The sequence below is a fragment of the Rattus norvegicus genome, chromosome 5 (assembly GCF_021556685.1).
Source record: "Rattus norvegicus strain SHRSP/BbbUtx chromosome 5, alternate assembly SHRSP_T2T, whole genome shotgun sequence".
In the NCBI taxonomy this organism is placed as follows: domain Eukaryota; kingdom Metazoa; phylum Chordata; class Mammalia; order Rodentia; family Muridae; genus Rattus; species Rattus norvegicus.
The window spans coordinates 43,856,488-43,928,576 of record NC_141538.1 but is presented as its reverse complement, the minus strand read 5'-3'; the positions used below and the strand labels follow the sequence as shown (position 1 = coordinate 43,928,576).

At 41.7% G+C, this 72,089-nt stretch overlaps 2 protein-coding genes across 5 annotated transcripts; one reads left to right on the top strand and one right to left on the bottom strand.

Annotated features, from left to right (window-relative positions):
* Positions 1-19,505: 19,505 nt before the first annotated feature.
* Gpr63 (G protein-coupled receptor 63) lies at positions 19,506-67,730 on the bottom strand. 4 transcript variants are annotated; one of them, NM_001436658.1, is given in 2 exon segments: positions 19,506-24,946; positions 67,507-67,730. In NM_001436658.1, a coding segment is annotated over 1 exon segment (1,278 nt). In that variant the 5' UTR covers positions 24,799-24,946; positions 67,507-67,730; the 3' UTR covers positions 19,506-23,520.
* Positions 62,938-70,090, top strand: LOC148005709 (uncharacterized). The gene is made up of 2 exons (XM_087551502.1): positions 62,938-68,697; positions 69,343-70,090. The coding sequence occupies exon 1, from the start codon at positions 67,407-67,409 to the stop codon at positions 67,740-67,742; it is 336 nt and encodes a 111-aa protein (XP_087407628.1). The 5' UTR covers positions 62,938-67,406; the 3' UTR covers positions 67,743-68,697; positions 69,343-70,090.
* The last annotated feature ends 1,999 nt before the right edge of the window (positions 70,091-72,089 follow it).

Genomic DNA, 72,089 nt, shown 5'->3' with positions numbered 1-72,089 from the left:
CCCAACCATCCCCCCATTGCCACCCTCCCCCCAACAGTCTAGTTCACTGGGGGTTCAGTCTTAGCAGGACCCAGGGCTTCCCCTTCCACTGGTGCTCTTACTAGGATATTCATTGCTACCTATGAGGTCAGAGTCCAGGGTCAGTCCATGCATAGTCTTTAGGTAGTGGCTTAGTCCCTGGAAGCTCTGGTTGCTTGGCATTGTTGTACATATGGGGTCTCGAGCCCCTTCAAGCTCTTCCAGTTCTTTCTCTGATTCCTTCAAAGGGGTCCTATTCTCAGTTCAGTGGTTTGCTGCTGGCATTCGCCTCTGTATTTACTGTATGCTGGCAGTGTCTCTCAGGAGAGATCTACATCCGGCTCCTGTCGGCCTGCACTTCTTTGCTTCATCCATCTTGTCTAATTGGGTGGCTGTATATGTATGGGCCACATGTGGGGCAGGCTCTGAATGGGAGTTCCTTCAGTCTCTGTTTTAATCTTTGCCTCTCTCTTCCCTGCCAAGGGTATTCTTGTTCCCCTTTTACAGAAGGAGTGAAGCATTCACATTTTGATCATCCGTCTTGAGTTTCATTTGTTCTAGGCATCTAGGGTAATTCAAGCATTTGGGCTAATAGCCACTTATCAGTGAGTGCATACCATGTATGTATTTCTGTGTTTGGGTTAGCTCACTCAGGATGATATTTTCCAGTTCCAACCATTTGCCTATGAATTTCATAAAGCCGTTGTTTTTGATAGCTGAATAATATTCCATTGTGTAGATGTACCACATTTTCTGTATCCATTCCTCTGTTGAAGGGCATCTGGGTTCTTTCCAGGTTCTGGCTATTATAAATAAGGCTGCGATGAACATAGTAGAGCACGTGTCTTTTTTATATGTTGGGGCATCTTTTGGGTATATGCCCAAGAGAGGTATAGCTGGATCCTCAGGCAGTTCAATGTCCAATTTTCTGAGGAACCTCCAGATTGATTTTCAGAATGGTTGTACCAGTCTGCAATTCCACCAACAATGGAGGAGTGTTCCTCTTTCTCCGCATCCTCGCCAGCATCTGCTGTCACCTGAGTTTTTGATCTTAGCCATTCTCACTGGTGTGAGGTGAAATCTCAGGGTTGTTTTGATTTGCATTTCCCTTATGACTAAAGATGTTGAACATTTTTTTAGGTGTTTCTCAGCCATTCGGCATTCCTCAGCTGTGAATTCTTTGTTTAGCTCTGAACCCCATTTTTTAATAGGGTTATTTGTCTCCCTGCGGTCTAACTTCTTGAGTTCTTTGTATATTTTGGATATAAGGCCTCTATCTGTTGTAGGATTGGTAAAGATCTTTTCCCAATCTGTTGGTTGCCGTTTTGTCCTAACCACAGTGTCCTTTGCCTTACAGAAGCTTTGCAGTTTTATGAGATCCCATTTGTTGATCCTTGATCTTAGAGCATAAGCCATTGCTGTTTTGTTCAGGAAATTTTTTGCAGTGCCCATGTGTTCCAGATGCTTCCCTAGTTTTTCTTCTATTAGTTTGAGTGTATCAGGTTTGATGTGGAGGTCCTTGATCCACTTGGACTTAAGCTTTGTACAGGGTGATAAGCATGGATCGATCTGCATTCTTCTACATGTTGACCTCCAGTTGGACCAGCACCATTTGCTGAAAATGCTATCTTTTTTCCATTGGATGGTTTTGGCTCCTTTGTCAAAAATCAAGTGACCATAGGTGTGTGGGTTCATTTCTGGGTCTTCAATTCTATTCCATTGGTCTATCTGTCTGTCTCTGTACCAATACCATGCAGTTTTTATCACTATTGTTCTGTAATACTGCTTGAGTTCAGGGATAGTGATTCCCCCTGAAGTCCTTTTATTGTTGAGGATAGTTTTAGCTATCCTGGGTTTTTTGTTATTCCAGATGAATTTGCAAATTGTTCTGTCTAACTCTCTGAAGAATTGGATTGGTATTTTGATGGGGATTGCATTGAATCTGTAGATCGCTTTTGGTAAAATGGCCATTTTTACTATATTAATCCTGCCAATCCATGAGCATGGGAGATCTTTCCATCTTCTGAGGTATTCTTCAATTTCCTTCTTCAGTGTCTTGAAGTTCTTATTGTACAGATCTTTTACTTGCTTGGTTAAAGTCACACCGAGGTACTTTATATTATTTGGGTCTATTATGAAGGGTGTCGTTTCCCTAATTTCTTTCTCGGCTTGTTTCTCTTTTGTGTAGAGGAAGGCTACTGATTTATTTGAGTTAATTTTATACCCAGCCACTTTGCTGAAGTTGTTTGTCAGCTTTAGTAGTTCTCTGGTGGAACTTTTGGGATCACTTAAATAAACTATCATATCATCTGCAAATAGTGATATTTTGAGTTCTTCTTTTCCGGTCTGTATCCCCTTGACCTCCTTTTGTTGTCTGATTGCTCTGGCTAGAACTTCAAGAACTATATTGAATAAGTAGGGAGAGAGTGGGCAGCCTTGTCTAGTCCCTGATTTTAGTGGGATTGCTTCAAGTTTCTCTCCATTTAGTTTAATGTTAGCAACTGGTTTGCTGTATATGGCTTTTACTATGTTTAGGTATGGGCCTTGAATTCCTATTCTTTCCAGGGCTTTTATCATGAAGGGGTGTTGAATTTTGTCAAATGCTTTCTCAGCATCTAATGAAATGATCATGTGGTTTTGTTCTTTCAGTTTGTTTATATAATGGATCACGTTGATGGTTTTCCGTATATTAAACCATCCCTGCATGCCTGGGATGAAGCCTACTTGATCATGGTGGATGATTGTTTTGATGTGCTCTTGGATTCGGTTTGCCAGAATTTTATTGAGTATTTTTGCGTCGATATTCATAAGGGAAATTGGTCTGAAGTTCTCTTTCTTTGTTGGGTCTTTGTGTGGTTTAGGTATAAGAGTAATTGTGGCTTCATAGAAGGAATTCGAGAGTGATCCATCTGTTTCAATTTTGTGGAATAGTTTGGATAATATTGGTATGAGGTCTTCTATGAAGGTTTGATAGAATTCTGCACTAAACCCATCTGGACCTGGGCTCTTTTTGGTTGGGAGACCTTTAATGACTGCTTCTATTTCCTTGGGAGTTATGGGGTTGTTTAACTGGTTTATCTGTTCCTGATTTAACTTCGGTACCTGATATTTGTCTAGGAAATTGTCCATTTCCTGCAGATTTTCAAGTTTTGTTGAATACAGGCTTTTATAGTAAGATCTGATGATTTTTTGAATTTCCTCTGAATCTGTAGTTATGTCTCCCTTTTCATTTCTGATTTTGTTAATTTGGACACACTCTCTGGGTCCTCTCGTTAGTCTGGCTAAGGGTTTATCTATCTTGTTGATTTTCTCAAAGAACCAACTTTTGGTTCTGTTGATTCTTTCTATGGTCCTTTTTATTTCTACTTGGTTGATTTCAGCCCTGAGTTTGATTATTTCCTGCCTTCTACTTCTCCTGGGTGTATTTGCTTCTTTTTGCTCTAGAGCTTTTAGGTGTGCTGTTAAGCTGCTGACATATGCTCTTTCCTGTTTCTTTCTGCAGGTACTCAGCGTTATGAGTTTTCCTCTTAGCACAGCTTTCATTGTGTCCCATAAGTTTGGGTATGTTGTACCTTCATTTTCATTAAATTCTAAAAAGTTTTTAATTTCTTTCTTTATTTCTTCCTTGACTAGGTTATCATTGAGTAGAGCATTGTTCAATTTCCACGTATATGAGGGCATTCTTCCCTTATTGTTATTGAAGACCAGTTTTAGGCCGTGGTGGTCTGATAGCACGCATGGGATTATTTCTATCTTTCTGTACCTGTTGAGGCCCGTTTTTTGACCAACTATATGGTCAATTTTGGAGAAAGTACCATGAGGAGCTGAGAAGAAGGTATATCCTTTTGCTTTAGGATAGAATGTTCTATAAATATCTGTTAAGTCCATTTGGCTCATGACTTCTCTTAGTCTATCTACGTCTCTGTTTAATTTCTGTTTCCATGATCTGTCCATTGATGAGAGTGGGGTGTTGAAATCTCCCACTATTATTGTGTGAGGTGCAATGTGTGTTTTGAGCTTTAGTAAGGTTTCTTTTACGTATGTAGGTGCCCTTGTATTTGGGGCATAGATATTTAGGATTGAGAGTTCATCTTGGTGGATTTTTCCTTTGATGAATATGAAGTGTCCTTCCTTATCTTTTTTGATGACTTTTAATTGAAAATTGATTTTATTTGATATTAGAATGGCTACTCCAGCTTGCTTCTTCTGACCATTTGCTTGGCAAGTTGTTTTCCAGCCTTTCACTCTGAGGTAGTGTCTGTCTTTGTCTCTGAGGTGTGTTTCCTGTAGGCAGCAGAATGCAGGGTCCTCGTTGCGTATCCAGTTTGTTAATCTATGTCTTTTTATTGGGGAGTTGAGGCCATTGATGTTGAGAGATATTAAGGAATAGTGATTATTGCTTCCTGTTATATTCATATTTGGATGTGAGGTTATGTTTGTGTGCTTTTCTTCTCTTTGTTTTGTTGCCAAGATGATTAGTTTCTTGCTTCTTCTAGGGTATAGCTTGCCTCCTTATGTTGGGCTTTACCCTTTATTATCCTTTGTAGTGCTGGATTTGTAGAAAGATATTGTGTAAATTTGGTTTTGTCATGGAATATCTTGGTTTCTCCATCTATGTTAATTGAGAGTTTTGCAGGATACAGTAACCTGGGCTGGCACTTGTGTTCTCTTAGGGTCTGTATGACATCTGTACAGGATCTTCTGGCCTTCATAGTTTCTGGCGAAAAGTCTGGTGTGATTCTGATAGGTCTGCCTTTATATGTTACTTGACCTTTTTCCCTTACTGCTTTTAATATTCTTTCTTTATTTTGTGCGTTTGGTGTTTTGACTATTATGTGATGGGAGGTGTTTCTTTTCTGGTCCAATCTATTTGGAGTTCTGTAGGCTTCTTGTATGCCTATGGGTATCTCTTTTTTTAGGTTAGGGAAGTTTTCTTCTATGATTTTGTTGAAGATATTTACTGGTCCTTTGAGCTGGGACTCTTCACTCTCTTCTATACCTATTATCCTTAGGTTTGATCTTCTCATTGAGTCCTGAATTTCCTGTATGTTTTGGACCAGTAGCTTTTTCTGCTTTACATTATCTTTGACAGTTGAGTCAATGATATCTAGGGAATCTTCTCCTCCATCTCTCTTCCATCTCTTGTATTCTGTTGGTGAGGCTTCTATCTACAGCTCGTTGTCTCTTCTTTTGATTTTCTATATCCAGGGTTGTTTCCATGTGTTCTTTCTTGATTGCTTCTATTTCCATTTTTAATTCCTTCAACTGTTTGATTGTGTTTTCCTGGAATTCTTTCAGGCATTTTTGCGATTCCTCTCTGTAGGCTTCTACTTGTTCTCTAAGGGAGTTCTTCACGTCTTTCTTGAAGTCCTCCAGCATCATGATCAAATATGATTTTGAAACTAGATCTTGCTTTTCTGGTGTGTTTGGATATTCCATGTTTATTTTGGTGGGAGAATTGGGCTCCGATGATGCCATGTAGTCTTGGTTTCTGTTGCTTGGGTTCCTGGGCTTGCCTCCCGCCATCAGATTCTCTCTAGTGTTACTTTGTTCTGCTATTTCTGACAGTGGCTAGACTGTCCTATAAGCCTGTGTGTCAGGAGTGCTGTAGACCTGTTTTCATGTTTTCTTTCAGCCAGTTATGGGGACAGAGTGTTCTGCTTTCGGGCGTGTAGTTTTTCCTCTCTACAGGTCTTCAGCTGTTCCTGTGGGCCTGTGTCTTGAGTTCACCAGGCAGGTCACTTGCAGGGGAAAAGTTGGTCCTACCTGAGGTTCCGAGGCTCAAGTGTGCTCGTGGGGTACTGCCTAAGTCCTCTCCAGGGGGGCAACAACCGAGAAGATCTGCGCCGCTCTTTCCGGGAGCCTCCGTGCACCAGGGTTCCAGATGGCGTTTGGTGTTTTCCTCTGGCATCTGGATGTGCGCAGAGTGCAGTCTCTTCTGGTTTCCCAGGCGTGTCTGCCTCTCTGTAGGTTTAGCTCTCCCTCCCAGGGGACTTGGGTGCAGAGAACTATTTATCCGGTCTGTTTCCTTCAGGTTCCGGCAGTGTCTCAGGCGCAGGGGTCCTGCCGCTCCTGGGCCCTCCCCTACGGGAACCCAGAGGCCTTATACAGTTTCCTCTTGGGCCAGGGATGTGGGCAGGGGTGGGCAGTGTTGGTGGTCTCCTCAGCTCTGCAGCCTCAGGAGTCAAGTTTTGTTTTCTAAGAAAGAGGAGGCCAGTGCCATGTTGAGTCCCATGATGTCTCAAATGCTAGAATTTAAACAAAGAAACAGCCTGGACGAGCAGGCTGAGGGTCCCCTGCTGTGTGATAAGTAGTTACAGCTCAGAGAGTTAGAGATAAAAGCTGCTTTTTAAAGAAAGTCTTTCAGGATACTCATATTCCTTAAAATGTGGGCTCCTCGGGAATTTTGGATTGAAATCCTAGTTAGACAAGCCACTTCTTAATGGCAGGTATTATTAGAAGATGATTCAGTTTGTTTTAAGGAGAGTACAGAGATTACCCAAATCATGTGGGGATTTTCATCCACGGTTCAGAACTTAGAACCGTGAAAAATTAGTCACTGACTACAAGTAGAGAATTGTTATATTTACAAGCTATTAAGGTTAAATAAAAATCTGAGGCTCCGGGTAGAGAGCTTGACAGATTGATATATTTTGGGCTAAAGTCCAGGTTTGATATGTTGCTTATTGGTATTAGAATTGATTGAAGGTGTTTAATTTGTTTTATGAATTATCCTGCTAAAGGCAATATGGCTCGTTGATGCTGGCTCACGAGGGTTTGTGGTTATTTTTGATATTTATTACAGCAGGGAGCTCAGATTCTCTTAACGTGGGCTCCTCAGGAATTTTGGGTTAATTTCCTGATATGACAGATTACAAAAGCCTATTAGGCTCATAAACTATTGTTTACCTTACTTCCTTTTTAAAAAATTGGTTAATCTTCATAATGGGTGTGACTTTGAGTTTTATGGTTACATTATTACTCTGGGAGAGAATGCAAGATACAAGCTTTTCTCATTACAGACTAAGAAGCACAGAATTCTGGGGAAAAGGTTTTGTTTTTGTGTTTCTAAAAAGTGTGATTAGGCTCTGGAAGCCTCGCAGAATCATACTAATCAGATTTGAGAGAGGGAGACCACTTGAAAAACTAGATTCAAGAAAAACGAGAAGATATCTCGATTCTAAACTTTTGTCTTGAGAGTTGTATTTTGCAGAGTGTGTCTACTTGGATTCCTGGTCTCAAGGACTTTCAGCTGGGTCCAATCAGGATACAGCTACAGCATTTGCTTCATTCTTCCTACTCCCTACCCCCAAGGATATCTCTATGCCTATGTACAGCTTGAAAAAGTTATAGAAGAGTCGTCGCCCCAATTCCCTGGACTTTTAGGAGGCCTGAAAGTGGTTATTCTAAGATTGTTTTTATGAAGAATTTAGAAATGGTTGTAATTTAAGAAGGAGGAATTAGCTAGATTGAGTTGTATAGCCATAATCTCATTTAGTAACTAAGCTAAAATCATATCTTTGCTTTGGTATAGAATTAATTTGTTAAAAAAGTTTAAAAGTACAAGGTTTAGAGACAGTCCTTCTGTTGATGCCATTACAAACTTCTGAGTTGATTACACATGTGAGTTAAGGGCCAAATAGCAAATTCATGGCTCTAAGTTTGTTAAAGTACTTTCAAGATAAGATAATTAACAGACAGCAGTCCAGATTACCTTATATAGATAGATGGTTTTCAAAAATGTCAGAAATCGGGGTTGAGGATTTAGCTCAGTGGTAGAGCACTTGCCTAGCAAGCGCAAGGCCCTGGGTTTGGTCCTCAGCTCCGAAAAAAAAATGTCAGAAATCCACAAAATATGAGATGTGAAGTATCTATCTTTGGTTGAGACATATCTGCTCCTAACAGTTCCCCTTTGGTGGATTTAATGAAGAATCACTACTTCCAGGTGAGGCAATACTTTGTGGCTAGGCAGCCACTGGGGAGAAACTGCCTGTTTCATCTGCAGACTGATACAGTCCAAAAAGGGACACCTTATGCTGAATAGTCAACTGATAATATTTGCCAAGCCAGAATTATCAGTCCTTCAAGATTTCTGCATTTCAAGAGTCTGTCACTTGATTCTAGGTCAGAAGGCTGAAGACTTGTGCTCACATGTTGCTAACAGAGGACTGTGCTAGTGGAGATTTGTCTCTACAACCTCTCAGTTCTGGAAGCCATGTTAGGCTTCCTATGTTTATAGATATTTGGTCATACTCAGATTTCTGACAGAGTTGAAGACTGATTATAGTCTCATAGCCTATCAGGCTGTTTAACTCCAAAAATACATATTTTATTAGATAGTTATCAGATAGTACACAGGCTAGCCAAGATATAACACAGATTTAAAGCCTATTTAAGCTGGAATGGATAACTAAATATTCTGTTTAACTGATAAAGTGTTGGAGTGGGTGTGAGATATCTTTTATGCTTTTAATTACAAAATGGTAATAGTTGTACTCAGCTTATATTTTAGAGAAAAGTTTTTTTTAATTAGACAAAAAGGGTGAAATGTGGGGTGATGTCATTATGCAGGTGAGGCAGGTACAAGATAGAACAAGGCCTGTCATTGGACGAGAAGGAAAGATGGATGGGAGAAAAGTTTGAGGAAAGAGGAGGAGACCAGGACGGGAAGAGAAGCTGCAGAGAGAATATGGAGGCTGATGTTAAGATCCCACTATGTGTATTTACAGATTGTTATGGATATTCTTAAGGGATGGATGTGTATAGGGCTTTGTATGTTTAGGTGGGCAATTACATCTTATCAATTGGATAAGAGGTTATTGTGTTGTGTGTTTTTTCTTGTGGCAAATTAAGTTTAAGAGAATATGTAGCAGCTGGGACACTAAGCCACCATGGAATTGAGATGTATGTTTCTGGCATGGTGGCTGCCTGTCTTGGGAACTGGATGGGTAGAGAGATTGTTGCCAGGCTCAGAGAGTGGCCACCAGGAATGTTATATGGGGTAGAGCAAAGCAGGTGAGAGGCTTTGCTGACTGAAATTAAGATATATATCAGATATCTTTGGGTAGTGGGGTAAAAGACAGCTTGTTTTTTATAATTTTACGACATCTAGTTCTATCCATTTGCCTATGAATTTCGTGAAGTCATTGTTTATTTTTTAAAAGTATTATTTATTTATTTATTTGTATTTATATGAGTACACTGTAGCTATCTTCAGACACACACCAGAAGAGGACATCAGATCTCATTACAGATGGTTGCTGGGAATTGAACTCAGGACCTCTGGAAGAGCAGTCAGTGCTCTTAACTGCTGAGCCATCTCTCCAGCCCGAAGTCATTGTTTATAATAGCTGAGTAGTACTCCATTTTATAGATGTACCACATTTTCTGTATCCATTCCTCTAGTGAAGGACATCTGGGTTCTTTCCAGCTTCTGGTTATTATAAATGAGGCTGCTATGAACACAGTGGAGCATGTGTCTTTGCTGTATGTTGGAGCATATTTTGGGCATATGCTGGGCATATGAGTGGTATAGCTGGGTCCTCAGGTAGCACTATGTCCAGTTTTCTGAGGAACCTCCAGGTTGACTTCCAGAGTGGTTGTACCAGCTTGCAATTCCAACAACAATGGAGGAGTGTTCCTCTTTCTCCACATCCTCTCCAGCATCTGTTGTCACCTGAGTTTTTTTTATCTTAGCTATTCTGACTGGTGTGAGGTAGAATCTCAGGGTTGTTTTGATTTGCATTTGCCTGATGACTAAGAATGTTGGACATGTTTTTTAGGTACTTTCATCCATTTGATATTCCTCAACTGAGAATTCTTTATTTAGCTCTATACCCCATTTTTAAAAGACTTATTTGATTCTCTGGAGTCTGACTTCTTGAGTTCTTTGTATATATTGGATATTAGCCCTCTATTGGATATAGGATTGGTAAAGATCTTTTCCAAATCTGTAGGTTCCTGTTTTGTCCTGATGACAGTGTCTTTGTCTTACAGAATATTTTCAGTTTTATGAGGTCCCATTTGTCAGCAGTTGATCTTAGAACTTGAGGCATTGGTGTTCTATTCAGGAAGTTTTCCCCTACACCCATGTGTTTGAGGCTCTTTCACAATTTCTTTTCTAATAGATTCAGTGTATCTGGTTTTATGTGGAGGTCTTTGATTCACTGAACAATGACTTCATGAAATTCACAGGCAAATGGACAGAACTAGAAAATATCGTCCTGAGTAAGGTCACATAGTCACAAAAGAACACACATGGTATGTACTAACTGATAAGTGGATATTAGGAAAAAACTCAGAATACCCATGATACATCTTATAGACCACATGAAGCTCAAGAAGAAGGAAGACCAAAGTATAGATGCTTTAGTCCTACTTAGAAGGGGGAACCAAGTAATTATGGAAGGTAGAGGGTGGGAGGAACTTCAGAAGAAGAGAGGAGGAGTAGAGGAAAAATGGGGGACAAGATCAGGTGTAGGAGGAGAATGGGGAAATGTACTGAGGGTCAGGAAATAGAACAGAGGTGTGTGGGGCTTGGGGAACTGGGGTAGCCAGCAGAAAGTCTCAGATGCCAGGAAAACAAAAGGCTCCTAGGACCCAATGGGGATGACATTACCTGAAATGTCCAACAAAGGGGAGATAGAACCTGTAGAGACCATATCCAGAGGTTAGGCACAGCGCCTGGTTGAGGGATAGGGCTACCCTTCTCAAAATTTTAACCTAGAATTGCTCCTGTCTAAAGAAAATACAGGAACAAAGAGTGGAGCAGAGACTAAAGGAAAGGCCATCCAGAGACTGCCCCACCTGGGAATCTATCCCATATGCAGCCACCAAATGCAGTCGCAATTGCTGATGCCAAGAAGTGCTTGCTGACAGGAGCCTGATATAGATGTCTTCTGAGAAGCTCTGCCAGAGCCTTACCAATACAGATGTGCCAATACAGATGCGGATGGTTGCAGCCCACCATTGGTCTGAACACGGGGATCCCAATGAAAGAGTTAGGGAAAGGGCTGAGGAGCTGAAGGGGTTTGCAACCCCATAGGAAGAACAATAATATCAACCAACCAGACCCCCAGAGCTCCCAGGGCCTAAACCACCAACCAAAGAGTACACATGGAGAGACCCATAGCTCCAGCTGCATATGTAGCAAAGGATGGCCTTATCTAACATCAATGGGATGGGAGGGCCTTGGTCCTGTGAAGGCTTGATGCCCCAGTGTAGGGGAATGCCAGAGCAGTGAGGCAGGAGTGGTTGGGTGGATGGGGAAGCACCCTCATAGAAGCAGGGTGGAGGGGGTTTAGGATGGGGGGGTTTAGAGGGAAAACTGGGAAGGGGGATAACATATGAAATGTAAATAAAGTAACCAATAAAAATTTTTAAAAAAGAAAAAAGAAATGAAATCACAAAGTGAGAAAATGTCCTTAATGACTCATCACTAAGGCAAGGGCCATGAGATAGGAGCAGTATTCTTTTACACAGAATGCCTGTTTTCAGTTGACCTATATGATCAGTTCTGTATGACCCTCTAATTGGACATGAATCATAATCTCCACTTAGTGTCCATACATCAGAGATGATTAGTAATATTTATTCAGATTTGAACAAAATTGGTCCAGGTTAATAGCTGGCTTCCACATACCAGGGAGAGAAGGGCAGGGTTTTCTACAATTACCATTCTTAGGGTCATATTTAGCACATTTCAATCCTGTAAGCACCCAGACAGAATATATAGAAGAGGACGTGGAAAAGGAGAAAATACAGAGCTAGAAGAAAAAAGGAAAAAAAAAGCAAAAATAAAAACAAAGAAAACCCCTAGCAGCCACACTGTGAAGTCATCAGATAAGAGGCATTGTGAACGGGTAGAGTGCAATGTCTACAAAGTTGGTAAGTTCCTTGGTACTGTCAGTTCAGAGTAATGTACCCACCACTAGTACTTCATATGCAGCCTGTTTCTTTCACTTACATTGCTTATCTCCAGCCCCACCAATGAGAGTGTACTGCTAGCTCGACAGCTGGCACTATGCACACACAACTTTCTTTGTGAACTAGAGTAATAAGTAAATCGACCATAAGTGTATCCAAAAAGTCTTGATATATTAGACACCCTGACTCTCTTTACCCTGGATCACAATGAAGACACAGCCACGCATGAGCCAATGCTCAGAACGCAGGGCAGGTGGTGGCAGAACATTGCTTGCCAGGACAGAATGGTCTCTTAGGGCCTGAAATAGTTGCAGAATTCCTCCTGGATGCTCAGTTGTTTTACTGGCTCATTAGAGCACATTGTTCCTTGTTGACACTTTGAGGACTCTGTTGAACCTTGACAAGGGAATTACCAAAGGAAGTGTTTTTGCTGTGGCAGCTGGGTATTCTTGGTTGTTGCCTGGTCCTAATTCAAGCCCAAGTCCTTGGCTTCCTGCCTGGCATCTCAATGGTTCTATTTATTCATGTTCCTGCTGTAGGCTGCTCCAGCAGCATAGCATCCCCTGAACAGTGAGCCAGCACATCAAAACCTTCCTTCCTGAAGCTGTGTTACCATGTTTTCTGCCACAGTAGGGAAAGAGGAAATCAACAGTGTGCCTCATGAAGACTCTGGCTAGTCCCGAGTGAAAGCTGTTGATTTGTCTACGTCTCAGCCGGGATACGACTGTCGCTCATATTTTACAGTCTGGAATACAGAACAAATAATAGATAGTATTTGAAGAGTGGGCTGAAGAAATGACTCTGTGCCTAGCGTGTTTACTGTCTAAGCATGAAAGTCTGAATCCAGATCCCCAACACTCACATGAAAGCCAGGGATAGAGGCATGTGGGGCAAGAAGGGATAGATCTGAAACCCAGTGCTGGGGGAGTGGAAAAGCAGATACTTAGGTCTTGCTAGCTAGTCTAGCTGACACTGTAAGCCCCAGGTTCAGTGAGAGAAGCAGTCTCAAATTATTATTATTATTATTATTATTATTATTATTATTGTTGTTGTTGTTGTTGTTGTTGTTGTTGTTGTTGCTGTTGTTGTTAATTAAAAACATGTGAAACAGATAACGACATTGACCTCCAGCCTCCACATAGGATGCACTGACAAGCAAATACACAACATCTATACACATGTGCAAATAAACACACACACACACACACACACACACACACACACGTCAACTAGACTGCATATGGAATAGCTCTTCTGAATTGCTAGTACACAGAAAGGAAAGGAAGCCCATCGTCCTGGGTGAAAATTTCTCCTCTTGAGGAAATGGCCAGAACTCCTGGTTTTTGTTCAGACAAACAAATAAACACTGATTTAACCAGCACTCGTTTCTTTTTCACAAAGATATCAAAGTAAGAAGAACCTTGTTAGGAAGAAGAATTTCATCAGGAAACTGGGACACAAAGCTACAAGTTTATTAGTCTCTATTTCAGGAAAATACACCTACATGGCCAAATTCTATCCACAAAACATGAGTATTAGTCACAAGTGCAAGTTCTAGGTGTGGTCCATAAACACTTCCCAGGTGTTTCACACACTCTTTCACATCCTCGCTGCATATTAGCACACTGGAATTTATATGGGGACGATAGAAAGGGGCTCATCATTCTAACCATCCTTTAAATTTGCTACAGTGGACATCACTGCTGACAGTAGAAAGCAGAAGTACTAGAACATGACCGAACTAAGTTGAGGAATGGGTATCATAAGAAAACAGAGACAAGTATATGTTCTTGCTTTCAGAAAAAATGTGAGGACTGGAGAGGTGGGCCAATTGGTAATGTGCTTCATGCACAAACGTGATGACTTGAAATTAGGTTTGGGACCGCATAAAAGCTAGGCACTAGGGAGATGAACACAAGAGGATTATTGTCTAGTTAACTCAGTGAGCTCCAGGTTCATTGAGAAACTGTCTCAAAAAAATAAGTTGGAGAGCAAATGAGGAAGACAACTAATGTCAACCCTTGGCCTAAAAATGAGTACACGTGTACATACACACACACACACACACACACACACACACACACACACACACACCACCATACATACACACATAGACACAAACACACACACCACCATACACACACACCAAACACACACACACACCACCACCAACACCACCACACACATACACACACACATACAAACCGCACACACACACAAACCACCATACACACACCACACCCACACACATATACACCACACACACACACCACCACAACACATACACACACACCACACACCGCACATCACATCATACACACACACAAACACACACCACACACAAACACATACACACCACACACCACACACAAACACACACACACCACACACAAACACACACACACCACACACCACACATCACATCATACACACATAGCACATACCACACACACACACACACACACACATACCCCACCATACACACACAGCACATACCACCATACCACACACACACACACACACACACATACCCCACCATACACACACAGCACATACCACCATACCACACACACACACACACACACATACCCCACCATACACACACAGCACATACCACCATACCACACACACACACACAAACATACCACACCATACACACACAGCACATACCACACACACACACACACACACACACACACACACACAGCACATACCCCCTCACACACACACAATCAAATTTTACTAAACTCAATTAGACAAAAGACAAGAATATCAAAGTAAGAAGGACTTTGTTAGGAAGAAGGGTTTCATCAGGAAACTGAGAACACACAGGTACAGAAACAATTGTAATGGGATTTTAAAAAGGAGCAGAACTAACTGTTAGAGAAGCAAGTCCCATCTTTTAGGTGAACAGAGGAAGCCATTCCAAACAGAGAAGTGGGTGAGGAGGTTTAAGTCAGAAGGCCCATAAGTGGATTGGGTTGCTGAGTGTGGAGATAATGAGATCAATTGGGCAGACAGGGCAGCAAAGATCTCCTTTCCTTGAGTGACAATGGAGTTCGAAAGGCATAAAGAAAACGTCCAAATCTAGACAATGTCTACCCTAACCTCCAGCTACCAGTTTCTTGAGGTCTCTATGCCTGTCTTACAAATCTGTCCTTGGCACTCTTTTCTCTCTCCTTAGCCTGGAGCTGTGTTTCTACGGTTTATGGTAATATCACAAACTAGAAGATGGCTGGCATTGGAGATATTTATTCTACTGACAATGATCACTGGAAGACTACATGTCAAATTACAGGGACTACAAGGAATCACCATGGTCTGTCACAGCATAGAAGGAAAGTTACTGTGAAGTGAAAACTTGATGATGGCTTCTTTAGAAAGCAATCGCTTGAGACAGGAAGAGATCTCTGGACTAGCAATTTTGAACAAATTCGGTAATGCCCCTGATTGTCTGATATCCAATTATGGGACAGTTGGGATAAGGTAGTACAGTATCTGCATCACCTTTCAAACATTAAAATAATGATGGCCGCCTTGATGTGACTTGGTGTGGCGCTCTATGGTTTTTAAAGTGCAGTAAACAGCCTCAGCCTGGAGCTGACAGATGTAACTACTACTTATAAACTTTGCTTTAGCCAGTACTGCTTGTTCATTTAGTATTTAAATCTTTAGTATTTCCTTATTCATGGAACAGAGACAGTAGTTACCTTGGCCAAACAAACTTCTGAGCTGATTTGAAAACCTAGAGCAACGACCCCATGTGTTTTCTATAACTCTGCTCTTAGGGGACCAGCCATCTTTGTTTTACAGAATGGTTGGTGTGTGTAAGCTCTCTGTACATGTACAAGGCTCCAGTATGATTTGGCTGCCTTCTTTTCTTTCTCTAAACTCTCTTTCTTCTTTTTAACTAAGGGACTGACTGTTCTGAGAGGATGCTAATATACCTTTGCGTCTATTCATCCATGTGTCACATCCGGGATTGACTCTTTCTTCCCAGTGTCTTCCTGGCAAAGACAATGGATCATAGTGAGCATATTAATAAATGTTACATAATAACAACTATTAAATGTTCCTTTGAAATCTCAAGCAGCTTTTTATCTTTAGCTCCTACTTTGAGATAATTATACACTTCCCTAAAGCTATTAATAGCTCCAATCAGGAAGAACAGCTGAAAAGAAATGTGTAGAGTCCTGCCAAATCTGTGGTGCAAGTGATTTCAAATCCACAGAGCTGTGGGAAGTGTTAAAAAAATGGTATCTGACATATAGATGTCAAAAACTATCAAAAGAAAGCTTTCCCAGGCACATTTTCAAGACACCATAGCTTCCTAGCTATGGTACACATCTGTCCGTATCCCCATCATCATTCATTTACAAAGACACTTAGACCACACAGAACAGAGGCAAGCACAGCTTTCAGGTAGGCACACAGTGCCTGGCATGCACAGTCCTTCAGAATGAGCATCACGAGTCACATCCTCCCTCTGTCCTTTGAAAAGCAGAGGGTCCTACACATTTAATCAAGACCCCAAGACAAAGTCACAGACTAGCCTTAAAGGAATGTGGCAGATGGATTCCTCTGTGCTGTGCACTAGAAATCACAGGGTCAAACACTTGTAGACCATTCTTCAGGTTTTCCAGTTCCAGAAAACTAAGTTACCAACCATCTCCCTTGGGTGCATTCATTCCTCACCTTACTTGACACATCAAAGGGAAAACTTAAAATAAAAGCAACGACCAGGATCACGTCCTCCCTTTAAGGAAGAAATCATGCAGTAAGTATGTCATTGGACTGCAAGACTTAAGGCCTGGGCCCTGACTCAGCTTTCCCAGCTTAGAGCCTAGGATTTCGCCAAGATTCTGTTATCAGAAGGTTCACTGGACTTTTGGGCATACTACTCTGTGTGAGCAGCCATAATAGAAGACAGAAACAGCAAACATAGAGCTCTTGCCACCAAGAATGGTAGCATCCAAAAAATTGTGAACCCAAGAAGAAATAGAAGTGAGAGGTCACTCGTTTGTTGCTATCATTATACCTCTGAGACCTGACTTCATTTTTCTGCCTCCATTTGGTTTTATGATTTTTTTTGAGAAGCCATTCGTCTTAAGATTACATAGAGCCTATTTATTGCTCAGCAATAGTAGTCTTCCCACAGAGTAACCTAAAATATTGTGGTCTCTTACAATCTAAGATAACCACAGCTTTTTTTTTTTTTTATTAACTTGAGTGTTTCTTATTTACATTTCGAGTGTTATTCCCTTTCTCGGTTTCTGGGCAAACATCCCCCTAATCCCTCCCCCTCCCCTTCTTTATGGGTGTTCCCCTCCCCATCCTCCCCCCATTGCCGCCCTCCCCCCAACAATCACGTTCACTGGGGGTTCAGTCTTAGCAGGACCAAGGGTTTCCCCTTCCACTGGTGCTCTTACTAGGTTATTCATTGCTACCTATGCAGTGGGAGCCTAGGGTCAGTCCATGTATAGTCTTTAGGTAGTGGCTTAGTCCCTGGAAGCTCTGGTTGCTTGGCATTGTTGTTCATAAGGGGTCTCAAGCCCCTTCAAGCTCTTCGAGTTCTTTCTCTGATTCCTTCAACGGGGGTCCTGTTCTCAGTTCAGTGGTTTGCTGCTGGCATTCGCCTCTGTATTTGCTGTACTCTGGCTGTGTCTCTCAGGAGCGATCTACATCCGGCTCCTGTCGGCCTGCACTTTTTTGCTTCATCCATCTTTTCTAATTGGATGGTTGTATATGTATGGGCCACATGTGGGGCAGGCTCTGGATGGGTGTTCCTTCTGTGTCTGTTTTAATCTTTGCCTCTCTCTTCCCTGCCAAGGGTATTCTTGTTCCCCTTTTAAAGAAGGAGAACCACAGCTTTTGAGACTATACTTTAGGTGAAGTTGCACGAGAAAAAAAAATCTGTCTTTCTCCCTGTCGTGGGAAAATGTTTTCTGTATCCTTCATAGATGCTACGCTAATAAGAACAGCCCAGAGAGAGATCAAAGAAGAAAGAAATGTCTGCAACAACCAACTTCCCAAAGAGTCTCCAGTCAAGGGATCAAAGGTGATAGATAAAAATGAATTCCAGAACAGGTGGAGGGTAGCGTCAGCTCCAGGATTTCAGGAAGCCCAGGCTCTGATCACATTGCAGGTCTAACTACTGAGAAGCAGCAATTCCTTACCTCACCACATCAGCCTATTTGGTTCTCTATAAACATATCCTTTTCCTTAGTGGTTAGGCTTGTGTGATTAACATATTAAAATCATAAGTAACTAAACATAAACATTCCATGACTCTCCACTATACTAACAAAAATAAATCCATTAGGGCTACAGAAATAAGTCGGTTGGTAAAGTTGGGAAAGCCTGGCAAGAATAAGGACCTGAATCTGATTCCCAGAACTCACATGGGGGAGGAGGGGGGGGAAGGAAGGAAGGAAGGGGAAGGAAGAGGAAGGAGAAGGAGGGAGAATGAGGAAGGAGGAAGTAGAGCAAGGGAAAAGAGAAAGGAAGGAAGAGGAGGGAGGAGGAGAAAGGGAGAGGAGGGGAGAAAAGGGGGGAGGGAGGAGAAAAGAGTAGAAAGGGGAGGAGGAGGAGGAGGACCCAAGCTTAATAACACATGTTCCTGTCATCCTAGCAATGAAAATGAGGAGCAGGTAGATCCCTCTGAATTAATTAAAATCCTTAAAAGCCAGAGCTAAATTTTCTCCAAATTCCAGCCAGGGGCACCTCTCATTTGAATCAGTCTGCCCGTCCATTCTGTGATGTGGTTCTGCATAGCCAGCCCTACAAACTATGTTAACTAACTTTTTCAATAAATGCCATAATGTCCCATCAGAGTTCTCTTTCTGGTCAGATACAATTCCACACAGCCATGGGACTTGTTTTCATCCTGCAGTAAAGCCAACTGCATATACTTTTATGTTTTAAGGTAGAAGCTGCTGGGCGCCGGCCCTAAGAAACATGGATCCATTGTTTTCACAGATATGAATAGCTCCAAACGCAGCCTGGGATTCTGTTCTGCTAAGTTGCTCTTACTTTTGTTTCAGAAGAAAACAATGACTATATAGTCAGTGTAACCTTTTTTTGTAAGTTTAATGAAGAAATACATTCAGCTGCACATGAAAGACAGGAAATCATGTCCTCATATCCAATGGGCACAGAGCCACAAATCTCGTATTTAGATAAATACTCCCTGTATTTATCTAAAGGGATTTCTGGAATTGGAGTTGCAGCATGAATCATATCATCCGAATAGCAGCAGCTTTGACTTCACAAATGCTAATAATTTTAAATGACTCAGCAGTCCATTTTCAAAACCCTCCTAGACAGAATTTCCTGACTGTTTCTTAACACTCATCATCTTCTGTCAAATTCCATTTCAGTCAGAGCTACTCCAAAAACTTCTAAAACTAGAACACAGTCATATGCAAACAGATTGGACAGCTAATTTAAAACCAAGAACCCAAAGGGAGCAGAATTTGAAAGGAAACTTGGATTTCCATTCTTCATAACACAATTTTCTAGGATGAAATGAAGTGTTTAAAGAAAAAAAACAATAACTCCACTTTAGAAATAGTAAACATTTATTCATTTTCTTATTGGTAGCTCTTTTCTTGGTTGTAATAAGAATATTAACAAATAAACATACTTTTGATATTTAAATGTTACAACCTCAAATTAAAAGCTTTTCATTCATTTAAAGGCTAGGTGCCATTTTAAAATAAATTAATTTTAATTACAAATGACAAGTACCTATAGATAGCTAAGAAGTGTACTAACATTTATTTGCGATAACAAACATGTGCTTTGATATTTTTATTATTATAAAAGTTGTGTCTTCAATGGAGTTGAAGTTCAGTTCATCAAAATTATGGTTATGGAAATAAATTTGAAACTATTAGTAATTTGAAGTCAAATAAAAATCATGACAGAATAAAATAGCAAGCAGGTGGAAATGTTTGTGATCTATACCTATACATTCTCATGTAAACAAAGCAAAGATCAAAGAAATTAAATATCTCTGTCACCAACAAAAGTACGAAGATTTAAAGATTATCTTATTTCACTTCATGCTTCAGCTGAACAACTGGTCTGAGCAGAGAATTAGGAATCAGATGAGCCTTTACATTTCCCCCTCTCTCCCCAGGAAATTACATATAATGAAGAGATGCCCTATAGAGACATCTGCAGGAAAAAATACTATACTAATTAGCCTTGTGGAAGTCATGACTTACAATTAGTGAGTCATTCGTTGACCCCTACTGTGAAACCACATGGTTCATCAGACTTCACCAGTGAAAAGAAAGTAAAGCTGGTGCTGGCCAAATCTGCACCAGCATACAAACCAACCAGAAGGCACCCATCATGGAGACTTCCTTTCATTGTGTATCACCATTGGCTCCTAACACACAACTACTTTAAGATAACGCAAACAGTGTTTAAATGATATTCTTATTTTCTACAGGAGTGTTTCTTGTAACTGTGCTCTGGGGACCATCTGAACCAGAATCAGGCAAAATACTCAACAGAAATAAACATTCCTGCATCCAACCATTGACCCAGGGGCCCAGGAATTTGTATTGTTAGCCTTCCTGAGGATATTCAAACATGTATTAAATTTAAATATTACTGCTGCAAACTATTTGAAATTTCTCTTCACTCTTTTTTGTTTTTTAACAACAACAAATATTTTCTTATCTCTTTCATGTATCCTATTAGCTAGAAGGAAAACTTTTCTGATTATGTCAGTCAGCAGTGGTTAGTAGTGGTGTTTTCCCCATCAAGAAATGACAGAATAATAGGCAATGTGCAATTTTATACCTAAATTCCTTAATGTTGCACCATAGTGTTTTTTCCTAAAACTTTCAAAATGTATATATAATTAAAATAGTTAAAGTGATGTGTAAACTGTAGTCTGACCAGATTATCCAGTGTAAAGAGAGCTACGATTCAATGTCCCCTCCCCCATGGCTGTTCATGTTGGCTCTGCAGTCTTCCCAGAGCACTCCCCAAGTGTAGCTGCCTATGAACCAGAAGACAGTACCTTCAACTGCACATAAGCAAGAACACAGATGTGAAACCAAGTTCAACTAGAGTCACAAAAGAAGACTCAAAAGCTACCAGTATGCATCGATATTCACAACGCTGTCTTTCCTGAAAGTTGAACTTTCAACATCTGTATTAATATCGGCCTTTAAAATTCAGTTTACATTGGCAATGGAAAACAAAATGCATTTCAATGTACTGCTAATATCTACTAATATCCTAACGGACAAAGACATATTTACCTTTGCTAAATATAAATTAGAAATCAAAGAGGTAGGTGGCTAACATATGCAGTGACCTTAACATAATGTGGCAAATAGTGTTCACTAGTCCCTAAAGCTATTTAAGCAGCTGGTGAATTACAACACCATTGCAATTGCCTCAAATGGCATCAAAATCAGGATTTCCCAGGTGTTTGGTGTTGCAAACAAATTTCCAACATCCCAATTCCTGATCACGAAGCCAGAGAGCATCAGACACCCATTTTAAGAAAAGAGCTAACAAAGCAAATGTAAAGTAATACTGGAGACCAGACAATAGTTATGCCGTTGGCTGGGCTCTTCCAACTATACTTGTATATGGGAGAGTGGGAGGGGCAACAAGGACAGACAATAAAAAAACCTCAGGGTTGGGTAAAACCTTAGCAATTCTTGCAAACTAACTTGGGTTTCTGTAATTGAAGGAACCCAGGCTTGTTTTTCCCAGTGGCTCAGAAAGCAGTAAAATTCCGAAAAGGTGCTGTCCAACTGAGTTAAGATACTGCCTTAGCCCAGGACAGTCAGAAGGCCTCTTGCCTTCAGTCTGCAGTTCCGCTCCTGCTGGCTGTTCTGTCTGTACCATGGGTAACTGAGAAGCTGATGAAGGTTCTGGATGCACCAGCACTGGCAGACAACTAAAGAAAAAGAATGAGAAATCCAAAGCCTGATCTATCACAGTTAATCTAAGCTCAGACCAGGGTTTATCGTCTCTTCACTGTGGAAGACTTACCTGAGTTTGTTCACAACTTACTCTGCTGAGGCAAGCCCTGAGGCAAAAGGCCCTACTACTGATCAGCTGAATTGCTAGGAACTTCCAAAGCTGCTGGGGTAAGACCCCCCATTCAGCTGTATTGAGCACTCAGTAACTGTAAGTCACTTGCCTTATAAATTCAAATTCATATTCATCGTCATATTTTTGAGTTCCATTTGAAAGGCTGGGTCTGCTGTTTGTTTCTTTTAGAAACTCCATGTCTTTCCCAGACATATAGCAACTTCAAGGCCTACTTGAGCTTCATGAAATGATGTCTCAGAAAGGAAAAGAGAAAGAGAGAGAGAGAGAGAGAGAGAGAGAGAGAGAGAGAGAGAGAACAAAAAAAGAATATGTGAAGTGAAGTAGTGAAGTTCCCCTTGAGTATAGCAGCTTGAAGGTGAGTGAGGGGTCTAGGTGGCACAGGGGAAGATCTGTGTCTGTATCTCAGATGTCTGGAGCCCAGCTCTGCCAAATTCCAAAATCTCTGGGCAGGATTTTTGTCCCTCGGAAACTTGGCCTTCTTCACCTTTAGAGAGGAAATATATGATACCTACCTCACAAAAAAAGCCATGAGAAAAAACTGCGCAATTCCGTGCATACCGCACCACTGCAGAGTGGTGGTCCCCCCACTCTAAGTTGGTAACGATGTTTGAATCAGCAGGATGACCACAGGCTGGACCAGCCCACCCTCTCATTCTGCTCCTCCATGAAGTTTGCCATGGTGCTGTGCCTCCTCAATGTTTCCTGGGTGCTCTGAAAACTCACCGTTGTGCTTAGGAAAATCCCTATGTGTTTATGTTCCCTTTAAAACTGTACATGCAGCTAAAACACTTTTAATGGAAGCTGTCTATCTAGACATCATAAGCGCAGATCTCCCACAGCACAGCATGTCATGTGTAAAAGCAAGTCTAAGAAATACAACGAATGAGTCTGTACATTGTCTCGTAAAGTGCTCCAAAGTAAAGTGTAATAACCTTTAAAACGTCACTAACCTCCTCGGGTTTTGTTTTTAAATACAACTAAATAGCTACCAACTGAGATGCAGAGGGATTTGACTCCAGTACATGGCAAGGAGCAGCCGCTGTGGCTTGTGGGAGAGGAAAAGGAACTGATTACCTCAACCAAGCTTACCTCAGCAGCATAAAAACCACCTACAATTCAAGTTAACTGCAAGTTCAATGAAGCACAATCCTGATTCATGCTACAAAAATAAAACCAGTCAACTGAACTAACAAAATCCACCCCCAACACACACACACACACACACACACACACACACACACACATACACACACACACGCGCGCGCACGCGTGCGCTAAAATTTTCTTAACCTAGAGGTAAACATATGTGACCACTTTCTTACAGTATTACCTTGGTTTGAGGAGCAAAGTATTTACCATTCCGTTTACATGCCCCCACACACGCACACATACTATTAAAACCAATAAAACTTTAGAAGCCATATGAAAAAAATCCCAGTCAATCAAAAACCATCATCATTAGATAGGTCTCAAGAGTTCAGGTATTCACAACACCGTCCGATGCTCCCCACACACATAGACCGCACTAGGGCGAATCCGTCGCCTTGTGTGACCAGGGAGCCGTGGCAAGAACTTGAAGGACTTGGGCATCATGTCCAAGCAGGCATCGTGAAACTTCTTAATCCTCCAGTAGTATATCAGTGGGTTCAATGCAGACTTGAGGTAGCAGAGCCAGAGTAGCCAGGTGCTAATCTCAAAGAAGTTGTGCTGATAGTAAAAGTGCTTACTGAAGGTAGCCACAAGGCTGTAGGTGGTGAATGGGGCCCAGCAGACAATGAAGACGGCAAAGAGGATCAAAATGGTGGTGAAGGCACGTGTTTTAAAACTCATGTCGATGCTCATTTGGAAGGGTCTCTGTAGACTCATGAGACCAAGTTTGCTGACCTGGCTGAGGCATATCCCTTCCGGGTAGCTATGAATCCTCAAGGCATTGTGCCGAAGGGTGTTGAGGATGCCCATAAATGAATAGAGTATCACCAGGAAAGGTATAAAGAAGGAAATTAGTGAAATCAAAATCACATAAGCCTGATAGCCGGAGTTGGTTGTATACCCAAATACACACTGTGGGGCTCTGGAAGGTATCTGCAGATCAGGGTTTCCCACAGCCAGAGGAAAAGCTACAGAAAAAGCAGTTGCCCAGGAGACTGCAATGAGAACCTTAGCCCTGTATGGATTTAGCTTATCTTGCCTCTGAACAATAATCAGGAACCTATCAATACTAATAATGAGCAGGATGGCCACACCCTCTATCACAAACAACCAGAAAAACATAGCAGACAACCGGCAGAAGAACTTCCCAAATATCCATCTGGTAGTAAGAATAGTGACCAGGGCAAAGGGCATGTTCAATACAGCAAGCAGCATGTCTGCAAAAGCCATGCTGGCGAGAAGGATGTTAATTGCAGAGCGCATGGCGGCCTTTTGGTAAACCATGAGGCAAACAACCAAATTTCCAAGAAAAGACACAAACAGAATAAATATCATGATAGCTGAGAGAATGATCTGGAGAGCTAAGTTTAGGCTCTTAAAAACTGCTGGTGCTGGAGTCACCGCTGTGCTGTTCACTGCCAAGGAACTAAATCCAGTGCTAGTCATGGTTTCAAGACTGTATCTAAGCAGTGGACCAGGGCTAGGATGCTGAAATGGTAGAGGGGCCGTAATATTCATGGGGGAGTTTTCATAGACTACAAATGTCATGTTGGATGTCCCAGTATGGGGTGTAGTCAACACTGCCGGAGCAGTCAACACTCCGGAGACAACCATGTTTTTAGGAGGGTGGCAGGTTCAGGCAGAAATGTGGGTCCTCTTCGGGCATTTCCATACAGTGCTGTCAGGTCAGGTTCCACTGATGGGCTCGGATGCACATTCTGGAAAATGGACACAGCTCCATCTTCCACAAGAATCTGTTTGCCTGAAAGTAAGCCCAAACAAAGAACATGAGATCCGATTAGTAAATAGCCTCCAATTTGTTGTATTGCCCATCCAAGTACTAGCAAGGGTTATACATCCCTGTTTAGCTCCTAAGACCAAACTGTCTTCAGGATAGTGTGGCATTTGATTTTATCTTTTATCATGTAGGATTGTTCTTTTTCTTTCTAGTCCTCTAAAACTCTGTTCTGTTACCTAGTCATCGATAAAATATCACTGTTATGTTGTTTTAACCAAACATGATGAAAATTTTATGGGATCTGGACATAAAGCAAGATGGATCTTGAAATGCATTAATAAAGCAAGGATGGAAATCAAAACCTTAATGGTTGATGCTTTTTAAAAGATTGCAGTAGCCCTCTCTAAGGCTCAGACCACTGAGGAAGAATGAGCAGAAACACTATAAGGGTTGGAGGTGGCCAGGACCTGAGGAAAACTGTCTTTTTGGATTTGACAACCCCTTTGTACTCCTGAACTCACAGCCCGCACAAGATAAAGCCAGTCAGCATTCGAGCAGGTAGGAGGGGGATCACGAGACCCCATTCCTAACTGAGGTGCTATGATAACTGATAGTTTTCATTGGAGAGAAAGAGTTTTCTTTAATGGTATAGTTCCTGGTTCGCTGATCATACTTTAATTCATGGCCCTATATCCAGATGTAAATGAACAGTGCAAAATGGACTCAGTGGGTTATTGAATTAAATAAGAAGACATGAAGTTGGGGTATGGGGACGGGTAATGGATCTTAGGAGACTGAAGAGTAGGGGTGAATAGAATCAAAATAGATTGTATGAAAATATCCAAGAATTAATAAAAACATTTTAAAAATACACTTCAAAAGTTTGTAGTATCGTAATTCTCCACAGACACTATTGATGCACATTTTGCTAATCTCTTCGGGAAACAAATTTTAATAGTTCTTTTCTACAGATTCTTATTCCTTCTTTACATTAGCATAAAGTTGGATGTTAAAAATAACCTAACCTCAATTTCCAGCTTAACGCAGTGGTACTAACACACCTCAGGACTGACAGCTCTTAAAAGTAAGAATGGGGTTCTTTCAATTAAGCTCTGAACTTGGTCTTTCTTGGTCTTTCTTCCTCCTTTTTTCTATTCCTTCTGCCTCTTTCCTAACCCTTCCTCCTCTACCCTATTTCCTCCTTTCCTTTCTATTTCTTTCTTAAGCTCTTTTCTCATATTCACCCCTTTCCAGAATTTCCCCACTAACCATGCCAGAAAAAGCCATTCAGGGAAAGGGGTCATTTTTCCTAAACTCTTTCTCATATCCTCTCTTTTCTTCTAAGCCTGTCCATCATCTCCATCATCTTTTCTGAGATGCAGACTTCTATTTCTTCTCCCTCAGACTGAACTGATACTATTAGTATGACAGGAGATGCTCACCAAGTCATAAAGTCAAGGGTCCTAGGGAAGACGGGTAGAAAAGTACCTGAATCTCCTGTAAATATTCAGAGACTTACGAAGATATTTGACTATCTTTTCTCAAAGACCTGCTTACCTTTTATTTAGTGTTACTCCCAAGCTCTTACCAAATTATGAAGCCTTCCTTCTTACATATGGGGATTCCTTAATCTGTGATCCTATCAACCCACATTCTCACTTGGTTTCCTCTTTCTGTTGGCCTTATTGGAGAGGGTAATCATTTTAGTGACAAAACCCTGGATTTCCTGATAGATTCCTTCACCAAATCCTTCAAAGATTAGAAATAGTGATACATAGAAGATTATAACAAAACTACAATTAACGCATTACACAGCCTTACACTTAGTCACTGATTTTTAAGGATAATTGTCAACATTTTGTGCATCCATCTCTTGGGCTGTCAAGGGAAGAGATGGGATCTCATTTGTGAGATCCAAGACCCAGCATCCATAGCCAGATCATGTTCTTTCTACCAACTGTGCATCAGAATCCACTATCTTATGTAGCATTGCTTTTATGAATGAGAAAAACAAGAGTTTGTTTACATGAAATACTGATTTTGCCATTTCCTCTCATGTTACAGCTTAATTTAGTTATTCTTAGTAGATTTTATCTGTCCTCAGAAATCACTCTAAAATGCTAGCACATCTTGACAAAATGGCACATTAAATTAGTGACTATCAGAGTCTATGATCACATAGGGGCAGTGGGAAAGAAACAAAGATTATTATAGCTTCTCGTCATAACCACATCAGTCTATTCAGAAAGACCCCCAAATATACAGTGTTGACATAGTACATAAACCTCTCTTGCTACAAACTACCTCCAGGGAAAATTCTGTGTAGACAAATAGGTGTTTTAATCATAAAGTAATAGCTTAAATCATGTTTGGCCAATTGTGTTAAAGTGTTTGAAACTGTGGCAATGTGGCTCAGGGAGTAAAGGTGCTTGCCACCAAGCCCAACAATGTGAATGTGATCTTCACATTGGTACCCATGTGGTAGAAGGAGAAAACTGATTCCCATAGCTGACCTCTATAGGTCAAATGGCATATACATTCTCCTGCGTTACATACACACACACACACACACACACATATATATATATATATGGATATATATATATGTGTGTGTGTGTATGTGTGTGTATATGTATATGTATGTATATATATGTATGTATATATGTATGTATACATGTATATGTATATATATGTATGTATGTATATGTATATATGTATGTATGTATATGTATATATATGAATGAGAGAGAGAGAGAGAGAGAGAGAGAGAGAGAGAGAGAGAGAGAGAGAAATAGTGGTAGAGCACTTGCCCAGCATGCAAGAGGCCTTGGATTCAACTTCCTGAATGGCAAAATTAACTGATTAGATCTAGATTTTTTTATCATAAGGAACAGCAATTAAACTGGAAAGAAACAAAAGCAAAATACTAACTCAAAATGTGCTTTTTAACTTTTCATAGCTCCATAGACAACCAAAGTGGGTTTTTTTTTGTTTTGTTTTTTGCCAAGCCCCCCATTACTACATACACAAACTTCTAACTCAATTCATTGACTTATAACTCAGCCTTCAGAAACTTACTGCTCTGTTCCAGTTACTGAAAGGAAAATTGTTTTTAAAAAGGTCCTAGATTTTGAATTAAAGAGAGCCAAGGATATAAGGATCTTGAAATTCACTTTGAATAGATTTAATATCAATATAAAAAGAATAGAATTTATAAATTTAAACTCCATTAGTAACGAATAGTTTTGCTGTTGTTTGAGGAAAATAAACAAAACAGATGGTATTAAGGTAACTGACCTCACAAAGCAGGAGAGAGAAGCAGTTCATCTCCAAACTCCCAGAAAAGTTTGATTTGAAGAAAGTAAAATATGCGCAGACCTCCAGAAAGAGTCTGACCAGTGAGGACTTCGGAAAGCTCAGGTGAGACTGAAAACAAGGGATTGAAAGCTAAGACGCTGGAAGCTCTCATCAGGCCGACGTTTCCTCCCAGTGTGCAATCAGAGGCAAGCACACATTTCTACTCAAGTAGCTGCAGGCTGTGGCACAGCTGAACCCCCTAGTACCAAGCTGGGAAAAGGAAGTGTCCAGGCTGCCGCTGGGATCAAAAAATGCCAACCCTGCATGGAAATGGTAGTTCTTTTTCACTTCCTTCCCTGAGTGCTGGACTCTAGACTAGACTACCCACACAGGCAGGCAGCCCTGCCCTGGGCAACCAATTGTCATGGTCACCAGTTCAGTCTACAAAGTGAAAACTCACTTCCACAAGGCAGTAGATCCCCTGAATACAAAAGTCCCACCACTCGCCAACAGTGCTGTGCTAGGGATCAACCCTTAGCATGCATTTTGATGGAAACAATCGACAATGAGACCATAACATCACCCAAAAATCCATGTGTAACAAAGGTGAAAAGCTTTGTTTTCGTACACCTAAGGAAGAATAAGCACTCTTCTTACTTTGTTTGTTACTTCTCATCTCCTCTTTTTCATTTTCTCTCCTGGTCATGTAAACACAGGAGTGTTTCTATGGCCCAAACCAAGTTCTTGAGTTCTAGCCTTGGGTGTCTATGTGTGTATCTATGCCGAGCATGAAGGTAGGAGTGCAGGGCCCACAGAAGGCCCTGATCTCTGCACGAGCCAGACCCTTCTTTCATTCCATCACCATGGTCCGGTCTGTACTTCTGCGTGACTGCACTTGGTGAGCAGTCATTGTACTGGTTAGCTTCTGTTAAATGGACACAAACCTACGTTTACCTCAGAAAATGGAACCTCGACTGAGGAGGGCAGGTCATCCTGGAGAGTTTAAGATAGGAAACTGACCAAGCCATGGGGAGCAAGCCAGTCAACAACATTTTTTTTTAAATCCAGCAATTTGGATTTCCTTAAATGTATTCTGTAAGTATAATTACCTACCGGTAAAATACTACTCCAGCATGAAGTTCTTTGAGTATCAGAAATCTTTCACACATTTTCAAGATATAGACATAACAATAAACTTACCAAGGAATACTTGCAAGTAGAAAGAATATTTTCTTTTCCTAATCAACTATTTCTGCTTCCCACTTAGCTACGCAGATTGCAAACTTGGCCACATATCAGGGATATTTCAACCTAAACAGCCAATGCTTAGGCACCTTATTAACTCAGTAAGACGTAATCAAGTAGCTTGAAGCCACAGACCTGCAATACACAGAGGAATGCTTACAATGTGATGCTCTTTGAATGGGCACTAACACTGCATGCGTACCACAACTATTTCAGTTGTGAAAAGGGGGTGAGGGTGATTACCCAGATGTCAAATGTGAATGTTAACAGACACCCAATGTCAACTTATGGCCTCTACATGCATTCACTTGCATGTGCACTTGGACACATACACAAACACATATATGCACACGGTGCTTTTCTATTTTCTATTTCATAAATTATATTATGCTTTGATTACTCTTAGAAGAAAAGAGAAATAATTGCTTTGAATCTCCATAAATATATTCAACGTATTTAAAAGAGAGCATTAAAATGAGGCCTCCAAATTATAACTTAGTAAAGCCAGAGTCTAGGGCTTAGGTGATGTCTCAGATGAAAACGTTCCTGCTAAGCATGGGGACCTGAGTTTGAGGCCCCAGCAGTCACCCACACAGAAGTGGAGCTTGGTGCCACACACAGGTCGTCTCAAAGTTTGAGAGATGAAGACAGGAGGATACCCCAGGCTCGCTGGTCAGCAAGTCTAGCTGAATTAGTGAGATCTGGGTTCAATAAAGAGATCATTCTCAAATTGACAGTGGAGGGTGATAGAGAAAGACACCTGATGTCAACTGATGGCCTCTACCTGCATTCACTTGTATGTGCACTTGGACACATAAACAAACACACATATGCACACACACATACATATATGTTCACTGAAAGAAAGATAGAAGGCCCCGAGTCTAAAATTGAGAGTGGAAACTCAAAACAGAGGGTAGAAACTCAGGCTTAAAATCCTAGCACTCTAGAGCCGGAGGCAGGAGTATCGACTTGAGTATGAGGCCAACCTGGGATATCTAATAAATTCCATGCCAACACAGGCTACCCAGCAAGACTATCTCAATACAAACATGCAAAAGACCTAAGTCTATGAGAACCCCTTATATAGCTGAGTGATCCAGCTGCCACTGAGGTTAGTACAGGAACAGAACCATCTCCCTAACAGATTCTGACAACTATGGTTCCCTTCCCACTTTGCTACAATGTCATTAAAGACGGGGTAAGCTGTGAGGTGAGGAAGAATGACCCGGCCTCAGGACAATCTGATGAACATCTTCAGAGTACCTGAGACTACAGAGACAGGTTAAATGTTCTTCTTCGCTCAGTGGTGAAGGTGTCTCTGGGAAAGGTGATAGAAAAAAAATACCAAGACAGAGATCATACAAGCAAAGATATGTTATCCTTTGGAATAAGGAATTTACTATCTCAAGGAAGAACAACTGTCCAGGGGGAAGAACGCATACCCTGGAGTAAGCCACACTAGAGCATGAATCCTAGAAGGTGCCCAATCCTGGTGCTTTCATGGGGGCAGCTGTTGGGAGGGCTAGGGTTGGGTGAGGGAACTGTCTACCCACCAGCGTCCAATGGCTCCTCTGGCTTTCAGTGACTTCAGCGTACTCGCCAGGTTCTATGTCCTGCAGAACAGGTTGCTGACACTCTTGGGGTGGGGGGACTTCATGGCTAGCAACAGCTATCTCTGTTTTTCTGTCTCTTAGCATTGCACCCACCTCTCTTCTTTAAATGTTCAAATCTTAGCTTATTAAAAATAAACATGCTACTTATTGCTTGAGGGTATAAGGCTTTTTTTATTATTTTATTTATTTACAGCCCAAATGTTGCTCCCCTCTCGTTCCCCCCTCACAGAGTTCTTCCCCGCTTTACCACTGAGAGGGTGACCCCTGGATACCACCCTCCCCAGGGCATCAGAGGACATAAATTTTTAAGAGATAATTACTTTTATTTCAGGATATGGATTATTCTTATATCCATATATGTGTGTGTGTATGTGTGTGTGCTTCTTGATATGTTCATATATATATATCTCCTTTGGAATAAGGAGTTTAGTATCTCAAGGAAAAACAATTTTATACATTATATATGTATGTACATAAGTATATGTATGTAAATGTACACACCAAAGCATTTTTACTATTTTAAGTATATTTTGGCTACTACTCCCTCTTTAAAAGCAAACAAATAGGTTTTTTCAAAATCCTTGTCTTAGCCAGGCCTACATAACAAAAAACTCTGTTTTTTTTTTCTTTTTTTCGGAGCTAGGGACTGAACCCAGGGCCTTGCACTTGCTAGGCAAGCGCTCTACCACTGAGCTAAATCCCCAACCCAACTCTAATTGTTTTAATTGTCATTTTTAAATGACTCTTTTTTTAAGGTTTATTTATTTATTAAATACATTGTAGCTGTCTTCAGACACACCAGAAGAGGGCATCAGATCTCATTACAGATGGTTGTGAGCCACCATGTGGTTGCTGGGATTTGAACTCAGGACCTTTGGAAGAGCAGTCAGTGCTCTTAACCACTGAGCCATCTCTCCAGCACTTAATTGTCATTTTTAAAAGCTACTTTGAGGCTTACAAAGACATCTTAGAGTTTACAAGTCTTAATATACTAAACTATAATGACAGATACTTTTAACTTTATTTTTGAGATTTTAGTACAGTTACATTTCTTCCCTCCAAATTTCCCCATTTACCCCTCCATGTTCTCCTTCAACTTCGTGGCCTATTTTTCACCATCATTGTGTGTATATATGTATATGCATTGAGGAGAGTTCTTTAATGTGAAGCCAGAAGGTTTCTTCGTTTCATCTCCCTATTACTTCTTCCTTCCAAAAATACACACAAGAAAGAGCGAGCCTGCAGAAACTTGCTATTAAAGGGTATTCAAGGGACAGCAACATGAAAGCTTGCAAGAAATACCTACATGATCCGTATCTACCGAACTGGGACTATCTTTTTCAGGACACTGAGGTGATATCCATGCACACTAAACAGAACAGGTCCAAGGGGGGTGTTGGCTAAATTGTTTCAGTCACCAAGCCTTTGCAGCACCATTTACCAAACTGAAGCTGTTCCAACTTCAGGAATGGTTACAGACTACCATTGACACCTTCACTTAGCTAGTAAAGCAGGGAGCGTGCCCTTGTTGGTGTGTTGGGATGGAAACAGCACCCAGGAAAATGGGCAGACTGTCCCTATTTATACTTCAAAAATGGGTTTAATTTTTAAAGACACTACTACAAAGATAAGAAATGTACACAAAACACAGTTGGAGGGAGAGGAACCAACAAACACCCTCCACCATGCCTTTTACTGTCTTTCATATTAGGTTTTAGGAAACAAAAACACTAAAGAAATGCATACAAGATGCAAATAACTCCAGCCAATGCTTTCCTATGAATTGATTCTTAACGAATCCATAGACGGACACAGTAAATTAATTTTAAACCAATTGCTGAGTCCTTTAGCTCCAACTTAAACATATCCTCTCCAGGTTTTTAAATAGTATCTGGATGTTGGAATCTCAACTACACACAGAATGAAGAAATGAGGTTTTTTTTTCCAGTGAAAATCTGTGTTTTCAGATAACAGTAAGCTTACACACAGTTAAAAGAAATAAGCCAGAGATCCCACTTGCCCTGCTTTCCCAGGGCCTCATAACACTAGGCAGTTTCACAACCAGGATGTTAACAGTGACAAAGTCCAGATACACAACAGTTCTCTCACCAACACGGCACGGCCTTCCATGGACACATCCCCATCACTCCTACTCCTCTACTACACCTCAATGGAGACAAACACTACCCTTAGTCTATAATGTCATTCTATGAGTGTTAGGGACTAGGAGTTAGACAGCTCCCTGACAGACAGGTAGGAAGGAGAGCCATAGATTGAGAATAATGATGGCTTCCTCACCTTCCCAACTTGAAACAAAAAACGGCTTAAAATAACATCCTAGGAGGCTTTTCTCCCCCACAACAGGAAAGGGAGCAACGTACTGAGAGGCGAATGGGAGGCAGATGATGCTACTTCTCTCTAGAAGCATTAATCTGTTCATCACCTGACATTCTTAAGTTTCGCCAAGATCAATCTACTTCGAAAGCTGTCTCAATCCATTTTGCTAGTTCCTCATGATTCTTCAACCCAAAGTCCCATTATGCTGGAGATTATCTCTCCGGCATGATAAAAGCTTCTATGATATTGGTGACTTTTCTAGTTTTCTGTCTGTCGCTGTGATAAGACACAGGCCAAAACCAAGTCAGGAAAAGAAAGGGTTTATTTGGCTTACAGGACACAAGAGAAGCCAAGGCAGGAACTAAGGCTCCAAAGATAAAAGCTGCCTCCTGCCTGGCTCTCCATTCAGCTCTTTCTCACGGTTCCCAGGACCACCTGCCCACTGGGCTGCACCACCCATAGTGCGCTGACTCTCCCAATCAGTCAAGAAAACTCCGCACAGCCCTGCTTACCAGAGAGAGAGTCTGGTGGAGGTTTTTCCTCAGTGGCGGTTCCTTCCTCCACAATGACTCTAGTTTGTGTCACTGACAAAGACTCGAACCTGTGCAGTGACCTTCTCATTCTTTATCCTTTAAGGCCTTTAACAGTTTCAAGCATTTCAATATCAGGCCAGCTTGATTGAGCGGGTCACCTGGCACTTTTTCTGATTTTCTTTTCCATTCTATGTTCTGGAGATTTCTTCTTCTTTTCTTTCTTCTCTCCCGGGAAATTGGACTTTTTTACTCATCACTATTAAAACTGTGAACCTTCAGAAGATTTTTGGAATAACTGCTCTATTGCTGTGAAGGGATACCACAAACAAGGCAACTTAGAAAAGAAGTCATTTAATTGGGGCTTGCTTACAGTTTCCAAAGTTAGGCCACTGGGCTGGAGAGATGGCTCAGTGGTTAAGAGCACTGACTGCCCTTCCAGAGGTCCCGAGTTCAAATCCCAGCAACCACATGGTGGCTCATAACCGTCTGTAATGAGATTTGATGCCCTCTTCTGAAGACAGCTACAGTGTACTCATATATAATAAATAAGTAAATCTTTAAAAAAAAAGGGGGGAGGGAGGTTAGTCCATTAACATGTCAGGGAGCATCATGCCAGGCAGGCACGGTGCTGGAGCAGTAGATAAGAGCTCATACCTGATCCACAAGCAGGAAACAGAGAGGGTGAGACTTGGCCTGCCATGGATTTCTGAAGCTTTAAAACCCATCCTTAGTGACATAACTCCTTCAATAAGGATACGCCCCCTAATAATTCTTAAACAGTCCCATCAACTGGAAATCAAACCTTCAAAAATAGGAGCCCATGGGGGCCATCCTCATTCAAACCACTCTACTCCCTGACCTCCACAGCCTTGTAGCCACATCATAATGCAAAATCTATTTAATTCAATTTCAAAACTCCTTATAATCTTTTGGTCTCAACAAAGTTTACAAGTCCTAAGTCCAAAGTCTCTTCTGGGATTCAAGGCAATCTTTTCATTGTAATGCCCAGTAAAATCAAAAGCAGAAAGCAAATTGATGCTTCTACCATGGCACAGAAAATACATTACTATTCCAAAACGGAATGAAAGGAGCATAGTGAGGAAATACTGGACTAAAGTAAGACCAAAACCCAGCAGCACAAACTCCAAATCCTGAAACCCCATGCCCAATGTCAAAGGACACTTTAGATCTCCCACTCCTTCCGGCTTTGTTGACCAACTGCCACACACTTGTCTCTCTTGGTCTGGTACCATTCTCTGTACACAGGTCTCAGACAAGCCAAGTCTCTGGCAGCTCCCATATCTCGGTGTTTCCAACGCAACCCAGGCTTCACTTAGGCAGCATCATGCAATGGTCTCTCCAAGCTTCCATGCAAGGGCTTCCCTGCCAAATGCCTAGTCTCAGCAGCTTTCCTCAGTGTCAGAAGACAACTCCATAACTCTTTACACCCATACCCTTCTTGATAAATAAAGCCAGAACCAGGTAGCCAAAACTGCCAAGTTCTGCCTTCTGCTGAGCATGGAACCTGGTCCCTCCCTGAGTTACATTTGCGTAAGCTTTAACTTCTTGATGATTTTTAAGTGGAGGAAATCCCTTGGGTCTTTTCCTTACACAGGTTGCAGGATTAGCTGGCTGGGGTGGGGCTGGGGTATCTCCCTAAGGCACCTCCCTTTATTCCATTTAGCATCGGGTCTTCTTTAAACTTCTCATTTCCTTGAGCACAGGACTGAGCTCCAACATTAAATATCCTGGTGCTTGTTTTCCCTCAAACTTAACATTTTGCATTCCTTTCTGTTCAACTTGTTCTTTTTCATTGTAGATTTGCCTAAGAGTGGTAGTTAGCATCCACACAACAGAGTGAAAATTAAGTTGTCTCGAAATCTCTTCTACCAATAAGATCAGTCTCAAACTTCAATTAAGCCTCAGGCAGATTCAGAGGATAAAACAGTCATGCCGTTTGCCAAAATATCATTAAGAATGGTCTCTAGTCCAGCTAACCTCTTGTTGTCACCAGTGCGGTCTTCCAGACTCCTTCTAGACTGGCCCATTTTGCCCAACTTAAAGCAACTACTTTTCTAATACGAAATCCCACTGTCTTTTATATTTCTCTAAAAAAAAAAAAAATCATTGTCAGGCTTGTCAGCCATAACCAGGGCTGGGTACCAACTTCTGTCTTTTACTGCTCTGTTGCTGTGAAGAGACCTCACAAACAAGGAAAGTTATAAAGGAAATCTTTAATTGCGGCTTGCTTACAGCTTCAGAGAGTGAGTCCATGATCATCATAGCTAGCGCATAATAGCAGGCAAGCAGGCACGGTGTTGAAGCCACAGGTCAGAGTTTATATTTGAACTACATGCAGGGAAAGAAAGAGCGATGGTGAGTCTGTGAGGGACCTAATGTTAAACATAGCTTTCGCTTCCATACTGTAGCAATCTTCCTTAGAAAATGGATCGACGACTTTCCTCCTGGTAGTAACCTTCTTGCCACTTTTTCTGAAGTGCTTGTTTCTGTTGACCACCGATGACTGCTGCTCAGAGACGGATAGGAATTGAACATTTCTACAGTCATTGTGACTTGAATGTAAAATAACCCTCACAGCCTCCTGTGTGTGAACACTTGGTCCCCAGTGGTACTGTTTAGGAAGATTAAGGAACCTTTAAGGGGTGAACCCTTGCAAGTCTGGGTCACTAGGGACATGCCGACATTTTTTTTTTTGTAGACGAGCTTCACTTCCTGTTCCTTCTCTCAGACTGCTGACGCAGTGTAAAAGATCAGTCTCCTGCTCCCACATCTTCATTGCTCTGATGGATGCGTCCCTCCTGAAACTGTATATAGAAGCCCTTTATCCTTTGAACTACTTTTATCAGAATATGACAGAAACAGAACTAAGCAAGTCTTCTTTCTGGTTCCTGGAGAAGCTGTTTTGCTTTCATGGGGTGTCTTTTTTGCTCCCACTTTATGACTGTCTCATCCTTCATATGCTACCGTATTGAAACTCCCCAGAAGATTCCATTTATAGTCTTCCTGTCCTTGGCTAGTCTCTCTTCCCCTCCAAGCACGAACCAGATTGAAGCTACTAAGCTTCTGAAAGTCAGACATGATTAAACCTGTTCATGGTGGTACAGACGTAGACAATTTCTTTTCTTCCAGGGGATATTAATTTTGCTTATTTTTCCTACTCTTCCATGATACCCTCCCTCTTTCCCCCCCTATTATAGCTTGTGCCTATTTCTGAACAGTAAACATAGATTTTGTTTTCTTTCCTCGAAGGCTGTGGCTTTTCCTCTGCCAACTGATACACAGCTGTGGCTTTCTGTTGTTTTCTAGTGAACAGCTGGCAGGGACAGTGTGTGTGGAGAGACACTGCAACTGCCAGAAGACAGGCTTCACTTTGGGGTGAGCAGAAACTATTGGGGAACACATGTACACCTATGAAGGCACCTAATTCTCCCCACACATTTTTTTTGTATTTTCTTGGAAAAGGAGAGCCTTAAATTTTTAACTTGGGAATAACATGCTGGGCTTCTCAATTCTATGCATAACATCACAGGCAGAAGGAGCACAGCACTTATGGGGCATGCAGCTCAGCTATTCATCCGGCAGGTCCACTACTGCACTTACTAATCTTCCTCCAAACTTAAAATACTTACTAGACCCTCTAGAAGTTTGGGGGTGGGGGTAAACATTCTTTAAAAGATTATCAGTTTTAGAAATATTCTCAAAATTCATGCTAAGAAATTGTTGACAATTCTGCTAGGCTCCGCCCAACAGCTACCTAGTAACAGCTTGCATAACCACCTGCCAGGTGCCAGTCAACCTGGCCTGGAAGGACTGCTTGGCTACCCTCTTTCTCCCACCTCTCTCCCTCTCCATCTCCTATTCTCTCTCTCTCTTCCCCACATGTTCCTGACAAGCCTCTTCCTTTCTTCTTTTCTCCTCTTTCTTTCTGTCCTTCCCTGTCCCCCTTTCTCTGCCTCTACCCCTTTTCCAGGTCCCTTTCCCGTCCCCTAAAAAACTTCCTTTTCTATTAGGCCCATCTCATGGTGGTGAATAGGGAACAATGTGACCCCACTGAGATGCTCCCTCCCACATAAAACACAACAAAAATCACCATGGAACCCATCTGCTTCTCTTCTTTCTCCATTAAAAAAAAAAATCTCCAAAAAGCCTCTCCTTACCAGCTAGGGTAGTATATGTCTTTACACCCCAACTTGGTAGTCAGAGGCAGGAGGATCTATGTGAGTTCAAGGCCAACTCAGCCTGGTCTATGATTTAGACAAAATTCCAGGGCACTCAGCACTACAGAATGAGATCTTGTCTCAGGAAAAAAAAATCTTGTGTAGAGGAGTGGGAACTGGCTCAGTGGATAAGATCAGTTGCTGTACAAGCAAGAGGACTTGGAGTTCAAGTCCCTAGAGCCAATGTAAAACATAAAAGCCAGGCAGAACGTGTGCATATAACTTCGATGTTGAAGGACGGAGACAAGAGATCCCAGGAGCTTGTTGGCCAGCTAGCTTTGCCCAAATGAGAAGCTCCGGTTTCAGTGCAAAATTGTGTCAAACTTAAAAAAAAAATGTGGAAAGCAATAACGTAAGACACTACAAGACACTAGAAGTCCTCCTCTTCTAGCCTCTTCATGCACACACATGTGAAAACACACCAGCACACACAGGCATGCACAATACACAGATACTGACATACTATAGAAACACAGTCTGTCTGAGGTGGATAGAAAATGCGTTGCCACGAGAAGTCTTTTCACTTCTCATCTTATAGATAAACACAATCTGGAGTCTGTCCTGTGAGCTTGTTGTACCCTTGAGAGAAAGGGAAGAGCAATGGCTCTGTTTTAACTGAAAAGTGGGCCTTAAGGATGGCATATGACCTTTGCTCCATCTATGAAGGAGTACATTAAAGGAGAAACAAGGTCTCACCTGAACACTGGCACTACCTGGAATGTAGAGTATAAGAGAAATTATTTTTAAATGATATATTTATTTGTATTTTATGTGCTTTGGTGATTGACCTGCATGCATGTCTGTGTCCCTTGGAGCTGGATGACAGACAGTTGTAAGCTGCCAAGAAGAGTGCTGAGAATTAAATCTGGGTCCTTTGAAAGAGCAGTGATCGGTCTTACCCTCAGAGCCATCTCTCCAGCCCCAAGATTACTTTTAAAAATCAACCAAAAGAGAATAGCTCTAGTATTCTTCACACTAATTCAAAACAAAACAACAAAAACAAAAGGCTGGTATTTATGCACAATTGAATGGTACTAAGAAATGAGTCATAGTAGACCTGTTTACCTCCAATTTCATATGTAAACACATTATCTACTTATGCACACACATTTCAGTGACTTTTCACACAATGGGTGGATTTGAGATCAAAGTATTTTCTACCTGAGAATTTTCTTTTTGTTCACTTGCCTGACAAAGTATTCAACAGAACCCATTTCCTAAAACTATTTGTCCACAACTTTCCCTAGCAGTAAGCTAAAGTAAAAATCCTCATTATTCTAGTCGGCCTTCTCTGAACAGCAGTCATTGGACGGAAGGCTGTCCCCGCAGGGAACTCTCGCTCACCCTCTGCTTCTCTCTCAGTCACATTCAGTAACATCGTCTCGCAGACCATGTCTTCTCCCATAACTACTTTGTGCTGGATTTCATTGCTTAGTATTCTTTATCGAGTAACTGCTCAGTGCTTTCATATTAGCCAGATGCTAAGCTGGATTTATTATAAATACAACTCTAGAGGATGGGCATCACTCACTGAAGGACCCTAGTTCTTACTGAAGTGTAAGAGCTATTAAGAGGCTTGGCCTGGTAGACAGTAAGTAGGTTATGGGGTTCCTGTGAAGGACCCTAGGGGCTTTAGCCAGTCTTATACCCACCCCCTCATGTCAAGATTAGGCCAAGTACCAGCTACCTACCTCGGGTCAAGGCTAGGCCAAGTTCCATTCTCCAACCACAGTTCTCGGGAAGAGCAGGGACATTCCTGAAAAACCACAGAATGTACTGACTGATAGTCCCTGACCGTCCAGTCCCAGACAGAGTTCGAATGCATGTCATATGCTTGCTGGCCAATAGATTCAAAGGTCAATATGCTTAACCAATAAGTTTAAACTGTAACCTTTCTGATGTAACTTGGACCCCTAAAAAGTATAAAAACTGCTTGTTATAGCCATTCACGGTCACCTTCTAGTCACTCGCCATGAAGGGCTAATTGAGGGTCAACCACAATGCACCAGAAAAAATAACATTTTGTGTTTGCATCAAACTCTGTTCTCGTGCTTCATTTGGGGGGGTCTCCTGGTAGATAAGACTCGCTTTGGGCCTTACATCACTATCCTCATTTAGAGAGGAGGAGCTGAGGTTCAAACAAAGTAGGGACCATGCCAAATGCCTCAAACCTAGTAAGAAGCAGCTCTACGATGAGAACTTAAGAACTCAGCTCTTCTCATATTACTATATGAAGCTGAATAAAACCCAAAACTTATTACAAAATACATTTAAAAATGTAAGAAATGAAAATATGCCCACCATTTCTAAAATAAGCACTATATATCAGTGGTGCTATATATATAGCACATATATAATCAGTGGTGATTTGAATGAGAACCGCCCCCCTTGGCTCATACATTAGAATTCTTGGTACCCAGCTGATACATTGTTTAGGAAAAAATGGGAGATATGGCCTTGCAGAAGGTGTATCACTAGGGTGTGGGGATGGAGGTTTCAAAAGCACACAACATTTCCAGTTAGCTCATTCTCTCTTCCTCCTACTTGCAGATGAGGTTTTGAGGTTGGAATTACCAGTACAGTACCATGCCTGCCAGCCTGCAGCCATGCTCCCCATCACAGTAGTATGGACTCACCCTCCGAAACTGTGTGATAGCTAGTCTTGGTTGTCTGTCTGACTTCATCTGGAATTAACTAAAACCCAAGCAGCTGGGTACACCTGGGAGGGATTTTTTTTTCTTAATTAAATCATTTGAAGTGAGAAGACCCACTTTTAATCTGGATCTTCTAAAGTGGGAGAGACACTTTTATCTGGACCACATCTTCTGTTGGCAGTCTGAATAAAGTACATGGGGCTAACACTTCTCTTTGCTTGCTCCCTCCTCCTCCTCCTCCTCCTCCTCCTCCTCCTCCTCCTCCTCCTCCTCCTCCTCCTCTTCCTCCTCCTTCTCCTCCTTCCTCTCTCTCTCTCTCTCTCTCTCTCTCTCTCTCTCTCTCTCTCTCTCTCTCTCTCTCTCACTGGCATTAGAATATCTTTGGAATTTTGTCACATACTGAAGACCAACTAAGACATTCAGCTTCATGTACTGAACAACTACTGTTGGTAGATAGCCATTATTGGGCTAGCTTGACTTCAGCCTCTAAGCACCCCATACACACACACACACACACACACACACACACAGAGAGAGAGAGAGAGAGAGAGAGAGAGAGAGAGAGAGAGAGAGAGAGAGAGAGAGAGACACAAACTTGCTAAGTGAAGCCTAGACTGTACTGGAGACCCAGTACAATTCTGAGATGTCAGAATTGTTAGGTGTTTGCCAAGGAGAGTTGTTCACAGAAAGTGGGACCAGCCCAAAAGAGAGAAGTGTTTTCAGTCAGCAAAGCTGAAAAGATGGAGCTATCTAAGCTCTTTGACACAAAATATAGAACTACAAAATTTAGAGTTTGCCTTGCTGGGTTTTGGTCTTGCTTTGTTCCAATATTTTCTCCCCTCTAGAATGGAAACATATTCTGTCATTGTGTGTTAGAAGTGTGCAGTTAGAGTTTTGCCTTTAGATGAGCTTGCCTTGAGTCTCAGAAGAGATTTGGAAATTTTTAAACAACTTGAGACTGTGAATGACTTTGGAAACTTCTGAAGTTGGACTGAGTCAATTTTGGACTATAACATGGCCACAACCCTATGGTGGTCAGGGAGTAGAATGCAGTAGTTTCAATGAGAATAGATTCCCATCGTCTTATATATTTGGATGCTTGGTCTCCAGTTAGTGAAACTGTTTGGGAAGGATAAGGAGGTCTGGCCTTATAGGAAGAGGTATGTCACTGTGGGTAGGATTTGAGGTTTCACTGTCTTTACTTGAAAATAAAGATATGAGTTCTCAGCTACTGCTCTAGTGCCACATCTGCACGCCATCCACTTCTCCTGCCATCCACTTCTCCTGCCATGATGGTTGTGGAAAAACTCTGCTAATTAAGGTCAAAGTCCACCATGACTAATCAGAAAGACCTTGGGCTCCGTATAATATGAAAGACTGCATAAACAGAATTTCTTCTCTGACTTTGTCTGGGAAATTCTACGCCTTCACATAATCCTCTACTTGAGGAATGTCATGTAGCCTCAATTAGATTACAGGATCAACGTCCTCTCTCCTAATAAGAACCTGTTCAGCCAGTACCTGAGATTCCTGAAATGTTTCTATTGAGGTTTGGTCTTTTGCTAGTTATAATACTAAATGCTGGCTCCCAAGGTCTGTTTATTCCCAAGAAGGAGAGAGTCTGCATGGACAATGTGACCTTGCCCCTTAATTTAAAACTACTGATTAAATAAAGACGCCTACAGCCCATAGCTAGGCAGAACTAAGATAGGTGGCGCTTAGGGTTCCAACCAGGCTTGGGGTTGGAGAAGAACCATGAAGAAAGAAGGTAGAGAGAAGAGGAAGTCACCATAAATAGGTGAGTCATAAAAATATGGCCAGGAGGGCAAGCCAATTAAAGTTAAGAACTACCCAAATGGAATATGGCAAACTATAAAATATAGTTATCAATGAGGAAATAGATTCTAATAGCATAGAGAGTATACCTGCCCAGCTCCAGTGCTGATTAAGGCTTATTATAAACATAAAAGTTGTATATCTTCTAATCTGGGAACTGAATGATCAAAGGCAGAGTAAAAGCCCCTGACTGAGATGAAATATTTCCACAACAGTTTTCCCATGCTAATAAGGTATCTCAGTACCCTAAGACCTCATCCAGTGACCTTCACCTATCCTGGATGTTCCTACCCTCAATCCCCAATAAACCCTTTTTCTATGTTACCTTGGTTAGGTCAATGTGGCACAGTACATATGTAAATAAGACATTATCTAATCTAGGCAAAGAGTTCCAAAGGTAGCAGCTACTTTCCCATTTTGAAGATAAATAGGCAGAGACTCAGCAAGAGGCATGCCCGTAACCACGGTACTGGTGGGAGAGTTGGAGAAGAGCCCAGGGTTGCCTGGCTCTACACCCCATCCCCTTTCAAAACCCCTTGCTGCTTCTCTCAGCAACTAAGGAGCAAGTGACTTCTATGTCATCATTGTAGCAATCTGCAATGTCAGAAAATGCTGTCCCTCTATCTGCCCTACATCCCTGGCCCAACACCTTGAGGTTTTATTTTTAGACTTCCCTGGAGACTTCACTTCTCTTCAGAACATTATCCTCTGAGGGCTTAGGGCAGCATGAGAGCAGACAGTGTTCTGCACAGAGTTAATGAAATGACCAGAAAGACAAAAAGTAGGACAATAACTAAGCAAGGTCATCTCTGAGAATAAGGATACACTTCAAATTTAAAATAGCTCCATTATACTGATGCCAATACTGCACCCATGGAAATACCTTGCCAGGCATGTCTTTTTTAGCTCACAAGAGTTCATTGCTAGGTAAAACTGTTGATAAATTTCTTTCCTCCAGAAGCCTGCATAGCACCTTCCAACTATGAAAGCTATCCAATAGGTAGCCAGCTTCCTGGTTAGCTTGATTCCTCCATGTCCTAAAACTACTGTGTAGAGTCTTCAGTAATAGGGTCATACCATCAAGTTATGACAAGCACCTAAGAACAGTAGCAAGAACCTGTGTTTGGTGCTGTTGAAACAACACCTGATCAACAACTCAAGAGCAGGTATGTTACACCTGACATTTTGGCTTTTTATTTGGTAACCTGTGGCTTCTGAGAGAAACACTAAGCCCTGTATATAGATTAACTCCAATTAAACTGTGTGTGTGTGTGTGTGTGTGTGTGTGTGTGTGTGTGTGTGTGTCTGCATGGCTTCGTAAAGAAACTAGGCTATAAAATAACAGGTATGGGGAGCTGGAAATATGGGTGAGCAGTTGAGCGCAGGCTGATCTTCCACACGACCCAGGTTCAGTCCCAACACCCACATGGCAGCTTACAAACATCTGTAATTCTAGTCCCAGGGTATCTGACACCCTCTTCTAACCACCACAGATATCAGATGTTTGTTACACAAACATACATCCAGACAAAATAATCACATATATAAGGATTATTTTTAAATGGGTTTCCATATGGCTTTTCCTTTAAGTACTAATGTCTTTAATATTAATTATCCCTTCTCCAACTCTTCCCCCACCCTACCCTTTCTCTTTCTGATTGAATTTAAGGCCTGCTCCAGCAAAGGAAATACATGGCTGGGTGATATAAACCCAACCAGAAAGAACCCATGGCCAGAAAGTTCCCAGGCCCCAGGCGTGAACTTAACTATTAGTCTTTTGTGAAATGGACATGGTATCAAGCTACCCGCCAAATTCATACCTCTCTACCACAGATGAAGGCAGCTCTCAGAGCTCCTCAGAGAAGTTTCTTTGTGCAGTGGAAGGTGGTTAGCATAGAGACCCACAGCTGAGAACATCAGTAAAGAACTCAGTTACAAGAGGAACATCTATATCATCCACTCCTGCCAACGCTCAAGCGTCATCTCTCATAAGAAGCTATGGGAAGACAATAAGAGCTAGAAGTTAGGAACCTCCAGAGAGAAACAGTGTCTTCTGGATATGACAGGACTAGTAAACTCATAGAAGCAGTGGCTGCCTATGCAAGACCTATTACAGAGATCAATCCAGCCACGTTCCAGCTAGGCCAATGGAGGGACTAAGGAGGCCTGACCCATAGCTGAGAAGTTATTGACCATCGATGACTTCTGGGAGAAGGAGTAAGTCTCTCTTATGAGAGTGGCTCTGGTATGTTGATCATGCTCCACATGTGGCTCCAGACCCATGATTACACTGGAAGCACAAACTGGACTTGTTGGTCATTTTTAAAAGAAAAAGGAAGTGAAGTTGAAGCAAGGTAGGGTGGGGTTGTGGGATGGATCTGGGGGGTTTTTTTGGCGGGGGGGAGTAGGGAATGAATATAATCAAAACATGGATATATGAAAATCAAGAAGTTAATGAAATATTATATTTTAAAAAGTAAATCAAAATATGCCTAACCTAAGGAAAATATTATGTTCTACTTCATCAAATACAGTATTTTCATAAAGTTAACTAAAATTGAAATGTCTAAATGAGTTCTCGAAATCCAAACACAAGGTTAGAGTTAGAAAAACTTTGTGAATGAAGAATGTTTTCAGCTCCTCAACATTTTCTATATACCCTTTAGAATTCTGAACTCAGTCTCAAACTGTCTTAGTCATAACCACCTTGAAGCTTCAACTGGTAAGGTTGCTACTCAGTGTTAATGCGATGCATCTGGTAATAGGACGAACTTCACTTCATATAAGGAAGTAAGGCATAATAATTCGCTTTTCATATTGCAAAGAAGGTACTCATCTTCAGTGAATGTGATATATGACAAAGAAGAACATGACTTTAAATTAGTAACTTCTGTAGGTGTGTGAAGTAAGGTATGACTGAAAACAGGAGGCCTCTGTTCCAATCATAGAAGTACCTAAAATAGTTGCACTTGTAGAAAGAGACTAGAATATTCTTCCAGAGGTTGAGTGAGGCTGTGAAAATTGGTAATCATTTCTCTATGGATATAAAGTTTGATGTGCAAGTTAAAATATCCACAACCCTTGCCACCCATTCTTAAAATTGTATAAAGGTGACTGGGAAAACCAATTATTTTGAAGTTTGTTCATTTGTTTGTTTGCTATTTTTTTAGAGACAGGGTTTCTCTGTGTAGTCTTGCCCTGGAACTCACTTTGTAGACCAGACTGACTTTGAATCACCCTGACTCTGCCTCTGGAATGCTGAGATTAAAAGCATGTGCCAACAAGCCTGGCTACTTTGAGGTTATTACTGTAGTAACTTGTCACTCTTAATAATTAAAAGACAAAGTTTCACATTTAAAGTTCCTTAAAATTCTTGAAAAATAATGTTATAAGAAAATCATGAACAGAAAATGAAAAAAATAATAATTTCAAACAGCATTCAACCCCACTAGAATAAAACTTTTAATGAAAGTGAATGTGAATTTCTGTTCAGCAAATCTTCAAAGTTTTTGTTTTTTTTTTTTTTTTTTTTTTTTTTTGCTTTAAATGAAGATAGCAAAGATTAAAATATATAGTCCACCAATGGAATTTCAGTTTAACAGTAATTCAGAAAGCTGCATCAACTGCCTTACAAACATTCTCTAGGACTTCCTCTTCTGACAAAAACAAGCTATGGCAAACCAACACTCCAACAATAACAGGGTCTTGGACAATGGAAAACCACTGAAAACCTCCTTCAAGATATCTAAGAGCTACCAGAGCAAGGGAACCTGTGGAACTCAGATTTCAGAGATTAAAATATAGGAGACCACGGTGAGGTGGCAACTCTGTAGTCAATCACACTTCTTCACTATGCATAAGCCAATTCCAAAATGCCAGCTCTGACGGATTTCTCAGCTGAAAGGTTGAGAAGTGGCAGCTGAAAGGCTCACAAGTGGCTATGAAACTGTGAAGGTAAGTAAAAGAGGCAGATGGGTGGCTGGGAACCAGTGTGTAGCCCTGGCTGGAAGAGTTCAGGCTTCTGAGAGTGTGTAGGAGAGGACCTGGGGAAAACAGTGCTTTTCTAGGAGCACAGAGAAAACAAAGGGCCCAAAGAATGGCCACCCACTAGTCTAGGTCAAGTTCTTTCCCTTAATTACATTTCCTAATCAAAATTATGTTATTAGACCCTAGCCAAAAGTCAAACACTCAGTATACCATGAAGAGGTTAACCAGTAGTCCGAAGGCACAGCACATGAAAAGGCAACAGAAGGTTGAGGCTCTTGAAATGGCCAGCCTACTACTGATTTGCTAGGATCTGGATCTTGATTGACTCCTAAAAGCCCAAGTTTTGAAGGCTGCATCTCCACAGCCTGTGGCTCAGTTGGAAAGCAGCAGAACTGTTAGGAGGCAGGGCCTAGTGAGCAGAAGGTAGGGTACTGCATGTGCCCTTGAAGAGGCTACTAGGGTCCCAGCACTTTCCTTTCCTTTGTCTCATTTTCTGTGAAGTGAACAATGTTGCTCTACAACACGCTGTCACCCTACGTGTCATATCACAGCCTCCAAAACAACAGAGCCTAAATCGTGGACCAAAATAAAATGTTCCTACCATGTAGGCTAACTAGCTCTCATCTTTTGTCATAGTGACAAAAAGCTAACATATGACTTGTAATTCAAAATATGTGTGTGTGAGATAATTTACAAGAAAAACACAAGCAACCAAGTTAAAAGATGAGCAAAAGAATGAACACTAAAACATCCAAATAGGGGAAAATAAAAATCCATTACATATATAAGGGTGTTGTCTCTCACCAATCAGCAGTGAAATATAAATACAAATAGCACAAACCCAAAGTGGTTAAAGTTTAAAAAGGAACAGCAAAAGAAAATACGGAAATGGGACTTCCACACATTGCTGTTAGGAGTAGAAAGTGCTGTGTTTTGCCATCTATTAAAGCATGCCATCTTGTCATCTCTGCCACGCAGCAACCTCACCAAGTAATGACTGAATGGAAATGCTCTCATCCTTCTATTAAGTGGCACAAGTACTAGCATCACCATTTGAGATAACCAAATATCGGAATAGCAAGTATTCATAAGCAGCAAATTAATAATAATAATAATAAATCTCATAACAAAGTACTATACCACCACAAAAATGAGCAAACCACGCAGAACAATACCTCGATGAACCTAACAAAAATAAGACCGAGGATAAGGCACAGACACAGAAACATATTATACTGCATAGCAAAGGCAGGGTTAACACGATGCTGGTAGTTGTTGAATGGTTCCTCTAGGAGAGGGGTGAAATCAAGGACAAGGAAGGGACTGTTGGGATATTGGAACTCCTGAGATGATATAACATTTCCTTAATCTCTCTGATAGTTGTACATATGAACTCCTTTTTCAGCTTTTACTATCTTTTTCTATCTTTCTACCTATTTATGATACTTCAACCAAAAAAAATTTTTTTAATTAAAGCATTGGAGTGTTAGGGTATACAGTAACCTAAGTGTTCAGGAAGCAGAGGCAGCATGGCGAGCTTGAGGTCAATCTGAGCTACATAATGAAACTGTTACAAAACACCAGGGCTTGGACATGCAGCTCAGTGGTAAAGTGTTTGCCTTAAACATGCAAGGGCCCAGGTTCCAGTCTCAGCAATGAAAAGAAATGAATATATTAAGTTCAGATATTTAACTTCTCAGAAGTAACCTTGAAAGTTAATATAATTAAAATATCTGTAGAAAAGTTTGAGGCCTTGGGTCAAAGAATTCATATCTGACACCAAAACAACTGTTGTTAAAGAAAAAAATGGATAAAAAATTGACCTCATCAATATTCTAAATTTTTGCATTTTAGAAGACATTAAGCTAAGGAAAATTCAAACAACAGAGTGACCATATTTTCAAATCACATATCTAACAGACTTGTGCTCAAATCTCACAAAGAACACTTGTGTCTTACTTAAGGTTTCTACTGTTGCAACAAAATACCATGACCTAAGAGTTGAGGAGAAAGGATCTATCTGGCTTACATTTCCACAAAGTAGCTCATCACTGAAGGAAGCCAGAACAGGAACTCAAACAAGGCAGGAACCTGGAGGCAGGAGCTGATGCAGAGATCTCCGAGGAATGTGCTTACTCTCTTGTTCCCCATGGCTTGCTCCTCATGGCTTGCTCAGTCTGTTTTCTTAAACAACCCAGGACCACCCACAGTGGGCTGAGCCCTCCTCCACCAGTCACTAATTAAGAAGTTGTCTTACAAACAGATCCTACACTGGCAATTTCCAGAGATTCTTGACTTTCAGAAGCTCTAGCTTATGTCAAGTTGGCATAGTCAGCACACTTGAGCCCTGGTCACCTTGACACACAAACATATCACTGTTAAGCCGTAATCTCTTTTGCTCAGCCCTGAGATTCCACATTAATAGACATCACAATACAAAACATTTTACACACTTAAAAAGTCCACAGCCTTATAAATTTAAATGCTTTTTAAAAGTTGTCTCTTTTAAAATATCCAGTTTCTTAAAATCCACAATTTCTGTAAACCTCCAAATCAAATCCCCAAATTCAAAGTCTCTCAACTGTGGGCTCCTATAAAAATCAAAAATAAGTTAGGTACTTTCTTACTTTAAGAGGGAAGAACCCTGGCACAGTTACAAATTTGAACAAAGGAAAACCAAACCTCAGAGTGTTAAATAACTCAATGTCCAATGTCTTGAATTCACTCACAATCTTCTGGGCTCCTCCAAGGGGCTTGGGTCACTTTTCAAGCTCCACCCTCCGCAGCACATATGGATGGATTATCTTCTAGGCCCCAGTTGGCTCCACTCAACTGCTGCTGATGTTCTTGGTGGTCATCCCACAGCACAGACATCACCAAAACTGCTAGAGTCCCTTGCTATAAATGGGCTGTCCCTTCATCAATAGCCTCTCATAGGCTCTCTTCATGATGCCAAGCTCCAACTTCTCTGCATGACCCCTGCAATCCTGGACCTTCATCTGTCACTGAGGCTGCACCTTCACCAATGGCCTCTCCCAGTGCCAAGAATCATTGCTTTCCATGACCTCTTCATACCTTCGAAACCAGTGACTCTTACACTACCAAGTTCAGCTGCCAGTGCGAGGTACAACCTTAACTACCTCTGGATTTTCGGTGTGCTTGCTCTCAGGAAAACACTTCCCAGAAGATTTCACCTCAGTGATACTGGTCTCTTCTTAATCACCAGTCATTTCTCAGCTCTAGCCAACCAGCAATGAGTACCAGTAAGGCAAAGGTTTCGATTTAGTAGTTTTAGTATCTTATACATCATATCCGATTCTTCAGCTTAGAACCACTTTTTCCAGCTAAGCAGAACCGCAGAATCTTAATTCAGAATAACAAATGGTCCCGATAGAATCTTAAACCCTCTGAAACTTTGAAAATCAAGCCTCCATCTTCGGCATGGCCCTCAGCATTCTCATCTTACAGGCTCCTATAGAGCAGCTCACCAAGTACTGAACACTCAATTGCACAAAGTTCCAAAGTCCTTCTACAATCCTTGCCCAAAACAACATGGTCAGGTCTGTTGCAGCAATAACTAGCAATCTAGGGACCAACTTACTTTAGTTAAGTTCTCTATTGCCATGACAAAACACCGTGGCAAAACACCGTGGCCAAAAGCAAGTTGGGAAGAAAAGATTATTTGGTTTACACCTCCATATCACATCTCATCACTGAAGGAAGCCAGAACAGGAACTCAGACAGGGCAGGAACCTGGAGGAAGGAGCTAATGCCGAGGCCATGGAGGGGTGCTGCTTACTGGCTTGTTCTATATGGTCTGCCCAGTCTGCTTCCTTATAAGAACCCAGGACCACCAGCCCAGGGATGGCACCACCCGCAATAGGCTGGGCCATCTCCCATCAATCACAGATTAAGAAAGTACCTTACAGCCAGCTCTTATGGTTCATCAACTGATGACTGAATAAACAGAAGGCATTGCAGATACAACTCTACAATGGGAAGCTGTTAGCAACAGAAAGAAATACAGTGCACCCGCGTTGTGCTAGACACAAAGCTCTAATATACTCGAACATGCTATAAGCGCAGAAACAACCACACGATACCACACTACACAGTTCTGTTTATCTGAATGCACACACGGGCTTCCATGCTGCACTGTGATTGCAACAGCACATCCTTGTTTTTCATTCCCTAACCTCTCAGCAATTCCTTTCCAAATAAAAAGTCAGGTAGACTCCCTATCCCTTCATCCCGCCTCACCACCATTGAAATGTGCGTCCTAGAAACTGTGCAACACGGACTCCAATGATCTTCACTTCACCAAACTACAGGTAGCTCTTTCTTTGTCTTTTAATTGCTTCAAAAAAAGCCTCTATGCTCCCTACTAGATTTCCTAGAAACATTCTACCACCAAGGTACCTAGTTTTTATCCTAGATCCCCACATGAGACTACGAAATAACTGACTTGTTTTTCATAACATCACGTTCTGTTTCTGACAGACTCTTCCTGAGAGCTCAAATCAAGCCAACAAATATGTCTCAGACATCAGTTGGGTTTAGGCGCTGTACCAGGAGATGGACAACTGACACCAGTATCTGCATGCTATACTCTAAAGTCAAATAAGGCTGGGGAGGTGGTGCAATTTGTAAAGTACTTGCTGCACAGAATTAGGACCTGAATTCATAGCTGCAGCACCCACAGAGAAAGCCAATAAAGGAGGGACATTCTGTAACCCTGCTCCTGGAGGTGTGAGACAAGGACAAGCACACTGCTGGAGTTTGTGGCTCAGTCACAAACACACACCTCCACCTGCACACATACCTACACGAACATATACACACAGAGAAAGGTAAAGCAAAAAAGATAGGGAAATATCATACACACCACGGTATCTCTTTCCTACTTCAAACCCAGACAATACCTCTGAGATCAAGCACAGCCTCTTCAGAATGTACATAGTTTGGTAGAACCCTACATGCACAGCCTCACCATCCCACCTCGCCCCAGTCACTCAGGCTCATCTTCTCACATGGTATAATAGGAACTTCATGGCAGGTACCCAGAAGACCTTCACATCGCCGGAGACCTCAGATGACCTCAAATCTTATATGTGACAATTGGAAGGATCCTCTTCCCCTTGCTGAACTACCTGGTTGGGCCTCCGTGGAAGATGATGCTTCGACTTAATGTCCCAGGGCCAGGTGGGAATGGGGAGGAGGGAGTTTTCCCCTTCCTCTCTAAAATGAAGGGAAGTGGGTAATGAGAGGAGAAATTTGTAAGGGTGGGACTCAAAGGAGAAGGGGGGGCTTTAATAGGGATGTAAAGTGAATAATGAAAAACTATGGAAGGCAAAGGTAATTCAATTAAATATATGAAGATCATACATAAAAGAAAAAAAGGATAGGCCTTTGGCTTACTGATCCTACACTGTGCAAATATAACTCAGTATCATGGCAATTTCAATGACGAGCACAGAGGGAAATAGGGAATTAGCAGTCTTTTTTTTCCTGAGCAGGAAGCTAGAAAAGTCACACAATAAGAGAAGCACAGAACTAAAGATCACAGGGCTCTCTATGTGTCACAGCAGCACAGGGAGACTAGCAGGGACTCACCAGAAAACAGGGCAGGTCTGTTCTGACCTCCGGTCACCGCCATCTCTCAAAATAACTCTAGCAAGCTCAGGAAGATTCGAACGGTCTAAGGTCATATATAAAGTATACTCAAAGCTCAAAATTTACAAAAGATGACTTTGGCTTTAGTATTCAAAGTAGTTATGAGACAAAAATACACATGTCCCCAATGTTACTATATACCAATTAAAATTACCTTTACTCATTTACTGTGCCCCAATACCCAACCTTTTGAATATGACATAGTCCTTTAATACCCACTTTTCAATTTACTTATTTCATTAAGACCCCTTCCTCCTTGCTCGCTCCCTTTCTTTCTTCCCTCTCTCTACACCAAAAGTATAGATTATCAGCTATCAAAAATGCTTAGGATCAAAGAGTTCCACATTCAGCAACACTTTAGAATGTGGCCTATTTTGAAATTTGAAGTTAGAAATGTTCTGCGATCTAAGACTTTTCAGCATGAGAGAGCTTGAAAATATGAGGATTTTGTAGCATTTGGGACTTGAGAGTTTCAGACTGTGACATCCAACGTGTGTGCAGTGTCTGCTCCGAGTTTGAGAAGGAACCAAACAGGAATCTCCTGAGCTCATGGAACTTGAACGTCTAGAGAGAAATCTCGTAAGAAACACCCAGTCGTCTCTGGACTCCTCCATGCTTCACATAGTTACTATGTTGTAAGGAAACATAATTCATCATTTACTCTATCGTGACAATCGCTAGCTCTTACACTTCCAGGAAAGAGTCACATACTGATCACGAGTATATTTTGTTTCAAAGGTATAGATTATATATTATTTTTGGAAGGGAAGGAACAGAAAAAGAGGAGGTTACAAATAATAAGAGAAAAAAATAAAAACCACACTACACTTACATATAATTTTTAAAAAGGAATATGGGTCCTGACCAAAATTTCTTTTTTATGTTTTCTTTTCCTTCCTTCCTTCCTTCCTTCCTTCCTTCCTTCCTTCCTTCCTTTCCTTTCCTTTCCTTTCCTTTCCTTTCCTTTCCTTCTTATTTCTTTCTTTCTTTCTTTTTTAATGTATATGGGGATTCTATCTGCATGGACACTTGTGAGCCAGAAGAGGGCACCAGAGCCCACTATCGATGGTTGTAAGTCACCATGTGGTTGCTGGAAACTGACCTCCTCTTAACCACTGAGCCATCTCTCCAGCCCCTCCATATATGTTTTCCAAAACTGAATTGTTACAAATAATTTTAAACCTAAAAACATTTAGTGTTTCTTAGAATTTCGCTGGCTGAAAGATTCTCTACACTAATTTCTGTCACAAGGTCAAATTCATTTATAAAATTATCTCCTCTAAGAACATAATTCTACTATTTATAAATTTTGCCATGTAATTGGGATTACTGTGCCTAAAGTAACCCAGTAGGACTGACCCAACAAAAAGGGCCACCATGGCTTACAGGGTCTCTGTAAACTCAAAGTATTCCATATGCCTTCCAAATTATTCCATATTCCATGATCCTGCTCAGGGCCAAGAAAAATACCTTAGCAGAGAAAAAAACCTGTTGAAAGAAAATCTATAATAGCTGTTTTCAACTAAAAAAAAAAAAATCGAGCAGGACAGTGACAATTCAGCAGGTGGCTGAACACCTAGAGCTGTCTCAACTCCACACCCACACACGCAGACAAAATAATTTTAAAACGTTAAAGACATTTAAAAGCTGCTTAAGAATTAAAAAAAAAACTTAAAAGCTAAATTCTAAGCACCAAGGAATATACCTCAAGTGTCCCAAAAACCTCAAGAGAATAAAGTCTAAGGGGGCCCAGTACTTGCCTGTCACTGAGGTTCCCACCAGTAATGGCATAAGGGGTGTTGTCATTCAGTAAGGTCCCTGCTGCTCTCAGACAAAAGAACCAGTAAATGCTGAGCAAGTTCTCCCTGCTGATGCAACTGAAGACCCAGAGCCTGTAGGGAATTCACTGGCTCTGTGCCAACTGCACACGAGCGGCCAGAACTGTGATTCCTGAAGGTCCCCTCAACAAAACAGGGAAGAAAAGGCACCAAAATAGCACTGTAAATACCACCGTGCTTGTGTGGACTTTGGGAAGCTTTAGTATATCTTACTCATGCCCTTTTCAAGTGATTCTTGCAACAGAACAGCCTACAAGAGCAATTGACGCTATGAAGAGGTGTATACGCGTGCATGCATGCACCCAAGACCGGCAAGAACCTTTACAGCAGTGTGGCCCAAATGTTAGAATTTGCCTAACGGCTAATACAATAAATGTGCAAATTCTCTTTATATTCATGGTTTCTGTTATGCAGGAAATCGAATAGGAAAAAGAAAGAATTGGATGGAATTTTAGAAAAAGAGATCATTTACTGAATGACCACATCTCCATTTAAATTAGACACAAAGGAGACCGGCCCTTCCTTTGGGCTAAGCTGATACAGAGTGTAGCCCTGGAGACAAGAACCTTTCCAGGACCTGCCAGAGAGACCCATTTTCCTGGAACCCCGGTATAAGCCTAGAGAAATGATAGTTTAAGATTATAGTTCAGTTTAACTAAACTAGCTCTAGATTAGAGAGAACTTTTACTGTTTTTTTTTTAACGTACTGTAAAAAGAATTGGGATTTAAAAAATATTTTAATGCTAAGAATGCAGAGATAAATTCTTTCCTAAAAGTGTACAGCAGAACGCGTGAGATGCCTAGCAAAGACTCCTAGTAACAGAGGAAGCAATGGCTGAATCAGCCATCTTTTGTAACTTTGCAAGACCTCAAGTGAAGGGACTGGGACACCAACCCAGTCACAAAACCTTCGACCTAGTTTGCCCTGTGTGCAAAATCATCAAAGAGACAAAAGAGACTTCATCCAGAAGCTGATGGGAGGGGATGCTGAGTACCACAGCCAAGCACAAGGTGGGAGCTAGGGGAGTTCTGTAGAGGAGAGAGACGAAGGATAGGAACGAGAGATATCAGAGACAAACCAAGAGAACATGGTCCACAGAATCAACTGGCTGGGACTCATGGGACCGTGCATGCATCATGGAGTCGTAGGAGTCTGACCCAGGTCCTCTGCCTAGATGTTACGGCTGAGTAGTCTGGTGTTCTTGCGGGATTCCTAACAGTGGGAGCAGTGGCTGCCTCTGACTCTTTTGCCTACTTGTGTGGCCCTCTTCCTCCTGCTGGGTGGCCTTGTCCAGCCTTGATGTGGTGGTATGTGCCTGGTCCTACTGAAGCATGTTTGCCATGTTTGGTTGATGTCCCTGGTAGACCTCCTCTTTTCCGTGTGGTGTGGGTGAAAGAGGGGAGTTTGTGGGGAGAGACTGAGGACAGAGGAGGAAGGAGAAACTGTGGTTGGGATGTAATAAATGAGAGAATAAAAAATAAAAAGGTGCAGGGAAAAAAGAGCACAGCAGAGTAAAGGCTCAACTCTCCTGACCCAGGGATGGGCAGCCATTCCAATCACGGATGAATGGACTTCAGATTCCCTTTAAAGAGTCACTTCATTATTTTCAAGTTAGGTATACTCGTATATGGATATGTGCTCAGGAATGTGGGTGCCAGAGGCTTGGACACCTCGTGGCTGTGAGCCTCCTGACACATGTGCTGAAAGCTGGGTCTTCTGCAAAAGTGGATGGTCTCAGCTGCTGAGCCATCTCTCCAGCTCTCACCAACCATCTCCGTCTCACTACTGTGCTTGCTTTCATTGCCATTTCATAGTAAATGTGTATTGGGTAGCACAAACCCTGAGGTCTTTAGCTTCTTTCTGTTTATCTATTCCTAGCAAAAGTGGTACCCACATTGCTGTATTGTATAGGGTAAAAGAAAAAAAAAATATGTTTGGCTTAGTCCATTTTGAAAGGATAGAATAGAATACCTGAGATTAATAATTTATGAAGAGACTTTATTTGGGTCATAGTTCTAGAAGTGGTTAAAAGACTCTGGGATGCCAAGTGGCCCTCATGGAACAGGAAAGAGAAGCATGATGGCTATGCCTGAGACACAGAGAGAGCGGGACATATAAACCAGCTACAGAAGGCCAAACGGGCCAGACACATGACCCAGTAGTGAAGAGCACTGGCTGTTCTTCCCACGGACCCCTAACACATGGTGCCTTCCATCTGTTTGTAACCCCAGTCCCACCGAATTCAAAGCCCTCTTCTGACCTCCAAAGACACAGCACACACACAGTCCATGCACAGGTAAAACACCTATACATGTAAAATAAAACGAATGATTTTAAAAAAGAATCTCAGAGAGAGCCTGACTCACACTTATAGAAAAAAAGACAAAACAAAAAACAAACAAAAAACGTTTTGTTTATTTTGTATTAATATGTGCATAGGTGGCTATTCTCATGGGTTAGGTGCACATGTGTGCACATGGAGACCCAAGCTGACCTCAGATGTCATCGTCAACCAAAGCAATGAACTCAGTAAAGAGCAAGCATGAAGAAGGGATGTGTCACCCTGATTAACTTTATCTGTCAACTGCTAGAGCCTGGAGTCATCTGAGCAGAAAGTTTATATCATATTGTCTTATGGAACTGTCTGCAGGAGACTGGCTTGATTACTAATTGATGTGGGATGTCACAGCCTATGGTGGGCATCTCCATTTTCGTAGGCAGGTGGTCCTGGACTATGTAAAAGCCAGTTGAGCATCAGCAAAAAAAAAAAAAAAAAAAAAGATTGAAATTTGCAACATACATGTGCACACTCAGAGACACACAAGTAGCCATGCAAGAAACTCTTTGTGGAGATAATGTCTTTAAAAGATCTTAGAAGAACGATTTCCCTAACAAAGGAGGCAAAATGGGCTTGGGTGCTCAATTCTCCATGGCAATAATAAAAAGACGAGGATAATGGAATCATACTATGTGATATGCTGCAAGTAATTATCTATCAAAAAGGAATTTAATACCCAAAGGATCTCTCTTCAAGAAAGAAGGTAATTAAAATCATTATTATAAACAAACTCTCCCCACACACTCAGTCAGCAAAGGAAAAGTAAGGATATGTGTCAGACAAAGAAAATTCCCCAGGCAGAAGACCTGCTATGTGAGGAAGGTGAGAAAGTACAATTATAACACACAATTACATATATGTGCTGGATATTACACTGAAAAGATAATGTAAGAAAAAACAAAAGCTAACTAAGGCATTACCAAGAAATAAACTGGAGGTGGGGTTATAGACACTGCTCTTAGGAATTAGTAATTTTAATAAGGAAGGTTAGGCCTCATCAAAAATACAGCATCGGTGGATTAAACAATAGAAAATTTTCTCACATTTCTTCACTCTGGAAGCTAAAGTCCAAGATGAAAGTAGCATCAAGATCGGTTCCTTCCTAACTTGTCCAACCTTCATGTGTCCCTCAACAAAGCACTTTCAAGTGGCCTCTCCACGAAACATGCAGAGAGGAAGGGAGATCTCTGTGTCTGGGCTTACCAGATCAGGGCTTACCAGATCAGGGCTACCAATGAAGTTCACTTAGCCTGAATTCCCCCAGGACAGGGACAATCTCCAGATACTGAGACTTAGGCCTTCATGTATACATTTGGAAGGACACAATTCAATTCCACAATTGAGGGTGAAGATACCAATGACCACAGATGAAAAAAGATGAAGATTCATAGAAAAATCATCTGGGTCATTACCGAAAGAATACAGAGCAGCCAGCCAGCACCTAAAGCTCATTTAGTAAACAAAATAATAAAAATAAAAGGGAGAATTAAATCTATCCAAAGAAGCTTAAGACAGGAATGAAGATGCAGAAAAGGCAGGGGAAAAAAAATACATGGCTATAGATCATAATTAAACCCAAACTTAACAATCTTCACTACAAATACAAAGGACTGAATTCTCCAGTGAAAAACAGATTCAGGTATATCATATAAACAAGGGACACATCCAAAACTATAACGGCACATATCCAGCCTCAATTGCAGGCAATTGGCATATAAAACCAAACACAATCTATATGGAACACTGTAGTGTTCATTAATATCAAAGGAAAAAGGTTTTTAAGTCAAATAACAGTATCAGAGACAAAGTCATCATATAGGGTAAAAAGGTTTAATTTACCACAAATAAATTTTTTAAATTTAAACTCGCATCTAGTAAGTAGCCCTCAAAAAGCAAAACATGAATTATCCAGACAAAGGTGATAAATCCACAATTAAGATCTCAGCAGTTGAGTTTTTAAACAGACGAAAAACAATACTAAACCTGAAGAGTTAAACAACACGATTAGAAACAAAGGAATGCATGCTGTTTCCACAGTGACAGTGAAACTTTTACTGAAACAGAATGCCTGCTGGAGCCCACAGCACTAACAAGCATCAAAGAACTGGTGATACAGAACAATTTGTCTCAGCAGATCTCAAACAGAATTCAACAAAAAGAGCCATACATATCCAGCACCTCCAGTCCTAAGAACTGGAACCAAAAACATAATACGTAGGACTGGAAAGATGGCTCACCGGTTAAGAGCACTGGATGATCACCCGGAGGACCCAGGTTCGATTCCCAGCACCCACATGGCAGCTCATAACCATCTACAACTCTAGTCCAAAAAACTCTGATGGCCTCTTCCTGCCTCCACGGTCACTGCACACATGTGGTACACAGACACAAGCAGCCAAAACACCCATACACATGACTAACTGACTAGGTAAATAAAAAGAAACCAGAAAAAATACTTAGAGATAGACGATTTTTTAAAAATTATTCTGATAAAGAGCTAAAATGGTGACATGAGTGGAATCTATATATAGTCGTTGAATAAAGGGAGAGCAAGGCATGCAAGCTACGTGATAGGAATAGGGCGAAAGAAACCTAAAGCCATCAAAGAGGATAAACATAGAAGTTAGAAATAAGCACATAACAGAGATGGAAGGCTGAAAGTTCAGAGAAATTATATGCTACAATATTTAAAAAGGAAAAGGAATGAAGGAGAAACACTGAGTAGCAGCGATGGGAGGGAAATGACACGAGGTACCACAGGCAGCCAGAAACTGATTTTATGATATGATGAAACATTTGGTTCTATCTTTTGAAACATAGCAATAGTGATACAAGTCTCTCCATAAAAACATAATTAAATTATAAAATTCAAAACACACACACACACACACACGCACGCAAGCACACACGAATAAACTTTAGCCCAAATGACACTGATAAATTCCCAAATCTTAAAAGTGAGACCCACATAAATGTAGTTAAATTGGCATAAAGTCCCCAAGTAAACAAAAAATAAGAAATCAACTATTTTAGGATGAGGCAGTGGTAAAAATTGGTTTCAGAAAGATATTCTGTACTTTTCCATAAAGGCTGAGTCGCCTCATGAAAAGAAATGTACCTGTTCAATCCGTGTGTGTCTATTACATCCATGCCAACACACTGAGACCCGGCTGTGGCTTGGATATAAGTGCCGCCCCCAGCATCCATGTGTTACAGGTTGGTCAACAGCTAGTGGATCGATCACTCAGAGACTAGTGGACCTTAGTGGATCTTAAGAGCTAGCACCGAATCAGTGGGAAAAGGCGCTGATGCAGTCACATCTTTATGACTTTACCTGGGGGTACTGAAAACTCTGCAGATGAGACCTAGTTGGGAGAAGTAGGTCACTGGGATACTGTCCTTAGAGACTTTATCTTTTTGCTGGTCTCTGCCACTTTGTTTCCTGACTTTCATGAGGTGAATTCACCTCTTCCTCCACAGGCTCATTATACCATAAGATAATCTTCACCTTAGTCCCAAAGAAACAGAGACAACTGACCTTAGACTACAACTCCTGAGACCATGAGCAAAAATAAAGCTTTCTAGCATTAGGCCATTTTTATTAGGTCAGTGTCCCAGCAACAGAATACAAACTAATACAAACACAGGATTTTTTTTTGTTTTGTTCTGTTTTTTGTGGGTTTTGTTTCAATATTAAAGAAAAAGAGAAATGATATTCAGCTAAGCAAAAAACTTGATATTAAGTATAAAATCAAAGTAAACCACCAGCTTGGAAGAAAACAGTAAACTAAGCTTGACTTAGACAAAGAAATGAGCCCCTGGGGTTGGGGTATGAGGAAACTAGTCCAGAAAATGTGAGAGAGGGCATGGGGTGGGGGAGGGAGAGAGGGGGAGAGAGAGAGAAAGAGATCCCCACAGCTGGTGCTAAATTCTACAAATAAAGAATGGGCACGGAGACCACTCCATGATGCACTTGAGAGTCATGTTGGATGGTTAAAGATAACTTCAGTTCTGAACACGAGGCAGACTCACACATGTTCTTTTCCTGTCGATGCCCACTTTGCATCTCCCGTTCTGTTACTGAAATAGCACATTTTACAGACAATCGGCATGACCCGTATCTGGTTTTAAAGATAACTTCTGGCTAAGAAATCATTTTATATTAAGGACAGAAGAAAGAACGATCAATACAAGCATATGGATAAAATATGGACCCACATGTGCAGATGCAACTCGAAGCTAAATTCTGTGCATTTTAAACCTTACAAATTTATCATCAAGGTTAAGGGTATAAGAGCTGGTATCATAGGTAAGAAAAGCATCTTTAAGTTTTAAGCATGACTATAATAAGCAATATTCATTAAATACCTGGGCAGTTATATATGCTGCAAAGTGTATATATCTCTGCAAAGTGCAGAGAACAAGCATAAATATAGGAGACTGAAATTGCAAAGAGAAAAATACTCTCACCACACATTGTCATCTGCTGTATTTCCTTACATGCAAATTACAGCTGTGGCTCGGATTAAGGCTAAATCTCTGTGAACATCTGGGATTATTTCATTTAGAGAAAGTGTTAATGAGAACACCCTTGAAATTCTGACTTGAAGGAAAGCAGAACCTATAGAGGAAAAAGAAAGAGATGCTAATGGATGACTAGACTTTTCCATTAGGAATAACAAACTACCCTCAGGCCAATGTCTTTATTTCTCCCACAGAACTCTGCAGTTAGGATATTATTTGATGTAAATAGTCATAGATGAGTATAAAATTGAGTTATAAAAAGCTTCTCCCTGCCCTACAGTAGCAGAGGAAGAGGAGGAAGAGGAAAGGGAGGAGGAGGAAGAGGAGAAGGAAGGGAAGAAGGAAGAAGGGGGGAGGAAGGGGAGGAGGAAGGAGAGAAGAAGGGGAGGAGGAAGGAGAGAAGAAGGGGAGGAGGAAGGAGAGGAGGAGGAAGGGGAGGAAGAAGAAGGGGAGGAGGATGAAGGGAAGGAAGAGGAAGGGGAGGAGGAAGGAGAGGAGGAAGGGGAGAAGAAGGAAGGGGAGGAGGAAGAAGGGGAGGAGGAAGAAGGAGAGGAGGAAGGGGAGGAGGAAGAAGGGGAGGAGGAAGAAGGGGAGGAGGAAGGGGAGGAGGAAGAAGGGGAGGAGAAAGAAGGGGAGGAAGAAGGGGAGGAGGAATGGGAGGAGGAAGGGGAGGAGGAAGGGGAGGAGGAAGAAGGGGAGGAGAAAGAAGGGGAGGAAGAAGGGGAGGAGAAAGAAGGGGAGGAAGAAGGGGAGGAGGAATGGGAGGAGGAAGGGGAGGAGGAAGAAGGGGAGGAGGAAGAAGGGGAGGAGGAAGGGGAGGAGGAAGGGGAGGAGGAGGAAGGGGAGGAGGAAGGGGAGGAAGAGGAAGGGGAGGAGGAGGAAGGGGAGGAGGAGGAAGGAGAGGAGGAGGAAGGGGAGGAGGAGGAAAGCTGGCAGCAACAACAGTGATGTCTCCCTGTCAGTTATTATCACACATATGCAATAAATCATAATGTATCCATAGAAAACACTATTCAACACATCAGTGTTGCACGTCATTTCATGACCTGGAAAGAGGCAACAGAGCAATATATAAAGTTAGAAAGTGAACTACTGTCCATGTGCATATGAAATATACAATAAAATGCTGACAGTAATCATCTCAGCATAGTTCTCTTTGCTTATCTGGATAGGTTTGTCTATACTGCACACATAGCATTTCTAGGATGAGAAAATCTATTACTGTGTGAGAATGAAGAATAGGGAGCCAAAGCCTTAAACACAGATATACATAAAATAAACAGAGGGAAGACATTATCAACGGCATTTCAGCTTTAAGTGGGGGCAGAGTTACCCAACTCATAGAAAATGGGAAAACTTTGAGTTCAAAACTGGTGATAAATATATCACGGGGGAAGGAGACAATGCAAAGAAGGTAAGCAAGTACTGAGGCAATGAGCTGAAAAAATCAGGAATGGATTCTTGCTAGTATTTGACCCTGAAACTTGAAATTGTCTAGGTTTGTGTGGGTTTATTCAAAATGGAGCAAGTTGAACCCATCCCTTGCCAACAAGTAAAACAATGTTAAGAATGGATTGTACTGAAACCCTTCCCTCTGGAAGGCAGGGGGTCACATGACCTTTCCTACCCCACTCCCCTTTGTACCCAGCATCCTTCCCAGACCAGCAGAGAGCAAAGAACTCACAGCAGATTCCTTCAGCCTAGATACAGAACCAAAATACCAGCAAACAAGTTATTTGATTCTTAGGTAATTTCCAGTCAAATCCCTAATTCTCATCCAAATTTGGGCATTTTGAAACCCCTACTAATGCTCTTTCTCTAAAATCTCCTAGGCTATTGGTTTTTTGTTTGTTTGTTTGTTTTGCTTTGTTTTGTTTTTTGTTTTTTTTTTTAAGTAGCATATAACATATAACAAGAGCTGGAGAGATGGCTCAGCGGTTAAGAGCACTGACTGTGTTCAATTCCCAGCAAGCACATGGTGGCTCACAACCATCTGTAATGGGATCTGATGCCCTCTTCTGGTGTGTCTGAACACAGCTACAGTGTACTCAATAAATAAATCTTAAGAAAGAAAGAAAGAAAGAAAGAAAGAGAGAGAGAGAGAGAGAGAGAGAGAGAAAGAAAGAAAGAAAGAAAGATAGATAGATAGATAGATAGATAGATAGATAGATAGATAGATAGATATAACAAGGACACAGGCTCCACTATGTTCATAGCTCCCTTATTTATAATAGCCAGAAGCTGGAAAGAACACAGATGTCTTTCAACAGAGGAACAGACAAAGAAAATGTGGTACATCTACACAACGGAGTACTACTCAGCTATCAAAAACAACGACTTCATGAAATTCTTGGGCAAATGGATGGAACTAGAAAATATCCTGAGTGAGATAACCTAGTCACAAAAGAACACAGATTGTATGCACTCACTGGTAAGTGGATAATTAGCCCAAAAGCTCGGAATACCCAAGATACAATTCATAGATCACATGAAGCTCAAGAAGAAGGAAGACCAAAGCATGACTGCTTCAGTCCTTCTTAGAAGGGGAAACAAAATACTCAAGGGAGGAAATAAGGATACAAAGTGTGGAGCAGAGACTGAAGGAAAGGCCATCCAGAGACTGCCCCACCTGGGGATCCAGCCCATATACAAACACCAAACCCAGACACTACTGCAGATGCCAAGAAGTGCTTGCTGGCAGGAGCCTGATATAGCTGTCTCCTGAGAAGCTCTGCCAGAGTCTAACAAAAATACAGAGGCTAACGCTTGCAGCCAACCATTGGACTGAGCAGGAGTCCCCAATGGAGGAGTTGGAAAAAGGACTAAAGGAGCTGAAGGAGTTTGTAACCTTATGGTTACAGCCCCCAACAGAACTCCCAGGGAATAAACCACCAACCAAAGAGTCCACCTGGAGGGACCCATGGCTCCAGCCCCATATGTAGCAGAGGATGGCCTTGTTGGGCATTAATGGGAGGAGAGACCCTTGGCTCAGTGCCCCAGTGTAGGGAAATATCAGTGTGGGGAGGTGGGAAGGGGTGGTTGGTTGGGGAGGGAGGACAGGATAGGTTTCCAGAGGAGAAATGGGAAGGGGGATAACATTTGAAATGTAAATAAATAAAATATCCAATAAAACAAGAAAGTAGGACAACAAGGGATGTCTCCCTTTGTTAGGTAGGTAAGCACTACAACGCAGAATGATGGCCGTCTTTTCTGCACCAATCTCCCCAAGAAGGATTCCTCCTTCCTAAAGACTGAGCTCATCTAGTCCAATGCAAAAAGTTACCCAAGAAGCTTTGGCCAAAACTCCCCAAATGGTATGTAAACACGTGACTAAAATAATAAGGGTTTCAGCTGGAAATTACCTAAGAACTAATCAGCATGTAGGTCAGGTGACTGATACAGGATCTGACTGGGTATCTTCTTAATCTCGGTGGAGCCTAGGCATACTTCCTTTTGCATTGCTTATTAAATGAAATGCTAAGAACAATAGTGTCATTATCAATTCAACTAGAGACCAATAGTCAACTGAACATATACCACATTTCCCCGCCCCCATAACCTTCGAGCTGAATTAAAATCCCACCTAGATGCTCCTTCCATTTGCAGTGATCATGAGTAAACTTTTCAGCATCCTAGAGTTTTTTTTATTCTTTAGATTATTAAAACTTCTGTCAAACAGAAAGACACACAAATTATACTTGCCCATTTTTGTCCATATTGATCGATGTAGAGGCAAAAGGCATTTTATCCTACGTGCCAAGCTCAAAGACAGAAACAGCTTGTCGTCCACTTGAGAAACCATTTTTAACAAGCATGGCCTGCCGCATCATGCCAACTAAACACTAAAGCATGCTGGGCTGCCCACACTGCAAATTATGTGGGATGCTCCCCGTGTTTCGTGGTTGCAAGAGTACTGATTTTGTTTCTCATCCAGTTCAAATTAAAAGACACATCTAACCTTACACAGAAGTTTCCCAAGTATTCAAACTGACAAAAATCCCATCATCTTAAAGAAAGGGGGGGGGGCTATTATTTCCTACTTAAACACTTCAAATGTGATTTTTTTAAGTTAAAGAGACATGATGTAAATTTTGAGAAACTTCTTAATGTATTCCAAGAGAACAGTAAGCACTCACCCCAATCTCTGTTGTCAAAAGCAGAGGGGAGGAGGTTTTGAGGAGGACCACTTGCAACAATGTAAAGAACATGTATGGCAAAAGCAAATTGCAAACATATTTCACAAATAGCTAGCAAATTAAAGCAATAATAAAAACCACTCTAATGGGTTACTGGCTCCATCTCTAAATGCCTCAGCAGCAGATGTGGAAAGTGACTGAGCACTGTTCCAAAGGAAGATGATCTTGCTACCCTTAACAATGATTGCAGCACTGGATTCTGGGTACTGTTTACTGAACCATCAGTGGGCCCCTCTCAAAGCAGACAACCAAGACCATCAACACTGAAGAGTTCTCACAGAGGGGAACAATGAACTTTCCTTAGGAAAGTTACTGAGATCAACTTTCCTAAGTTGTAAAGTTGAGAAGAATCACGAGAGGTCATTTCTGATGTGTGAAAAACTAAGGTTTAATCTATTGATTCACCTACTAACGGTAAAATTTTTTGAAGCTGAGAAAAGAGCCTGATTGAATCACCCAGTGGTAGGATTGCTTTGATAGATAAATGTGTGTTTAAGATCTTTGGTAGATGGCATGATAGTCCAAGCTTTGTAAGAGCTGAAGTGTTTGTTAGAAAGCAGTATTCCTTAACTAAAACGTTCAAAGACAACAAACCCTCGCAAGAACAGTTTTTACCTTCTAACCATTTAGATCTGCTATTCTTAGTGAACAGGCATTACTGTGTCCCTGAATGATTTCCCTGTGACAGGTGACAGAGATACATGACAGATACATGTATGACATGTGTGACATCATACCTACATAAAGCCATGTGCATATTCCTGAGTACAGAGTACAGAGAAAGGGTCTCAAAAATATATGTCCTAAGTCAAGTATACCTATATAATCTCAGAGAAGACACACTGATCAGAACTCTGCCACAACCACCTTAGAACATCAAACTCTTACCAACTTGCCAGAAGTACAACCAACTTAAAGGACAATTGCAACCAGAGCTAGGATTTTAAGTATGAGACTTCTGAGCAAAATTTTTTTACAAGAATGTTGACAGAAAATTACCAGAAAATATGTAAAGAGTTGTTTTAATCATCAGTTCTGATATGTACATATATATAGATAGATCGAGAGAAAGATGCATGTACACATACACACACATACATATATAGAGATAGATGCATGTACACATATATACAAATATATATATGTACATATATTGACAAAACTATATTCCACGACAAAAATGTTCCATTTGTTTTGCAGTATTAATGGCTATTTCTGTTATTTCAAAACTTCCATGGTACCAATGAGGCATTTCCTTAGTTATCCTGACTAAGTATTTGAGTAGCAAGTATCTTTCTTCCACATATATGAAGCATACGCCTAACAACTTACTCTGAACACTTCAGGATTTAAGGGCGAGAGTTTGGATACAATTGTTCCAAGTGAACAAAATGATACAATCAACGGTGTTACTAAAATGTGGGCTATGTGATACTGTGTATTACAGCACAGAACTCTTTATCAGCACTTTTGACTTCCAGCCTTCACCAGATGACCAGGCTAACTGGAGAACACAGAATACATGAACCGAAAGGTGAGCATGTGAAGCTTTCTTCACACATGGGACACATGGAGAAAGACCATCCCTGTAGTACATGAACTTTTGTAGGCTCTATCAAATGATTACTTACCTCCTCCAAGGGTAAAACTGTCTGAAGTAAAGTAATATTATGCAATAAACCAAGTATTGCTTACCATTCTTAGAAATATATTACTTTTAAAATCCTTAAGAAGTTGGAGCACTCTTAATCTAAGACGTGATGAAAAGCAAACTTGTCGATAAACAAAGAAATTCCTGTTTTAAAAGGATGCCGCTAAACCTCACCCCTACCTCATGGGGAGGGGGGTGCGTTCTAACGACAAAACCTGTATTTCCTAAGTATTCCAGACAATCCAAATATTTCACCAAAAACTAAATGATCACTTTTGAAAACTGGATCAGCCCCGGAGGTTGTGATTTTTCATAAAGCTGCACTGCTGAGCTTTTTTAAACACCCGGGCGATCATGCTGAGTCTCAGCCCAGAGTGAAAAGCCCAGGGCGGGAAAGTTCCCGAGGGTCCCAGCCCTCCGCGAGGCTCTGCTCCGCGGGGCCCGGGCTGGAGCGCCGGGGATCTAGGAGGCCCGAAGCAGCGCGGGGCGTCCGGTAGCCCGGAGAAGCCGCGGCCGTGCCATGAACCTCTCCCGGGTGCCGGCTGCCGAGCCAGCCGCTTCCTGCCGCGGAGACCCGGAGAGCCGCGCTCCGCGCCACCCGCCCGCTCGCCCGCCCGTACCCAGGATGCGCTCGCCTGCCCCGGACGCGCTCACACCTCGCACAAAAGGCGCCGCGGCGATAGAGCCGGGAGTTGGTGACCGCTGCCTCCCGGAACTTTGCGGACATCGCACCGCAGCTCCGCAGCTCCGAGCCCCCAGCGCAGGAGGAGGCCGAGGAGGCGGCGGCGGAGAGTCGGGGCATCGCCCGGCAGTGCCTCCGCCTTGCCGGCTGCCGGCGGCTCCCGCCTCCGGTTAACCAGCGCTCGCTCTTAAAGGCGCCCGCTGCTGGTTAGGCCGCGAGGTAGGAAAGAGGAGAGGAGTGAGGTGGAGGCAAAGAAAGAGGGAGGGGGCAGCACAGACAAAATCCCAGGAGCCTTCTGATGTCTAAACTTGACTCCTCCTGCTCCAGGTCCCCGGGTCACCTCACCCCACGCACCTGGGTAAAAAAAAACGATCTAAGGGAGTAGGTGCTCAGACCATACATCCAGGTTGCTTAGCTACTGCTGGCTAGCCAGGAAACCTCACTTTTGCTTGAACTGCCAACACCCCTGTTAAGGTCTTGATCCTAACACCCCATCACCCCGCCACACTTACCATTGAGCTAAAATAGGTGCCCAGTGGAACAGTGCTTCCCTCCGCTGATGGTGCAGCCTCCTGGGTGGTTCTTCATTACCCACACTGTGGTGAGGGTCTCATTCGGAGCACTTCAAATTGAAGACCAGCTTGGACTCCTACCTGGACCGCTGAAGGAGTCTTGAAGTGCAGTAGCAGACATGCCTTGCTCTGACCCATGCTCTGTTCTTAACCAATCACCACTTGCAAGGTGGCTTCCAACTGGATTACTAGAACCTCTGGCATTCATGATCACCACACTGGACTCAGGAAGACCCTGAAGGAAAGATACCATCATCAAATCTCAGTAATGGTGCTTTTGAAATGTTGCTTCCAAGTGATAAACGATACTATTTTCCAAACCATCCTCAACATTCGTGGGCAGAGTTGAGGGCCCAGGAGGCTCAGAGCAGCAGCAGTTGCCCTGAGTCCACAGAGACCAGCCTGAGGGACCATTCACCAAATCTGCTCTTCTGTCTGTAGCTTTCGATCCTTGCTTCTCAGTCCTGAGGGGCCTCTCTCACAGAGGTGGAAAGGAAGAAATTAGGTAATGTCCTGCCTGGACTCCAAACCATGAGTCCCAGCAAAGGACTCTGAAGGTGGGTGTGACATTTTCTAATTCAAAGGAGCTTTCATCTTTTAGCCCTTGCTTCAGTCCACTTGGTTCTTAGCCTCAGGCCACTGTAGAGTGCAGGACTGCTTTGCAAGAGGTAGGAGCAAGTAAGCTCCAGGCTTTGGGAAAAAGAAAGGGGAGTGGGGAAGAGGGGAGGGTAGAGGAGGGGAGGAGAAGAGAGGAGGGGAGGGGAGGAGAGGAGAGGGGAGGGGAGAGGGGAGATGAGGGGAGGGGAGAGGAGAGGAGAGGCGGGGAGGGGAGGGGAGGAGAAGAGGGGAGAGGAGGGGAGGAGAAGAGGGGAGAGGAGGGGAGGGGAGGGGAGAGGAGAGGAGAGGAGAAACAAGGAAAGCTAGTATTCAGTAGGAGTGAAGAGAACCCATCGTAAAGCAGTCAGTTTGGTTGGATCTAATAACCAGGACCTAATGGGAAAGGACTTAAGAAAACCTCTCATAATAGGTGTGGAATTTATTGGCTCATATATTTATGAAAACAAATAAATGACCTAGCCACCCCCCCAAAAATCTTTAAATTTCCTTTTTAAAATGTTTTCCCCTGGACACTTAAAGACCGTTTCTCTCCACATTTTGCCTGTGTTTCCCTTGTTTGTACTGATTCTGTTTTCTCTAAGCAGGATCAAGAGCTGTAACTGCAAATGTACCTCCACCCTCCTTAACATGAGACGTCTTCAGCAAGCCAGCAGGCCAAGGAGCACTGGACCAATGGAATTCTGTGCTTGACATTTTATTTGATTTTTCCCTTAACCTTTGCCAGCATATATGCCAACCTATACTCATTGTTGGGCCTTCTATTTTTATGTCATCAATTTCACCACATACCACTCTATAGGAGTTTTTGGCGAGTCATTAACTGGGAAAAAATGTGGTTCACAAAACTGTCACGTTTTCAGTGTCCCAAGGACTCAGGGCCCAACTTCGTTTTCATGCCTTAATAATTATTCTGTCTTTTGAGAGCTAGAATGGAGACGTTGCTGTTTTCCTACCCAAAATGCCAGCTTTCCCACTGGGGAGATAGCTCAGAGGGTAAAAGTGATTGCCACCCAAGTCGAATGACCTGAGTTTGACCTCCAGGATGATGGGAGAACTAACTCCCCAGAATGGCTCTTTGAGCACCGCACAGATGCCTCGTCTAGAATGAACCCACACTCACACGCGGAGAACGTAATGAAGTTAAACTATGTTAGCTTCCACTTGTTTCTTCTCATACAGCAAACGTTCTAATTGTCACAGATCTAAACCACACTTTTCTTTCCACTTGTAAATGTTATAGAATGCCTTACACGCCGTATCTATAGCTCTAGAAGAGACTTTAGAACACCCTAAAACTTCCCTTTCACTGAAGAAATAAAGAAATGAAGTCACAACATCTGACTTGCTGAAGCCACACAGCTGTTCTCGGCGGCATCCGTTATGTGCCTACTTCTAGATGCACAGAAACAGTGATGGAGAATGAGGCCACAATCCTCGTGAAAGTAAATTTAGCTGAGGAGAGATGGCCCTCCGATGCAAAAAACAATCTCAAGGCATCACAGTGTTATCATATAATTCAGTGTAAAATCAAATGATGAGGGGAAATGACTCCATTCCAATCGAACGTTAATTGTTAACGTGAATTCCAATTGTTAGCCAGGCATGGCAGGACGAGTCCAGAGTTCCAGCAATAGAGAGCAGAAAAGGAGGGCCCCTGGAGCTTGTCAGTGAGTCAGTCTAAGGGAATCAGTGAGCTCCAGGTCCAATAGGATAACCTATCCCAAAAATATGGTGGAGAGTGACTGAGTCCTGACGTGACCTCTGGCCTCCACATGCACACATGTGCACACACTAAGACACACTCACACACATATGATAAGAATAGGCCTCAAAATAAGCACCAGAGATGGGAGTCCTCTTGAAAGTGCTTTTTGTTTCTTTAAGGAAGTGATTCCATAGCCTTTTAAGACATACAGAGACAAGAAGCGCCCAAGTGAGTACATAAAAGCCTTGGTGGGGGAAAAGCTTTTACGTTTTGTTGGAATAGAAAAGAGCCCTGGATTCTCATGGCTTAGAAAAATGCCTCCCGGTATCACCTCGCTACATATAAACCACTTTCATTTTCTCTGTGTTGGAGGGAGGGCACAGACTAGGGATCTCACCTAGTATCCATACTAAGCAAGTGCTCTACCACAAGGCTAAACACCTAGACTCTACCATCATTGTTTTAATTAGACAAAGTAAAAACCTGTGGACTCCATAAAATATTTACTAATTTTTAAATACTATTTGTCAGTACTTCCTGTCACGAACGTTTGGAGTGATGTAAGTGCTGTTTTATTTTCAGTCATGTTCAAAGTAAGTTCCAAAGCCTTGTTTCTGAAGCCCAACAGACTAGATTTGAAACTACCTTTCTGGCAAGATATTAAGCAAATCGTCTCTCTAAAAATCAGTTTCTTGCTAGGCAAGGCAGTACATTGCTTTTGTCCTGACAATCAGAGGGCTAATGGAGGAGGATCATGAATTCTAGGACAGCTGGAGCAACATACCAGGTCCCTGTCTCAAGGAAGGAGAAGAAAACAATCTCCATATGTACCCAAGGTTTGTAGCATAGGCAGGTACATGTGGTAAGGCTATAAATGCTTGTTCTAATTTGCTAGCTAAATTGAAATCTGTCAGCACGAACTACACAGTAGAATCACCTGAAAGCTTGCTAAAAAATAGCACCTGGGGCCCACCCTCGGTGAAGCCAGACGGAAATGAAACAGGAGCTCCTTGGTGATTCTGCTTCACCATGGCTGAGAGCCCTGGGCTGCCCACACTGCAGGATTCATCTAGAGCTGAGGAGCATGATCGTATATGTGCTCTTCTCAACTGAGGTGCAGACGGCATGTCGTTTGTCTCAGTCAGCATCAGGGCCTGAATCCTAAGTCATAATCCCTCTGTGCCTTTCTGCATGTACGGTTGATGGGCAGTTATCGGCACAAAGGAGCATCAGGAGGAGTTAAACGGGAAGAAACCACCACCAGAGAGTTCCTCAGGAAGAGGACTAGAAGCAAGAAGCAAGTGGTTTTGGAAATCCATTCCACGAATAATTTAAAAAAATCATTCATTAAACTTTAGCTATTTGGATTCTGACATTAATATGTTTACATACATACACACACATACACACACATACACATACATACACACAATCTTATTGCCCCTTCTAAATATAGTAGTGATGTACTTATTCGAAATTGTGTTAATATTAATTCCTCTTAACTGTGCATAACTGTATTAGTTACTTTTCTGTTGCTGTGCTAAAACACCTTGACCAGAAACAATTTAAGCAATTTTTGGTGGTGAGGAGGGGGCTGTGGATTCAGAGCGAGAGCCCATGTTGCAG

Bases quoted from the DNA above. Each gene is read 5' to 3' on its own strand.
- Gpr63 (XM_087547888.1), bottom strand. From the start codon at position 24,798: ATGGTTGTCTCCGGAGTGTTGACTGCTCCGGCAGTGTTGACTACACCC.
- LOC148005709 (XM_087551502.1), top strand. From the start codon at position 67,407: ATGAACCTCTCCCGGGTGCCGGCTGCCGAGCCAGCCGCTTCCTGCCGC.